This window comes from Triticum urartu, chromosome 7A, assembly GCF_056163025.1.
Source record: "Triticum urartu cultivar PI428250 chromosome 7A, HENAU_Tu73, whole genome shotgun sequence".
In the NCBI taxonomy this organism is placed as follows: domain Eukaryota; kingdom Viridiplantae; phylum Streptophyta; class Magnoliopsida; order Poales; family Poaceae; genus Triticum; species Triticum urartu.
The window spans coordinates 724037706-724109432 of record NC_141879.1 but is presented as its reverse complement, the minus strand read 5'-3'; the positions used below and the strand labels follow the sequence as shown (position 1 = coordinate 724109432).

Below are 71727 nucleotides of genomic sequence, written 5' to 3'. Positions count from 1 at the left end.
CCGACGAATTGATCTTTCATAACAAGATTCAGCAAAGCGGTATTGATTTCACATGACTCAACATCATTAAGAGGAGCAATCGGAGTACTAAGGAAATCATTATTATTGGTATTCGAGAAGTCACACAATTTGGTATTATCTTGCGCCATGGCAACAAGTAATCCTACACACAAGCAAACAGAAAAACGGCAAGCAAAAAGAGAGGAGGAGATTGGGAAAGAGAGGGCGAATAAAACGGCAAGGGTGAAGTGGGGGAGAGGAAAACGAGAGGCAAATGGCAAATAATGTAAATTCGAGGGAGATGGGTTTGTGATGGGTACTTAGTATGTCTTGACTTGAGCGAAGACCTCCCCGGAAACGGCGCCAGAAATCCTTCTTGCTACGTCTTGAGCTTGCGTTGGTTTTCCTCGAAGAGGAGAGGGTGATGCAGCAAGTGTAGCGTAAGTATTTCCCTCAGTTTTGAGAACCAAGGTATCAATCCAGTAGGAGGCTCCTCAAAAGTCCCACGCACCTACACAAACAAACTGAGAACTCGCAACCAACGCAATAAAGGGGTTGTCAATCCCTTCACGGCCACTTGCGAAAGTGAGATCTAATAAAGATAGTATGATAAGATAAATATATTTTTGGTATTTTATAATATAGATGCAAAAAGTAAAGATGCAAATAAAAGTAGATTGAAAGCAAATATGATAAAAGTATATTAAAAGTAGACCCGGGGGCCATAGGTTTCACTAGTGGCTTCTCTCAAGATAGCATAAGTATTACGGTGGGTGAACAAATTACTGTCGAGCAATTGATCGAAAAGCGCATAGTTATGAGATTATCTAGGCATGATCATGTATATAGACATCACGTCCATAACAAGTAGACCGACTCCTGCCTGCATCTACTACTATTACTCCACACATCGACCGACTCCTGCCTGCATCTAGAGTATTAAGTTCATAAGAACAGAGTAACGCATTAAGCAAGATGACATGATGTAGAGGGATAAACTCATGCAATATGATATAAACCCCATCTTGTTATCCTCGATGGCAACAATACAATACGTGCCTTGCAACCCTTTCTGTCACTGGGTAAGGACACCGCAAGATTGAACCCAAAGCTAAGCACTTCTCCCATGGCAAGAAAGACCAATCTAGTAGGACAAACTAAACTGATTAATTCGAAGAGACTTGCAAAGATAACTTAATCATACATAAAAGAATTCAGAGAAGATTCAAATATTATTCATAGATAAACTTGATCATAAACCCACAATTCATCGGATCTCGACAAACACACCGCAAAAAGAGTTTACATCGAATAGATCTCCACAAGAGAGGGGGAGAACATTGTATTGAGATCCAAAAAGAGAGAAGAAGCCATCTAGCTAATAACTATGGACCCATAGGTCTGTGGTAAACTACTCACAACTCATCGGAGGGGCAAGGATGTTGATGTATAGGCCCTCCGTGGTTGATTCCCCCTCCGGCAGAGTGCCGACGAAGGCTCCAAGATGGGATCTCGCGGATACAGAAGGTTACGGCGGTGGAAATTGTGTTTCGTGGTGCCCCCGGATGTTTTTGGGGTACGTAGGTATATATAGGAAGAAGAAGTATGTCGGTGGCCACCCGAGCGGCCCACGAGACAGGGGGCGCGCCCTACAGGGGGGGAGGGGGCGCGGCCTCCTATCTCGTGGCTTCCTCGAAAGCTTCTTGACTTGCACTCCAAGTCCTCTGGATCACGTTCGTTCCAAAAATCACGCTCCCGAAGGTTTCATTCCGTTTGGACTCCGTTTGATATTCCTTTTCTTTAAAATACTGAAATAGGCAAAAAAACAGCAATATGGGCTGGGCCTCCGGTTAGTAGTTTAGTCCCAAAAATGATATAGATGTGTAAAATAAAGCCCATAAACATCCAAAAGGGGTAATATAATAGCATGGAACAATCAAAAATTATAGATACATTGGAGACGTATCATCTGCCTCGTGAGGGTCTTGGCTTGTTGTTGATGAAGCCGAGCCGTACCGGGCGATTGACGGAGCCACGCCATGGGCCGCAGGAAGGAAAGTCTAGGTACCCCCGTTCCCAGGACGCCGGCAGTAGCCCCCGGGCCCAAGGCGCGCTCGAACATGGTTTCGAGGCGAAGCCAAAGGGCAAGTGCCTGCGGCCTTGGTTGACGCATGGCGATTGATGGGACGTGGGCGTCTCCGCTTCTCCACGCTGCCTCGGCAACTGTCCGACTTGACGAGTCTCTGCCGCATGCAGAGGAAAATCATCATTGCGTGCGATTGTGGAGGTCGGCGGTTGTCCTTCCTCTGGCTATAAATGAGGGGAGGAGTAGAGCCCCCTTGCTCATCTCCGTCTTCTCACCACCCGCTCCTTCCTCTTCCTTCTTGCCTCACCGTCTTGTTGTAGCACCCATGGCGCCGACGAGGAAGTTCTCCGCTGCCGACAAGGGGAAGGCCCCCAAGGAGGGGCCGGGCTCGCCTCTGCCCAAGAGAGGGTGAGGCCACCCCCGCAAGCATGTCGCGAATCTTGCGGTGGCTCATCGGGGGCGCGGGCGTGCCTCAAGTGTCCGCGGCGGCGCTTCTTCTCGCTGCGGGAGCCACCAGGGGCGAGGCAGCCCCTGTGAGGGAGGGAGGCGCGTCGTGGTCGTCCGGCCTCCCCGGTCGCGCTTCCATTCAATGGAGGTGCTCCCAGAGTTTGTTGTGTGGTCGGAGAGGCCGATCGGCACCTGTCTCTCGCTCCCCCGCTTCTTCGCAGGCGAGCTGCCGGTCGCTGGCCTTGACGGCCTCTGGCTATAGTCTGATGGTTGCTGCAGCAAGGCTTTCTGGGTCAGGGTCGAAGTTTCCTCCGCCGGGAACATGGCCTTGACCCGTGGCTAGCAGGCGTATGCCCGCGCGCGCGGCCTGAGCGGGAGGTGCACCCTTCACTTTAAGTACAAAGGCATCGCGACCCTCTATGTGAGGGTGTTTGGGGAAGACGGCCATCGCGCAAGGTGCTGTCCCCGAAGACGACGGTGGCGACGATCAGCTCGGCCTTGATGGCAGCCGTGATGACGCCGAGGGTGAGCTTGCCCTTGGCGACGGCCGCGGCTCGTCCAGCAGCAGCGGCCCTGATACGTCTCCATCGTATCTATAATTTTTGATTGTTTCATGCCAATATTATTCAACTTTCATATACTTTTGGCAACTTTTTATACTATTTTTTGGGACTAACATATTGATCTAGTGCCAAGTGCCAGTTCCTGTTTGTTGCATGTTTTATGTTTCGCAGAAACCCAATATCAAACGGAATCCAAACGGGATAAAAACGGACGGAGAATTATTTTGGAATATTTGGGATTTTCCAGAGGAAGAATCAACGTGAAACAGTGCCCGAGGTGGCCACGAGATAGGGGGGCACGCCCCCCCCCCCCCGGGCGTGCCTGGAACCCTTGTGGGCCACCCGTAAGGCGGTTCACGCTCTTCTTTTGCCGCAAGAAAGCTAATTTTATGAGAAAAATCTGGGTGAAAGATTCACCCCAATCGGAGTTACGGATCCCCGGATATAAAAGAAACGGTGAAGGGGCAGAATCTGAGAACGCAGAAACAGAGAGAAACAGAGAGATAGATCCAATGTCGGAGGGGCTCTCACCCCTACCACACCATGGGAGCCAAGGACCAGAGGGGAAACTCTTCTCCCATCTAGGGAGGAGGTCAAGGAAGAAGAAGAAGAAGGGGGGCTCTCTCTCCCTTGCTTCCGGTGGCGCCATAGCGCTGCCGGGGGCCATCATCATCACCGCGATCTACACCAACACCTCCGCCATCTTCACCAACATCTCCATCACCTCCCCCCCCCCCTCTATCTACAGCGGTCCACTCTCCCGCAACCTGCTATACCCTCTACTTAAGATGGTGCTTATGCTTCATATTATTATCCAATGATGTGTTGCCATCCTATGATGTCTGAGTAGATTTTCGTTGTCCTATTGGTGGTTGATGAATTGCTATGATTGATTTAATTTGCTTGTGGTTATGTTTCTGTCCTTTGGTGCCCATCATATGAGCGCGCGCGTGGATCACAGCATAGGGTTAGTTGTATGTTGATAGGACTATGTATTGGAGGGCTAGAGTGACAGAAGCTTCAACCTAGCATAGAAATTGATGCATACGGGATTGAAGGGGGACCAATATATCTTAATTCTATGGTTGGGTTTTACCTTAATGAACGTTAGTAGTTACGGATGCTTGCTAACAGTTCCAATCATAAGTGCATAGAATTCCAAGTCAGGGATGACATGCTAGCAGTGGCCTCTCCCACATAAAACATTCTACCGGTCTAGTAAAGTAGTCAATTGCTTAGGGACAATTCCACAACTCCTACCACCACTTTTCCACACTCGCTATATTTACTTTAGTTGTGTCTTTACCTAAACAGCCCATAGTTTTTATTCTCGTGCTCTTTACTTTCTTGCAAAGCTATCCAACAACACCTACAAAGTACTTCTAGTTTCATACTTGTTCTAGGTAAAGCGAACGTCAAGCGTGCGTAGAGTCGTATCAGTGGCCGATAGGACTTGAGAGAGTATTTGTTCTACCTTTAGCTCCTCGTTGGGTTCGACACTCTTACTTATCGAAAGAGGCTACAACTATCTCGTATACTTGCGGGTCATCAAGACCTTTCTCTAGCGCCGTTGCCGGGGAGTCATAGCGTGGGGTGAATATTCTCGTGTGTGCTTGTTTGCTTTATCACTAAGTAATTTTTATTTTGCTGTTCTTAGTTGTTTTCTATCTTTAGTTATGGGTAGGAAACACAAAATACCAAAAAAAATTAGTTGTACCTACTGAACCAATGGTTGAAGAACCACTCAAAATCTATCACACTACTGAAGCTTTTTACTTGGATCATCTTCGATCCCTCTGTGCTCGTGCTGAAACCCCCACTAGCTTAGTTGAGGGCAAATCTTTAGATGAGCATGCTTGTTATGTGCGACACCGTATATCTGAAAAAGGGAAACTTTTACTGGATCAAATTCATCGTTTGCAATGCTATGCTTGGAATTTATGTGAAATTTATGATTTTACTTGTTGTTCTGAAAACCCTAAGAAACACCTGCCCTACCAATGTGAGTTTATTGATAATGGAATCATATCTTCGTATGCTAAGGGTGTTTATAATTACTATGATGTTCAACAAATTGAAGAATTTGTTGCTGGTGCTTATGAAATTGCTTCTTTGATTGAAAAGTATGATGCTACTCTTTACAAATCTGAAAATTTTGCCATACTTGAATATTGTTATGATAATTATGCTTCTAATGCCTATGCTAAACTATATATTGAGAAATTCTCCGCTGTCCAAGAAGAGACTAATAATTTGCAGAAAGCTATGGAAGAAGAAATTGATGAAACTGTGAGCTCATTGGATGAAAAAGATGATGAAGAGAGCGAAGAACAAAAGGAGGAAGAGAGGATTAGCTACCCGTGCCCACCTTCTAATGAGAGTAACTCTGCAACTCATACATTGTTTAATTCCCTTTCGTGCTTATCGAAGGATGATTGCTATGATGATTGTTATGATCCCGTTGATTCTCTTGAAATATCCCTTTTTGATAATACTTGCTATGCTTGTGGCCAAGATGCCAATATGAATTATGCTTATGGAGATGAACTTGCTATAGTTCCTTATGTTAAACATGAAATTTTTGCTATTGCACCCACGCATGATAGTCCTATTATCTTTTTGAATTCTCCAAACTACACTATATCGGAGAAGTTTGTGCTTATTAAGGATTATATTGATGGGTTGCCTTTTACCGTTGCACATGATGATTTTGATAGATATAATATGCATGTGCTTGCTGCTCCTATTTGCAATTATTATGAGAGAGGAACTATATCTCCACCTCTCTATGTTTCCAATGTGATAAAATTGCAAGAAACTGTTTATAATATGCACTGGCCTTTACTTGGTGTGCATGAATTGTTCTTTTATGACATGACGATGCATAGGAAGAGAATTAGACTTCGTTGCTGCATGATACATGTTACTTTGTGCTCATTACTAAATTACAAATCATTGTTAATTAAAATTGGCTTTGATATACCTTTGGATCCGGGTGGATTCATTACTTGAGCACTTTATGCCTAGCTTAATGGCTTTAAAGAAAGCGCTGCCAGGGAGACAACCCGGAGGTTTTAGAGAGTCATTTATTTCTGTTGAGTGCTTTCATTTGGTTTAAAAAGAAAATAAAAATAAAGAGGGGAACCTAAAACTTTTTCAAAAAGGAAAGGGAAAGTGAGAAAGACAAGCATTGTCGAAGTGGGAGCTAGCCTTGAACTTTGTTCGTGCTCACGGAAACTTTGTGAATCTTGATTACAGAAATTTTTCAACAAAAATAATTATCCCCTTGTACAATTCCATTGTATTATAAAAATAATGTGCCAAGGTTTTCCTTTAGGATGTTTACAATGCTTGTTGGTTTGTACGGTGTAGGACAGAAACTTTGGCTGTAGTGCATGATTATACATTTTTTACTGGAACGTCAAACGGTTCTGGTTATTTTTGCACTGTCTTGCTGTAAATATCGTTTATTTTTCCTAATTTTGGTAGAATTTTTGGGGTACCAGAAGTATGGTGAATGTTCAGATTGCTACAGACTGTTCTGTTTTAGATAGATTCTATTTTTGATGCATAGTTTGCTTGTTTTGATGAAACTATCAATTTATATCAGTGGATTAAGCCATGGAAAAGTTATATTACAGTAGACACAATGCAAAAACAAAATATGAATTGGTTAGTACCTAGAGTAGTGATTTTCTTTATTATACTAACGGATCTTACCGAGTTTTCCGTTGAAGTTTTGTGTGGATGAAGTGTTTGATCGAGGAGGTCTCGATATGAGGAAAAAGAAGAGAGGCAAGAGCTCAAGCTTGGGGATGCCCAAGGCACCCCAAGTAATTATTCAAGGAGACTCAAGCGTCTAAGCTTGGGGATGCCCCGGAAGGCATCCCCTCTTTCTTCAACAAGTATCGGTATGTTTTCATATTCGCTTCGTTCATGCGATATGTGCAAGTCTTGGAGCATCTTTTGCATTTAGTTTTCACTTTTATTTTATGCACCATGCTGGTATGAGATAGTCCTTTGTTGATTTATACAATGCTCATTGCACTTCACTTAAATCTTTTGAGTATGGCTTTATAGAATGCTTCATGTGCTTCACTTATATCATTTGAAGTTTGGATTGCCTGTTTCTCTTCATATAGAAAACCGCCATTTGTAGAATGCTCTTTTGCTTCACTTATATTTGTTAGAGCGTGGGCATATCTTTTGTAGAAATAATTAAACTCTCTTACTTCACTTATATCTATTTAGAGAGATGACAGGAATTGGTCATTCACATGGTTAGTCATAAAATCCTACATAAACTTGTAGATCGTTGAATATGATATGTTTGATTCCTTGCAATAGTTTTGCGATATAGAGGTGATAATATGTGGGAGGTACTTGTAGATGGTTGTGTTTAGTAAGGATGTTGGTGTTAAGGTTTGTGATTCCCGAAGCATGCATGTATGGTCTACTAACTATGTAACCAAATTGGCGCGCATTGTATTTTGATTGTTTATCTTTGCGTGAAGGTCGGGGGCGCGCGATGGTTAACTCCTACCAACCTCCCCCCTAGGAGCATGCGCGTAGTACTTTGTTTCAAGGGCTAATAAATTTTTGCAATAAGTATGTGAGTTCTTTATGACTAATGTTGAGTTCATGGATTATACGCACTCTCACCCTTCCATCATTGCTAGCCTCTTCGGTACCGTGCATTGCCCTTTCTCACCTCGAGAGTTGGTGCAAACTTCGCCGGTGCATCCAAACCCCGTGATACGATACGCTCTATCACACATAAACCTCCTTATATCTTCCTCAAAACAGCCACCATACCTACCTATCATGGCATTTCCATAGCCATTCCGAGATATATGGCCATGCAACTTCCATCATCATCATATTCATGACTTGAGCATTCATTGTCATATTGCTTTTCATGATCGTAAGATAGCTAGCATGATGTTTTCATGGCTTGTCCGTTTTTTTATGTCATTGCTACGCTAGATCATTGCACATCCCGGTACACCGCCGGAAGCATTCATATAGAGTCATATCTTTGTTCTAGTATCGAGTTGTAATATTGAGTTGTGAGTAAATAAAGTGTGATGATCATCATTTTAGAGCATTGCCCCATGAAAAAAAGGAAAGAAAAAAAGAAAAAAAAGGGAAAGGCCAAAGAAGCCTAAATAAAAAAGGGGCCAAAGAAGCCCACCCAAAAAAAGAAAAAGAAAAAAAAAGAAAAAGAAAAGGGGCAATGTTACTATCCTTTTACCACACTTGTGCTTTAAAGTAGCACCATGTTCTTCATATAGATAGTCTCTTATGTTGTCACTTTCATATACTAGTGGGAATTTTTCATTATAGAACTTGGCTTGTATATTCCAACGATGGGCTTCCTCAAATGCCCTAGGTCTTCATGAGCAAGCAAGTTGGATGCACACCCACTTAGTTTTCAGTTTGAGCTTTCATACACTTATAGCTCTAGTGCATCCGTTGCATGGCAATCCCTATGACGGTGTCCTGGACTAGGGGTACTCACCACGTCATCTCCCGATCTGTTAGATTGGGCCGAGGACCCCCATGGCTGTATACTCATGGGCCAGTCCGGATAGTTGCCGCATACAAGGAAGATTACACAAGACTTGGCGATCAAGACAAGGACTCCTCCCCACCGGCGTATTCGGCTAGGATTCTTGTTATCCTAGGCCTCTGGTGCATTATATAAACCGAGGCTAGGCTAGTCGATAGAGGATATACACAATCAGAATCATAGGCTAGCTTCTAGGGTTTAGCCTCTACGATCTCGTGGTAGATCAACTCTTGTAATACTCATATCATCAAGATCAATCAAGCAGGAAGTAGGGTATTACCTCCATCGAGAGGGCCTGAACCTGGGTAAACATTGTGTCCCCTGTCTCTTGTTACCATCGATCCTAGACGCACAATTCAGGACCCCCTACCCGAGATCCGCCAGTTTTGACACCGACATTGGTGCTTTCATTGAGAGTTCCGCTGTGTGATCGGCAAAAGGATCAATGGCTCGACTGCATATCAACTGCGACGTCGTCTTCTTCGTCACCGGCTCGACTGGTCATGTTCGGATGAGGGCCTTCATCAACATCAACTCCGTTCTCTATCAAGATCATGATGCGGCGAGAGCTGGTCGCTGTTCGAGAGGTCTCAAATCCTTAAAGATTTTTTCTGCTTCGGGCGAGGAATCGGCCTTGTCCGATTTAGGCGTGTATAGCTCCCCATGTTCGGCCTTCCGAATACTAGGGGCTTCGCCAAAATTTAAAATTGTAGACTTCTATGGCTAAGTGAGAGTGATAAAGCCGTATAGTCCGATTGCCTTGTTTGCCGTGCTAAACACCTCCTTAAAGGACCAAAAATTTGGATAAAGAGTGTTTAGATTTATCCCGAACACGCTAGTACTAGTTACATGGGGGCAGAAGCTGACGACTGGCCAACTTTCAGATTTTATAAACGGCCGCACAGAAGGTAATATTTTAAATCAATAAGCATTATATAGCACACGTGAACTCGTTTTCATATCACAGGATCACATGAGTACATTCATTCAAATATTACATCCTTAGCACATTCCTCCGCCACAAGGCGGGCACCCTTCAAGAAGTTGTCATAATACAGTTCGGGGCAACGACGCTCCTTGCCCTTCGGCAGCCCCTCCATCATCAGCTTCTCAGCATCCATCTTCGCCCAGTGCACTTTTGCACAAGCCAAGGCCCTGCGCACCTTCAATAAAGACGGACCGCTTAATGACTTCAAGCCGCGGACAGGCATTAACCAGCCGCTTTACAAGGCTGAAGTAGCTGCTGGGCAGGGACTCGCCAGGCCACAGCCGGACTATGAGGTCCTTCATGGCCAGTTCGGCCGCCTTGTGCAGTTCGACCAGTTGCTTCAGCTGGTCACTCAAAGGCATCGGATGTTCGGTCCCAGCATATTGGGACCAGAACAACTTCTCCGTCGAACGCCCTTCCTCAGTGCGGTAGAACTCTGCGGCGTCAGAGACGCTGCGCGGCAGATCTGCGAATGCTCCTGGAGAGCTCCAAATTCGGGTAAGTAAATAGAAAGTCTCCTTCACATGCTTGCTCTGCATATTGAATGCCTTACCCGCCGCAATCTTCTTGGCCGCTTGAACCTCTTGGAGGGCCTTTTGGGCTTCAGCTTTGGCATCCTGTGCACTCTGGCGGGCCTTCGCAAGCTCGGACTCTTGCGTCTTAGAGTCACGCTCCAAGGACTCGTATTTTTTGACAAAGTCCTGGAGCACTTGCTGGACCTCGCCAACCCGAGCTTCTTGCTTCTCGTGCTCAATGCGCTCCTTGGCTGCTTTGTCTTCGGCCTCGGACAACGCCTTCTTCAGGGCCGCCACTTCGGTCGTGGCCCCTATTAAAAGTTCATGATGATTCTATGATTTACATCCATTTTTTCTTTATCCATATATAGACGGGGTATCACTTACCTTTGTTCTCTTCGAGCTGCCTCTTCACGAGGCCGAGCTCTTCCTCGTTCCGCTCCAGGTCCCGCTTCAGTCCGAAGACCTCTGTAGTCCGAGCGGCAGCGGCCAGCAGTGACGCCTGTTTATTTACAAAGACATGTTTTTGTTAGACTCCTGCGGATGTTATTTGATCCTCTGTTCGGCATTTCTTTCCGAACACCAAACAGAGCATCAGGGGCTACTGTCTATGCTGTGATATTTCCTCACAATTTGATTACTTACCTCAAAGCCTGTGAGGAGGCTGGCGTAGGCTTCAGTCAATCCACTTTTGGCAAACCAAACCTTCTCTACCACCGCACTCATAATAGTGCGGTGCTCTTCATCAATGGAAGCGTCGCGAAGCGCTTCCAGCAAGTCATTCGATGCCTCTGGATGGACAGAGGTCATCGGCATAGACGGCGCACCCCCCTTAGTGAGGGGCTGCCTGGCAGAACCCGGAACCACTGGAGGTTCCGGCGCAGTATCCGGCTGGGGGCCAAACTTGCGGCAGCCCCCGTCATCAGAATCCATGGGGGTCTTCCCCCCATGTACCCGGTGTCTGGGGTTTCGCCATGGGGCGTCTCTAGAACGGTCTCCCCCCGGTCCGGTATCCTTTGATGCAACACCTCGGTGTCGTCTGCGGGTCGAGGAGTGGTGGCCGTCGCACGTGAATCGCTGTTCATCGCCGACGGGCTCAAAGGCCCATCCGAGGAGGATACCTCGATGTGGGCTTTGGGCGGACTGCACGATCGTATTTAACATGATCAGAAGCAATAAAGAAAAGCATGCCGGAAGTATTATAGTGTCTGGATACTTACGACTTCGCCAGGGGCTTGTGCCTGGGCAACAACTCCTCGTCGTTGTGGGCGGCTGTGGTGGAGTGGTCCGGTAGAAGGGTCTTTCCCTTCTTTGACCCTTCGGCCTCCCCAGATGGGGCGGCCTTCCTTTTCTTGTCCCCCCCCCCCGGTTGGGGGGGGAGAACTTTCCTCTTCCTCCTCCGCATTTTTGTTGGAGGAGCGCGCCTCGGCGTCTTCGGACGATGAGTCCGATACAACCTTGTGTCGGAGACCTTTTCTGGTCCCCGCGGCCTTTTTCATGGCCTTCTTCTCCGGCACCTTATAGGGCGCCGGAAGCAGCATCTCCGTTAAGAGAGCCATAGCTAGATCCTCGGGCAGTGGAGCCGGACAATCAATCCGCTCCGCTGTCGCTACCCAGTCTTGTTAAATTGGCATGGAGGCTTAGATCCTTCCTACGATTATACTGGGGAAAGGAACATCTTGTGAGATATAAAAAGCTTACTGGATTGGCAGGGCGCTTTGCGCTGAGTCCGTGATCCTCGGTAAGGGGGGAGGTACCTCGGAGGCCTTGAACAGCACCTTCCAGACGTCCTTGTGCGTCGTGCCGAAGAGCTCTCGCAGCGTATGGTGTTCGGCCGGGTCCAATTCCCACATATTGAATGCCCGTCTTTGACACGGGAGTATCCGGCAGAAGAGCATGACCTGGACCACATTGACAAGCTTGATTTACTTGCTTATCATGTTTTGGACGCAGGTCTGGAGTCCGGTCAGCTCCACCGATGAACCCCAGGCTAAGCCCTTCTATTTCCAAGAGGTAAGCCGCCTGGGGATGCTGGATCGAAATCTGGGGGGCGCCAACCAGTTGGTGTCGCGCGGCTCAGTGATGTAGAACCACCCCGATTGCCACCCCTTCACGGTCTCCACAAAGGAGCCCTCGAGCCAGACGACGTTGGGCATCTTGCCCACCATGGCGCCTCCGCACTCTGCTTGCTGGACGACCACTATCTTCAGCTTCACGTTGAAGATCTTCAGCCACAGGCCGAAGTGGGGCCCGATGCGGAGGAAAGCCTCACACACGACGATAAACGCCGAGATGTTGAGGATAAAATTGGGGGCTAGATCATGGAAATCTAGCCCATAATAGAACATAATCCTGCGGACAAACGGGTGGAGGGGAAATCCCAGTCCGCGGACGAAGTGGGCGAGAAACACAACCCTCTGGTGGGGTTCTGGAGTAGGGATAATCTGCCCTTCGTCCGGGAGCCGGTGCGCGATGTCTGCGGCCAAGTATCTGGCCTCCCTGAGCTTCGTGATATCCTCCTCCGTAATGGAGGAGGCCATCCACTTGCCTCCCACTCCGGACATGTTTGGAACGGCTTTGCGGAGAAGGTGAGAAGTTGGGCGCTGGAGCTCGAGAGTGCGAGAATGGATGAGCGAAGGAGGAAGAAGGCGTGGGTGAAAGAGGGGAACCCCTATCTCTTTATAAAGGCGGTAAAAACTATGCGCCTCCCCACTTGCTCGTTAAAATCGCTTATTCCCCAAGCGCCACGATTGATGGCGTGGTTGGGTTACCCACACCCGTATTGATGAGAATCCCGTGATAAGGGGACACGATCTCTGTTTCAACAAGACGTGCCAAGGAAACCGCCTCGCGATATGTGCAGTTGCTGGTTGAGAAAAACGGTTTGAAATGATGACCGGGTCGTGGAGTGATGTCACGCTAAGAAAGTTGTCAGCAGATTCGATTTGTGGAATATTGTACTCTCTACGGTGGTATGTGGAATTTGTTTTGCAGAGCCGGACACGATTCTTATGTTCAAAATCTTCTATGGAGTATTCGAAGGAGGAACCCGCCTTGCAATGCCGAAGACAATCTGCACGCCGGACTCATCGTCATTGAAGCCTGGTTCAGGGGCTACTGAGGGAGTCCTGGATTAAGGGGTCCTCGGACAGCCGGACTATATACTTTGGCCGGACTGTTGGATTATGAAGATACAAGATTGAAGACTTCGTCCCGTGTCCTGGTGGGACTCTCCTTTGCGTGGAAGGCAAGCTTGACGATTTGGATATGTAGATCTCCTTCTCTGTACGTAACCGACTCTGTGTAAGCCTAGCCCCCTCCGGTCTCTATATAAACCGGAGGGTTTAGTCCGTAGGACAACAACAATCATAATCATAGGCTAGCTTCTAGGGTTTAGCCTCTACGATCTCATGGTAGATCAACTCTTGTAATACTCATATCATCAAGATCAATCAAGCAGGAAGTAGGGTATTACCTCCATCGAGAGGGCCCGAACCTAGGTAAACATCATGTCCCCCGCCTCCTGTTACCATTAGCCTTAGACGCACAGTTCGGGACCCCCTACCCGAGATCCGCCGATTTTGACACCGACAGTGGTGGTGCGGTTGCTTGGGGTCGATGGTGGCTATTTGGTGGTGTTCTTTGGGGTTCGGTTGCGGTACCTTTGGTGCCGTGGGGTAGCCATCTGTTTAGCCCTTGTGAAGGAGTCTTGCCTTTGTTGCTCTGAATACTCAAAACTCTCCCATGGTTGCCCATGTGTTGCGGTGAGCTTCGTGCTCTTGGTGATGTCTCGGTTCATCTTTTCTCATTGATGTCGCAAGTTGCCCTCCCAACTTGCTAATCGTCCCGAGTTTTCCGTGGCGGAGCTCATAGTCAAGTTTTGTGTTCATTGCACTCGTTGATTGTCGATGCTCCTGAATTGTGCGGTGGGGCTCGGTACGCACGCTAGTGCGGTGCGTTAGGTTCTTTGCAAAGTTCTAGTATTGTGACCCCTCGACGACACCCCACATCTACTTGTCTTTCATGGCATTGGCGTTGTGTCTGCTAGCTAGGTGTGCCTTTGTTTTGGGCGTCCTTTTTTATCTCTTCTTCCTTTAGCCTTGCTATTTTACGGTTTTTGGCCCGGTTTTCCTCATAAACGGGCCAGCTTGTTTAGGTTTTCAATCCGGTTTTCCTCATAAACTAGACCAGCCAAGCCTAAGAGGTAACTCTTGGCTTTAGCCGCTTTTGAGCAATATATTCAGATGGAAAATCCCCCCCCCCCCCCCCCCCCCCCCCCGTGATTCCTCAAAAAAAATATGTTCAAACCCCAATGAGACAGGAATGCAGAATGTTTGACTTCAAGGATGGCATGATAAGCAATTTGCACTTCCAATTCTTGTCCTTGCGCAGCTTGAGTGTGATACTTGTATTTTCACATGAGACGTGTTTGAGAGCACAATCCTTGGGTATTCCCTAATTGGAAAAAGTGCACAATGAGATGGTGATACTTTTAAGCTAGTTATATCTGATAGCCGAAGCAATAAGGAGTCCTCAAGCTATCTCGGAAGAATAAGAATTGCATGTGTTAATATTCGCATGTCAGGGATGGAAGAAGATAACAATTTATAACTTGACAGCTTTCGGGTTCTTTACTAAAGAAATCAAAAGACATCAAGTTATGCATGGCTCTCTTCTTTCATCTGAGCAACCGCCATTGTGGCAGTTGTGCCGATTGTTTGACTTCAAGGATGGCCTGAAATGCAATTTGCACTTCCAATTCTTGTTCTTACTTATCTAACAAGTACAATCACCAGCCTCCGCCTCCCGTCGCATCCACCTGTATCACTTCTAGAAACACAACGAACAATTGTGAACATTATTTAGCTTCTTGGCTGTTTGTGTTTTAGTTTATTGTAAATTTACACCGCTTAAAATTGCTATCCTCTGAGGATAACACAGTTTGCATTGCGCGAATAAAAATGCCCTGGTACAAATCGCCAAAAGGTAAGCTGTAAGACGCAAATTAGAGTAAACAGTTCTATGAAAGATAATGCAGCTTTGCCTAGGCTCACAGGGGTGTTGAAATATTTGTGCTAGTAGTCTTTTAATTTTGCAGTTCAGAAATGACGACATAAGATAGGTAGGATTCAGACACACATACTAAGAACAATAGCAGTTCCAACCCAGACAGACATACGTACTAAGAACAATAGCAGTTCCTTCCAACCCAGACACACATACGTAATAAGCACAGTAGCAGTTCAACCCAGACACACATACGTGCTAAGAACAATAGCAGTTCCTTCCAACCCAGACACACATACGTAATAAGCACAGCAGCCGTTCCAACCCAGGCACACATACGTACTAAGAACAATAGCAGTTCCTTCCAACCCAGACACACATACGTACTAAGCACAATAGCAGTTCCTTCCAACCCAGACACACATACGTACTAAGCACAATAGCAGTTCCTTCCAACCCAGACACACATACATACCGCAGTTGGTTCTGCCAACTTTATTTTTCATCCGATCCACGAAATTATTCTAACCAATCGGCCAGCCTCCAGGGACAAACATAGCTCATGTAGTTCACAGCTCTTGTTGCTCCTTTGAGCCTGCAAGTTCCTGTGCTTCTTTCAGTAGAGAAGCGAGTGTCTTGTGAGGCTTCACTCCGCCACCATTGGCACTATATAAAATCATAGAACTCTCGAGACATGACATGCTCTTGCAAGCATCAGCCAAAGATTGTATGAAGATCATCAAGAAGTGTTCTTTGAGGTAGCTGTCATTGTGGTTCAGCATTGATATGGCCATCTTGCTGGCATTCTTCACTATGCTCAGGCAACCTGCCATGGGTTCACTGTTTTCCCGCACCATTCCGTTGAGCTTGTTGGCAAAGCTTGTTGCAGAATCTCCAGGGGAAATTTTATCAACCAGTTCAAACAAATTAGGATGTTGGCTGATCAATTTGTCAAATATTGCCGCAGTGAGAGATAGTAAAGCTGCGAGCAATTTCTTCTCATCATTTTGCTGACAAGTTGAAGTGTTGTTGGTACGGCCGTCATCTTGAAGAGCACGAACTTGGGCTTCAATGTCAGTGGGACCTAGCAAAGGAAAATTTGGGCTTCCGTTTTCTGCTTGTGTCTCATTTCCTTTCAACACAAGAGGTAGTATTTCTCGAAGAACCTTTAGATTTAAGAGTATACATATGTTGAATGAGTTTTTTCGGTGACGAAGAATCAAAATAAAACGAAATGTAGTACGTATTTAATAATGTACCTTTGGTATCACGTCCTCCATGGGTTCCTTGAGTGTCTTGAGATAGGCCGCATTCTCTTTGTAATGAAAGTAGAGATGATTCAGTGTTTCTGCTGCACTAATTCGATTTGTGTTGCTGGCTGCAACGTCTCAAAGGATTTTAGTGAGATCACGGACAACATGATCGTTGGCCTTCAAGATGATGGCAGCGTCGCTTTTACTTTGACTTAGCATCACCAGTGCTTCACCCGCCAATTCTCTAATGGAGCATTCTTTGGCGTCATCAGTGAGGATGGAAGGGAGCATCCTGATAAAATTTTCTCTGCTTTCCTTGTTGACACGCAGTGACTCCTCCTCATCCATGGCCAGGTGCGTGAGAATCTCAATGCTTAATATGCGAACATGTTCACTGCATCCACAGCATCTTAGGATCCTCTCCATGCCATGGATCACTTCCTTGTCACTTGAGATTTGGTTACGCAGCTGGGCACCAGTCTCTCCCGGAGAAGCCACGAGGCTGGCCATGACTTGCAGCGACTTGTCTACGATGGTGGTCGACCATGCCTCATGGTCCATGAGATGTAGCAGGTCGGTGCGTACAGGCACCACAACCTTGGACCGTAGGCCCTGGGAGTTGCTTATGGCTCTGCAGTTTTCTTGGTCGGCGGCGAGCTTGTGAAGGATATCGAAGCCTTTCTCCATAAGCAGCTTCCTGTAGTTTTCAGCTTCCTGTAGTCCACTTTGGAGCTTGGCGACGGCACATTCCCCTTCAAGTTGCTGCTGAGAGATGTCGATCAGCGAGCCTACGCTCTGGATCACTTGTGGGAATTGCATCAGAGGAGTCCTGCCGGCAATGTTCGCCAATATGTGTGGGCTTGTGGAATCCATCGCCTGCAGCAATTTCTTGACTACATGGCTGGTGGACGCCAAACCTATGAGGTCTGTTGTGAGCGCCTTCTGCTTCTCTTCCGTGAGTCTACGCGGTCGCTTGTCCTTTACGGTGAGGGCGTAGTTCAAGAGGACGTCCAGAATCCTTGCCCCAGAAACGAAGCTTTCCAATGATTCGATGGACTTGATCATTCCAACGGCGTACATGGCCAGATTTGTTTCCTTGAAGAAAGCCGGGTCCTTCTCGCACCTGCTCACCGTCTCACTCAGGTACTTCTTCACAGCCTTCACCAATTGTTCGTCATTGCTCATGTTGTACTCTTTCGCGACATCGCGCACTAGCCTTTTTCGCGCAAAAGACGCGTAAAACCTGCAACATAAAATCGGGTTTTTCTTAAATGTTGTTTCTATAACATCGGTGCAACTATTGACTGCACAAAAAATCCCTTTATAAAAAGAAAAAGGAAAATGACAACACCTGTAACAGAAGAACAAACCCTGCAACAGAGCTAGTGTGTACAAGACATTCAGAGCCGGCTGCAGGTGTGAATCTTCATCCTTCATGCAGTTGCAGCAACCTTCTTCCTTCATGACGTCGCCGTAGTCATGTTCTATTAGACGCCACACAGAAATCCCGGCGCTCAACAGCGGCCCACACACGTAGAGAGCTGCTAGAGGGCCCACTACTATAGGAGCCACGAGCAGGTGACACAACCACACAACAACTGCTAGCAGTCCGCGTGGCCAATATGCTAGGGTGATAGAATTTTTGGTGTCCAGCGTGGCAAATATAGTACGGTAGAGGCCATGGAACGAGTACCAAATATCCATTAGCTTCTCCTTCAGACCGACATCAGCAGAGACCCTGGACATATAAGTTACAGTTAGAGATGTACATGATACAGAGTGACATATCAAAATGTTGTACTCTGCCCAACAAAATAAGATAACTAAATTACAGAATACTCCATGAATATGATTAAGTATTCTTTTGGCTTTCCGTAAACCTTGGGATTCTAAAAGACCTAATTTTTTATAATTGTCTTCACCTCCGAGATTGAAAATATGTTGCAGTACACACATAATTAAGCATATTTCACATAATAGACGATCTTGTAGGAAAACAGAAGAATGCTCGAAAATCTTAGGAGAAAAAACAATACATCTGACGATTAATCCAACAACAGACCTTTTTAAGCTCATTCTATTGATCACTATGACGCATGTAATCAAATGACAAAACACTGGAATTCTTTCTCGACAAGGCATTTAGGAGATCAGTTTTCTATGGTACGTCATCGATTTGTAATCTTTGCTTCTTCTTTTTATCAGTTCCTATGTCCCCGTAACTTTTAAAGTATAATAGAATTGAACCCCTCAATGTATTTACCTTCAAAGAGATTCTACCCATAACATATTTGCGCACCTTTGAAAAAAATTCGGTCTTGTTCAGCTAGTTTTGCATCGATACCAAAGTTCCTCATGTTCTGACATCATATCCCTAATAATCAAGGGAGAGCAATGTGTTTTGCAATTTCTCTGTTCTAGTTACTTTTAAAGGTATAACAAAATTCAACACGAATCCGTCAAGGTGTTTACCTTCAAGTTTTGTGTGTTTGCAAAATTTCTCACCCTCCCCCGCATGTCCCTATCCGTGATCATAAGAGTTTGGCACAAATATACATGCATCAAAGTGCTTGTGCAATACGTGTGTTCTAGTAACTTAAAGTATAACCAAATTTAACATGAACCCCTCAAGGTGTTTACCTGAAAAGATCGCCCCCATCACATGTTTGTGCACCTTCAAAAAAGTATTTCCTTATCACTAGCTATTTTTTTGCATGTACGCCAGCTTTCTCATCGTCCCATATCGTGACAATCGATCACGGGCAGGTACACGTACATGTGCACCCAAATGTTCTTGCGACTAGTTCTGCCTCTATATAGTTTTCGTATATAATTGTGACATACATCTATACTTCTTTCTTTTCGATAGTATAAAGCAGGAGATACCAATCTAGGCCTCTTCGAAGTTACTATTGAAATTACATGATCGAGTAAGAACACTTTGGTGGTTATATACCGGCAGATCAAATGTTTCTAAATGTAATTCATTAAACTTTGTCGAGCATTATGTTATCAAAGTAATTAAAGGTAACTATTATGTTGATTATTGTAGGCTTCACACATGTCTCTTACTTTTATTGTGTCTTGTACATATGAGGGGGGGGGGGGGGGGGGCAAATTGAACAGTGGTCAAGGAAACTTACCGAGGTGTTAGGACGAGGGTGATGATGGTGAGGGACCAAAAGTCCTTCTTCCCCAGATCCGAGACAAAGCCGCCTAGGAGAACGACGGTGGACCAGGTAATGACGAGGTAGCCCAGCCCCCTAATGGCCATCAACAGGTAGGCCATGAAAAATGCATAGCAGTTGATATACCCTACTTCCTTCAAGTGGATGTCAACTTCTTTCCGAGCCATCCGAACAGCCTGCTGAAAACAAGAGGTCATAGTTAAGTAATTAGAACATGCATGCATGCAGCCTACGAAGCAAAGCTAGGTCTTACAGTATGTGAAATGTTATGGCAAACCAGGTGCTAATGCCATTGCAGCATGCATGCATGGCAGGACCGAACAAAAAACTAGTCAGATCTACTTGGGGTTCCCCCCCTAAACCAACGCTACCCTTCCTGGCCTCACGTATCTATCTGACGAGTAGAAAGATCAACCTTGGCAGCAGCAACGCAAAGCATAAAACCAATAGATCTTGCGGTATTTGATATATTGAATTATTGATGGAACACACCAACAAAATGCTCCTTTCTTAGTACAGCTAAATGCAAAGTACGGTTAATCATGCTCAAGATCATGTTAACCTTGCTCTTTTTTGTAAGGGACCTACAACAGGGTAGAATAGCAAACGAAAAAGGAAAGGACAGAGGGAAGAGAAACCACATGCAAGGGGCCATGGACTCACCTTCTGGACCAAGGTTCACGACCAAGATGAGGCGATGGCGTCACCACAGATCAAGCACCAGTCACAGTCGCAGAAGGTGGCTGCAGCAAGGCGAAGAAGAATGTCATTTCTCAGGGGAAAGCAAAGCAGAAACGAGGAGGAAGACACAACTCCAAACCCTGGCATGCATGGAGGCCGTACGTCTTCAAGCTTTGAGTGGAGTGAAGCAGAGCATCCAACTTGAACTGGCAAATGCACACAGGATAGGTAGACTTAAGTAGAGATGTACCGCGTGCGGCACCAGGACTAGCACTTATTTCTTCAATGCCAACTTGGTAGGCTTTTGTGGTGGACATTACATGTGTCTTTTAATGTACCTCCATCTACTATCATATTAAATTTGTTTGGTAACTACTAGTTAGGTGGGGTGAAGCCAAATACCACGGGACGAATCTGTGTGGGACTCCCACGGTGGGAGTTTGTGCATTACTTTGGGCTATTTGCAACTCCCACAACGACTGTGTTCTTAACAGAACAAAGATTCAAAAGTTTTTGCAAGTTATCTACGGAGCTTCTGGATGGTTCCGTATACGGTAATTACTACACCATGCGAAAGTTTGTGCATTACTTTGGGCTATTTGCAACTCCCACAACGATTGTGTTCTTAACAGAACAAAGATTCAAAAGTTTTTGCAAGTTATCTACGGAGCTTCTGGATGGTTCCGTATACGGTAATTACTACACCATGCGAAAGCGACGGATCTTATTGCCTATGGATGCAACCGATGAAAGATGATAGCACGGGCTACATATAACCGGTTTGGATGACGGTCTGGTTGTGCATTTGTCCTGTAATTTTTACTTTTGTACTGTAGCTCAATACTTATAAATTGTTAACAAATGACTGCGTGCATCAATTAATGCAGAGATTGGGTAATCCTTCTTTTTTGAGAAACCAAGGACGAGCAAGGAGCACTGCCCCACGGCAGTAGGGTCCTCATTTCCCTTGCAGTGCTCCGGCTGCAATGGCGTTTGCCCCAACGCCCAAGCATAGGTCAGAGTCAGCCGTGCAATGCGTGCCTTCAATTCACATCACCACCTGGCCAGCTTTGTTGTGCATTATTGAGCTTCGGCGTGCGAAATGCATGGTGGTATGTACGTCGTATACGTGCTTGGCGTCATTATCAGTACCCCATTATTAAATATAAGTTTTTTTAGAGATCCCAATAAGGGACTAGTAGTACATACGAAGTAAAATGAGTAAACCTACATTCTAAAATATGCCTATATACATGTGTATGAAGTTTGTATTGAAATATTTAAACAGACTTGAATGAAACGATCAGATCAGAACGTACGTGTTCCCTCAGAAGTGAGATGGCCCACACGTCCATTTTGGCAAAGAATCAACGTCCAAGCTTGTAGCTGGTGCAGGTGGACCAGACCAGAAAGCAAGGTATACGTTAAAATTAAATGTCCATGCATGCATCTTTTCATGATGATGTGGCAAGTACGAGTGCAACTACACGAGGCAATCCTTCCAGATGATAAGTGGCAATTTGCTAGCGGCTTGCTGTAAATTTTAATCTTACGCAGCCAACATGATGACGGAGGCCGTGGCCACACCATGTGCGAGGGGTTGCACCTAGCAAACACAAAGGGATATAATCTTCTGCAAGCGGGTAGAACGATCTACGCAGATTTTATTGACATGGCTAGGGATATCAGGAAGGTCCAGTATGGACACGGTCGAAGAGAAGTGAATGGCGCTTCTCATGAGTTACCTAGCTTTTGTTTCACTCTCTCAAAAACTAAAGCTTTTATTTCACTAATAAAAATTTATTGCAGTTGGGCCGATGAAACCCATAATGCTATAATGGCCTTGCCTGAAACAACATGAACCTCGGGTTGTGATCTCGGCCACCTCGATGATGCCAAGATAGCCACCGGTTCCTTCTCCATCTGCATGAGCCTCAACAGGTGGGGAGAGATATTGTTCATTGGTTTGAACGCGGCGATGAGCATGCGCATGTCCATCAACCTGGGCCGCATCCATGCCTTCTGCCTTCAATTGGTCTCTGCCATGAGTATCTCCCCCGTCTGATGCCTTGAGGGCATCTGGCTGATAATCCTGCTCGCAATGGCTGATGCAGTGCATGATGATCTGGTTTGTGGAGTCGCATGCGGGCGCCAGTGGGGGGCGGGCGATGAGCACGCTATGCAATGACCCATTGTAGATGCAAAGATGGGCCATGTCCATGTTGGCAAACAATCAACGTCCCAGCTTTCATGTACCAAAGGACTAGGACTAGGACTAGGAGCATTGGCTCAGCCATTAGGGTCTTTAACTCACATTGCCCTTCCAGTGCTCTGACTGGAATCGGGTGTACCCAATCCCAACGCTCAATCATAAGCATAGGTCGAGCTTTGCTAGTTAGATCACAATTCACTCAGAGACTCAGAAGCAGTCGTGGCATGCATGCCTTCAATTCACACCACCATTCAACGAGCTTTCTGGTTATGTCTGGTGAATTATTAGCCTTAACGTGTCAAATTGACGGTGATCTGCACGTCGTACATTCTTGGCCTAACTTGACACAAAGGTCATTCCTCAGTACTCACTGCTACTTCAAACACACTACGTACACAACTTCAGAGTTTGGGAAAAAATGGATTTGATGATACAGCATTGTTTCTATCACGCGCCTAAACGTATATTGTCTATACTTTTTAAGAGCTAGGTCAATGATGATTGATGAATCTGTATGTTGTGTAGGGAAGCTCGACGTACTCAACATCCGTATGTTTTTAATGAAACTACAGTACCTATTGGTCACAGTGTTAAACATCATTGTACTTGTTGTATGCCTTGCCACGGTATGTTATGAACCGTGCCGGCTAGATATGTGGCGTGCGTGTTGTAGTTAGGATAGGTTAGGTTGTTGTGATTAGATCTTAATGGTTAGCTTAACTTGGAGATCAATCCACAACTAACCTATCCCTAACCTCTTTGTAATCTTTGCCACACCGCCCATCTGGCCTATATTAACACACATCGCGCCCCTGCTCTGGCATGCGCTTCCAGCCTCACGTTTCACATGGTATACAGAGCCTAAGTCTTCCACACATCTAGATCATGTCGTCTTCCTCCTCCTCCCACGCCATGGCCATGCCCTCGCTCGCCTCCCTCGGCCACACCATCACGGAGAAGCTCACCCGTGACAACTTCCTGGTGTGGAAGGTGCAAGTCCTTCCGCACGTCAGGGCTGCGGCGATGATGGGCTACCTTGACGGCTCGATCAAGGAACCCGCTGCTGTCATCGTCGCCGAGAAGGAGACCACCGAGCTGCCAAACCCCGAACATGCAATCTGGGTTACTCAAGATCAACAGGTCCTAACTTTTTTGCTCGCATCTCTATCCCGTGAAGTGCTGATGCAGGTGTCCAATCACACCACGGCCGCGGGCGTCTGGCAAGCCCTGGTCGAGAGCTTCTCCGCGCAGTCCCGAGCACGCCAAATCCAGCTCCGCTCGGCGATCGGCAATGCCCGCAAGAGCGATCTCTCCGCCTCTGCTTACTTCATGAAGATGAAGGGATTAGCAGATGAACTCGCTGCCGCAGGAAAGCCCCTCGAGGAGGATGACATCGTCTCGCATATCCTCGAGGGCCTCATGCATGAACCCGACTACAACAGGTTCGTCACCTCCATCTCCACGCGCGCTGCCACCGATCGGCAGCGAGCTTTTCTCCCTGCTGCTCTCTGCGGAGGCCCGGATCACTGCCCAGCATGCCGCCTTCTCCGCTCACCACTCCGCCAACCTTGCTGCGAAGGGTGGTCGTGGCGGCTACGGCGGCGGACGCGGTGGTCAGAGTGGTGGACGCGGTGGCTACGGCGACCGCGGCAGTGGCTACGGCGATCGCGCCAACTACTCCGACAACAACCATGGTGGTGGCGGTGGTGCGCCGCGCCAGCAAAACGGTGACCGCGGTGATCGCGGTGACCGTGAACGCTGTCAAATCTGCAAGGAGGAAGGCCACGGTGCGTGGCGCTGCAGGAAGAGGTACGATAAAGGCTTCAACAACAATGTACGGAACCCTGCAGGCAGCGGTGGTGGCGGACGCGGTGGTGGTGGGCGCGGTGACGGTGGCGGTAGTGGTGGCAACTCACGCTCCGCCAACTTTGCCCACTCCTATGGTGTGGATACCAATTGGTATCTCGACACCGGAGCCACAAATCACGTCACCGGCGAGTTGGAGAAGCTAGCTGTCCGCGATCGCTACACCGACACCGACCAAATTCACACGGCAAGTGGGCAAGGTATGGACATAGAGCATATTGGTCATTCAGTATTATCTACTCCCTCTGGTTCCTTGCATCTCAACAACATTCTTCATGCTCCTAGTGCCGACCAAAGCCTTCTTTCTGCCTATAATCTTATGCGAGATAATGATGTGTTCATTGAGCTTCATCCTGAATTCTTTCTTGTTAAGGATCAGGCTACCCGGAGAACAATTCTGCAAAACAAGAGTAGATGGGGCTTGTTCCCCGTGACCGGACGACAGAGTGCACCCCCACGCCAAGTTCTTGCTGCCATCAAGCCTTCCACCTCTCGGTGGCACAAGCGCCTAGGGCACCCTGCCCTTCCGGTAGTTCAAACGATTTTACATGATTTCAATCTCCCTGTTTCAAATAAACAAGACCACCTTCTGGTGTGTGATGCATGTCAAATGGCCAAAAGCCATCAGTTACCTTACTCTCGTTCAACTAGTGAATCCACAGCTCCTTTAGAGCTGATTTTTTCAGATGTTTGGGGTCCTGGACCCGTCTCTGTAGGAAGACAGAAATACTATGTCAGTTTTATTGATGATTTTAGCAAGTTTAGTTGGATATATTTGCTCAAAAATAAATCTGATGTCTTCGAGAAATTTCGTCTTTTCCAAGCTCATGTTGAACGTCTCTTTGATCGTAAAATCATTGCCATGCAAACCGATTGGGGTGGGAAGTACCAACGGTTAAGCTCATTTTTTGAACGCATTGGCATCACACATCACGTTTCTTGTCCACATGCTCATCAGCAAAACGGCTGCGCAGAAAGAAAACATAGGCACATTGTAGAAGTTGGTCTCTCTCTACTCGCTCATGCTTTTATGCCTCTTAAATTTTGGGACGAGGCATTCCTCACTGCGGTCTATCTTATTAACCGTATTCCCAGCATAGTTATCAAGAACCAAACACCATTAGAGCAACTCTTTGGCACCAAGCCCAACTATTCTTTTCTTTGCATCTTTGGGTGTGCTGTCTGGCCAAACTTGCGCCCTTTTAACAAGCACAAGCTTGAATTTAGGTCCAAGCAATGCGCTTTTCTAGGGTACAGTACTCTTCACAAAGGTTACAAATGTCTTGATATCTCTTCTGGCCGTGTGTATGTGTCACGTGATGTCATTTTTGATGAGAAAGTCTCCACTCAAATGCCGGTGCTCAACTTCGCAAAGAGTTGCTCCTCCTACCCTCTCACCTCTTGCCATCTCCTTCTTTCGCTCAAGGGGGAGCTGATTTTACTGTTGCTAATATGTCCTTGTCTAACTCCCATGATCCAGCTGAAAGTGTGCAGGAAACAGGACAGCCAAACATTAAAAACTTTGGCGAAAATTCTCATGATTTTATGCAGCACCCTGAGGAGTCTGGTTCGGCCACAGAAGATCTGGCGGCCTCGGGATCCGCGGCAGCAGCTGCGCCAGGCGAATCCTCGCCGGGATCTGCATCCGCAGCAGCGGCAGGCGGATCCTCATCGGGATCTGCGCCAACAGCCAGGCGGCCAGGCGGGCGCCCAGTCCCGCTCTCCTCTGGTGGGCTAGGCGCACCAGGCGGATCCTCGCCGGGCTCCGCGCCAACTGACAGGCTGCCAGGCGGGCGCCCTGTCCCGCTCTCCTCTGGTGGGCCCGCCAGGCGCACTACCGCACTGTCCCCGGCTGGGCGCGGCCCACCTGACCCTGATGAGACGCGGCGCATGGATCCTGGCGCGGATCGATCTTCCTCGAGGGACGTGGCCGCTCCAGAACTGCCACTTGGCAGTTCGCCATCGGCTGCCGCACCGGATCAGTCTGGGTCGCTGCAAGAGGGCGGTTCGGGATTTTCTGCATCAGACTCTGCGGTCTCCTCCATGCAAAATCGCCTCCAATTTCAGCAAGCTCAACCCGCCCCGCCGCCTCCTGCTCGATCACATACCCGGTCACAGAGTGGCATTGCCAAGCCCAAGGTATACAAAGATGGTTGTGTTCGGTGGGGCTCTTTTTGTGCCACAGGTGAACCCAAGAATCTGCATGATGCTCTTGCTGACTCCAAGTGGAGACAGGCTATGGATGAAGAATTTTCGGCACTCATAGAGAACAAGACGTGGCACTTGGTTCCACCAGTCAGAGGGAGAAATGTGATCGACTGCAAGTGGGTGTACAAGGTAAAACGCAAGTCTGATGGCACTATTGACAGGTGCAAGGCACGTCTTATGGCAAAGGGCTTTAAGCAAAGGTACGGAATTGATTATGAGGATACCTTTAGTCCCGTGGTAAAAGCTGCTACTATTCGTTTGATTCTCTCAGTTGCAATATCTAGAAACTGGTGCATGCGACAACTAGATGTAAAGAACGCGTTTTTGCACGGTGTTCTGGAAGAAGAGGTGTTTATGAGGCAGCCTCCTGGGTATGAAAATTCAGCTTTACCACGCCATGTCTGCAAGCTTGACAAAGCAATCTATGGTTTGAAACAAGCACCCAGAGCCTGGTACTATCGTCTGTACTCCAAGTTACAGTCCCTTGGCTTTGCTGCTTCCAAGGGAGATACCTCACTGTTTTTTATCATCGGCATGGAGTGACCATTTTTATGCTTATTTATGTTGATGATATTATTGTCACAAGCTCCTCCGTTAGGGCAGTTGATGCTCTTCTTCAGGATCTGCGTATGGACTTTGCTCTCAAGGATTTGGGTAATCTTCATTTTTTTTCTTGGCATCGAGGTGAAGCATGTGGCTCGTGGAATCGTTCTGTCCCAAGAAAAATATGTACAAGATATCCTTGAGCGCGTTGGCATGAAAAGTTGCAAACCTTCTTCAACTCCCTTGTCTACTTCAGAGAATCTGTCTCTCTATGATGGAGAGGCACTTGGAGCTGAGGACTCCACCAGGTACAGAAGTGTGGTGGGAGCTTTGCAATATTTGACTTTAACCAGGCCAGATATATGTTTTTCAGTCAACAAAGTTTGCCAGTTTCTCCATGCACCCACTAGTACTCATTGGACAGCAGTCAAAAGAATTCTTCGGTACCTTCAGGCAACCAAGAGTCGTGGTCTCAAACTTGCCAAGTCTGACTCCACACTTGTTAGTGCCTTTTCAGATGCAGATTGGGCAGGTTGTCCTGATGATCGGCGGTCCACTGGAGGTTTTACAGTGTTCTTTGGTGGCAATCTGATTTCTTGGAGTGCACGTAAGCAAGCCACAGTGTCCAGATCAAGCACAAAAGCTGAGTACAAGGCCTTAGCAAATGCCACTGCTGAGATTATTTGGGTTCAAACTATGCTGACAGAGTTGGGGATTCGCCATTTGTCTGCCGCTTCACTATGGTGTGACAATCTTGGAGCTACTTATCTCTCTGCCAATCCTGTCTTTCATGCTAGAACAAAGCACATTGAGATTGATTATCACTTTGTTAGTGAAAGAGTTGCTAACAAGCTTTTGAATATTCAGTTTGTTCCTACTGGTGATCAAGTAGCAGATGGCTTCACTAAGCCACTATCATTGCGGCAGCTGGAGGTCTTTCGACGCAATCTCAACTTAGATAGTTGTGATTGAGGGGGAGTGTTAAACATCATTGTACTTGTTGTATGCCTTGCCACAGTATGTTATGAACCGTGCCGGCTAGATATGTGGCGTGCGTGTTGTAGTTAGGATAGGTTAGGTTGTTGTGATTAGATCTTGATGGTTAGCTTAACTTGGAGATCAATCCACAACTAACCTATCCCTAACCTCATTGTAATCTTTGCCACGCCGCCCATCTGGCCTATATTAACACGCATCGCGCCCCTGCTCTGGCACGCGCTTCCAGCCTCACGTTTCACACACAGCTGCTTGAATTGCGCCTTCCAAATTGATGAAGAAACGATGGCTGTGCTAGCTCTTAAATCAGAGCAAGGAGGGGTGCTATGCCTTAAGGTTACACCACACCATCGAGCAGGGAGAGGTGATTCATTGTAGATGCGACCTCATCCCGCCTGCCGTCAACTTCACACACCAAGCAAGATATGATACGATGGATCAGGATGTGTTTCTCCCGAAACGAGACGGGTCCTCCTGTCCTTGTTGGCAGCCACGGCACAAGAAAGCATGACATGTTCAAATTAAATGTTGACACAGCTTCTCATGAGTTGAGCGAAGAAGTACATATGCAACAGCGGCACTCCATCCAGATGAAGAAGGGGCAATTGTTAGCACCTTGCTCTAAATTAATTGCATTGACATGGCTACTGGGATCTGAAATGTCGAGTTTGGCGTGGATCATGAGTTACCTAACCTTTTGTTTAGCTAATAAAATTCTTGCAGTTGGGCCGACGAACCCCATAATCTCAGAATGTCCTTCCCTAAAAGAACATGAACCTAATCCCATAACCCTAGCGCCTGAGCAATGGCTATCCAGGTGAGCATTTTTACTTTACAATTTACTGCCGACTGAGAATAGTAGAGGTCAGATCCGACCATTGATGTTTCAGGCTGGTATAGCCTATTAATATCCGGCCCCTTTTGCTTTGCGTAATGGGATTGTCCTTTGACACCCATGGGCCATCTAGTCTCGGGGTTGCTATGTTCTTTTTTTTTTGAATATCAGTACAGACACAGCGCTCATATACACGCGCATACACTCATCCCTATGAACACACACACGCAGACCCTACGCCTATGAGCGCCTCCGAAAGACTGAGCCGGCATATCATTTTGAGATTTACGAAGTCACCGTAGGCGTCTCGTCGTCGACGGGAACGTCTGCTCCCACTGAATGCGCATCGCCGGAAATCCTGAAATAAATCCAGGAATAAATGCGAGCACCAGGATTTGAACCCTGGTGGGCTGGGGATACCACAGTCCCTCTAACCATCCAACCACAGGTTGGTTCGCGGGGTTGCTATGTTCTGGACATAGTGCCAGCGCACTCGTCCAAGTAGTGATGTTCCTTTCTTCTCATTTCATGTAACTACCCACGAGCTCAAGTACATGCATGCACACTAGATTCACCACACACATGACCAACTTTCTAACAGGAGTAAACCATTAGCCGGTTCATGTTTCATACATAAAGAGTACTTGTAGTAAACTAAAAGTTAGGCAGTGAAAGAAAAACTCGCAAGCTTCTTCCCAAATACTCATACTATATGTGTAGAGCTAACCTATAAGAAATTGCACCAACTAGCTAGCAATTAATCTAGAAAGTCTTCAAACTACAAGGCATCATGGAACATAGGCCCGATCTAGGAACTCCTTCAAAGGTTGTTCTAGCGCCTTCATCACGGCTTTCCACCCAGCATGTGTCGGATGCACCTCGTCCCAGTAGAAGAGCTGGTCTGGATTTTCGCATAATTCGTAGAGGGGCTCCCCCGTATCGTCCTGCTGTCCACAGAAGCCTGTATCATAGAAACCCTCGCAACATGGGGCCAGGTTGTTGTTGAACTTGTTGGACTGATCCGATCCTTCACCTGCATGCACATGAAAATTGTATGTATGTATAAATAGTCCCAACACGTGTTGAATCAAAGCTCTCATACACTAGAAACCAGATTTAGTTTACAACGTTCACGCATGGATATATGCCACTACTTACCTGGGGCATGATTGATGATGTCGGTGAAGGCGGTGTAGAGGTCCAGCATGTAGGCGTTATTCTTTTTGCCCATCAACTGCTTTAGATTTTTGTTATGCACGGACGCGGCGTAGTTGGCGAGAAGGTCACATGTGGTGTAGTTGTTTGTACTAGTCCTCATAGGCGTGCAACCAATGGGATGCATGTTGTTGACTAGCACCTTTTTCACACCAAGCTTTTGCAGCTGCACGACGTTCTTGACAATCTCTGCCGTCACGTTCCCAATGTAAGTGTCGATCTGCATGCATGCGAGAAAAGTTAAATTGGTAAGGTGGCGATCGATAATATTAATTGATGGGTGGTTTATTAGTGTTTATTTTGTACGTGTGATGAGTCTAGCTACTAGCTACTTACGTCGTCAAAGCTACTCAAGAAGGAGTTCTTGACGTCGGCGCCGCTCATGTAATCATTGCCAGAGATGGCGACAAGCGCGACGGAGTGGCGAAGCTGGTCTTTCGAGATGATTCCGCTGTTGATGAGCCTCGTGAAAGACTTAACCTGTGCGGCAAGAGTTGGCACCTTCTTCTGGAACACGCCGGCGCCACCGGAAGCGAAGGTCATGCCGGTTGGATCAACAGATTGATCTAGCGTGCGCATGTACGCCGGAGGGGCTGCATTGAGGCCCAAGATCCTTGCTGCAAGTTCCACGCGATAGATATGCTCTATTAGTTTTAGATTTAGACGTGCTTAGAAGTAGGATTATACATGTGATAATCTAAAACAAATTCTACCTAGCTTGCTAAGTACTTCCTCTGTAAAGAAATATAAGAGCATTTATTAGATCACTAATGCTAGAATAATAAATAAATTACCGATAAAGTCGGACTGAATCCGGTAGTTGGAGAAGCGGCCGGTTGGAACGGCGGCGGCGGAGCCACGAGAGTTGATATAAGAGCCGTAGGGGTAGCTCCACTGACGCGAGAGATCAGACTCGGGCTGACCACCGGGCAGCTTCGGGAGGTTGCCGTTGTCGGCAAAGTCGTCGCCGAAGACGAACATGCTGGTCCACTGCTGGTTCTTTGATGACTCCTTGGCCTTGACGGAGGGTGTGCCTCGAGCCTCCACGCGAGCGGCTGTCCATGTAGAGTAGATCGATCATGTGTGTCAGCAATTGCGTGCATGCATACAGTGATGCAGAAGACGAAGAAGGTTTCCCAAACGAATATGAAAAAGAAACAAGGAGGTACTAGTAGATAGTATACCATCGAAGAGAAGCACGACGAGGAGAAGGCACACAACGGCCGGACGAAGCTTCATGGTTGCCTTGCTTGCACCGGCCGGCGTGGCGGCGTAGGAGGCGAGTTGGCGTGCCCGTGCGTACGTGTGGAAGGAGCGATAGCTATGGGAGGCGGGTACTTCGATCCATGGGTGTGGCCGTGTATATATAAGTGGAGAGCCTATAGCTAGGTACGTAGTGCAACTCGTGTCCTACCCGACCACGTCCGTGTGTACTCCAGTATATAGGACGTACTAGAGTTAACCACGTTTCTGTGTAGTACTAGCAGTAGTAGTAGTGTAGTACACGCACCGATCCAACGAGAGTCAGTTTGGGTTTACGCGTAGTAGTACTCCGATCGATCCAACGCAGAGTCAGTTTGGCTTTACGTTTGTTGCCTGGAAAACACTTAATTTCAGTCGTCGTGCGCAGCGTTGCCAGATTTTTTTTTACCAGCCTTTTTACGTGTCTGGCCACCCTACTATCATTTTTCACTTCCACCACGTCACTTGATAGATGCTACTGAGTTGACGCTAAGCACCAGCTAACTATATACTAGTATTTCCCTCAAAAAAAAACTATATACTAGTACTAGCGAAACGGAACCCGCCGTACTACTACGGCGTAGCTACTAGCGAAACGGAACCCGCCAATCAACCTTTGGTTGAATGGCTAGAAGGACAGTGGTATTCCCAGCCCATCAGGGTTCAAGTCTTAGACTTGATATTGGTGTTCGTATTGTTCCTGAATTTATTTAGGGTTTCGACGATGTTCGCTCAGTGGAAGAAGATGTTCCCGTCGACAAAAGCGAAAAGCTGGTATTGCCAAATAAATAAATAATTTGTTGACATGTGGTTGCAATCTGGAAGTCCCTACAAGGCTAAGGCGGCATTGTTGCAGACCTGGACACGATGCACCATGCTGCAAGGGCTAGTCATCGCTGTTGCAAGGCTCACTGTTGTTGCTTCAAGTTGGAACGGCATGACAAGCAACATGGGATGCGTGAAGCTGCAAGGGTCGGCCGCCATTGCAATGTGATATGTCATTGATGCAACACGGGATGCGTGGCGCGACAAGGGTCAACCGCCGTTGTTGCAAGTGGGATGCTAGATGTTGCAAGGGTCGACTGCCATTGCAATGTGATATGTTTTTTTTAATAGCAATGTGATATGTCATTGATACAACATGGGACACGTGGCACTATAAGGGTTAACCTCCATTGCAATGTGATATGTCATTGATGAACCATGAGAGGCGTGGCGCTACAAGGGTCAACCACATGCCATTGATGAACCACTATAAGGGTTAACCGCTGTTGCGATGCGGTATGTCATTGCTACAACAAGGCGCTGCAAGAGTTGACCACCATTGCAATGCAGTCTATTGTTGCTTCCACATGTGACACGTAACACTATAAGTGTCAACCGCCGTTGCAATGCGATATGCCATTGCTACAATACAGGACGCATGACGCTACAATGGTCAACCGCCGTTTGGTGCAAGCAGGATGCTAGATATTGGAAGGGTCAACCCTGTTGCAGCAGGCAAGAAGCACGATGCTGCAATGGCCAGCACCACTCCTGCAGAGGCAAGACGCGAGACACTACAAGGATTGACCGTTGTTGCTGCAAGCAGGATGCACGATGCTGCTGCAACAGTTTTGACCATCAAACATTTTCAGAATTTTGTAGAACCTTTATCATGGTTTTGAACGTTTTCTTTTTGCTGGAGCTTACTAGGAAGATACACACAAGAACATCCAGAAATATATTGTTCTCTTGTTTCACAGAATCCTGGTGCCGCCAGAGCAGCTACTATGGGACTTCAACCAGAGCCTGCTATTATTACAAAGTTCGACAGAAAGCTCCGGTGATTGCAAGCCAACAGCCATGCTACAGCACGTTACACCAGGGTGTACCCAGCAAACCACGTTTTGCTCAATCTTTACCTTCTTCTCCAGGACTGTCCACCTTGGCCACAGCAGATGCGTAGCTGACACTGCTGTCCCTCGTGCTCTTGCACTGGCTCGACTGCTCATAGCGAACAAACCCGACCTTAATCTTCGTCGAGCAGTGTTTCAACATCTAACACAATAGAATGTGCACAAAGTGGATTAAGTAAATCTTAAAAGGGAAGGATATATATTAGTTAGATCATCAATTAGTTGCGCACTTACATGAAGAAGGACGCTGATGGGATGGCGTCCACATATGGTGTTCTCGTACTCCTCGAGATACTGTTTGAACGCGTCGGGGTCACCAGTCTCTATGATCTCCATGCCCAAGCGGTCCAACGCCTCGATTGATTTGTGAATGGCACCATGCTTCTTGTCATAGTATGTATAACTAAACCTGTTGTGGCAATGAGACGAGATGGACACAATCATTTACATACCTGATGCCCAAGCGACAGCAGCAAACATAACTGAAAGAGTATAAAATTTAGTGAATGTGGGGTATATAATACCCTGGTGCACTAGGTGACATATCAAGTGCACTCACCCTTCAAATCATCATACACCTTTCGGCCTTTCCTAATCCAGGCTCTCGGAACATATTTCTATGCTCTAGAACGAGGTACATAATTTCTGTACAAAGTATGCAAAATCCACCATCATCTAAAGGTCCGAACAAATGGATTCTGTCTTCGCCTTCCTGCACCATCCAACCCATGTCAGCCTGCTCCATATGCAGGCGAGCCAGCCTTATAAGAATTTTCCGTGATGCCTAACTACTCAAGCCTTCTACTCCACTCAACCTTGGCAGATTAAGGCCATGTGATAATTGAGAAAGCAATGGAGATCGACATAGACAATGAAAGGAGGTCAATATTGTCGACAGCAGAAGTCAGGCAACACAAGCAGAAGGGAACGGTCGGCACGATCAGGCCACAGCAGACCCTAGAGAATTTATGCGGAGAAAGGGAGAAAATGAAGAGATAGAACAGGAGACTAACCAAAGCCTTTAGAACCTTCAATTTCAGTAAATGATGTGGCCATTTGGACAGAAGTGGCGTGCATAGCTATCCCCTGAAGATAGATCTACTATTTGGATTTTGGGACGTAGGGGCTTATCACAAGAGGAGATAGCAAGTGATAGTTATGTTTTCATAAAATGGTTTTGAATGGTGGGTGGATCAACCAGCCGGCCCTGAGATCTTCAAAGCTCATGATTGGTTCAATACATGACCATTTTACCATAACCAAAGCATGATTGGTCCTGGTACATTGCCAGAGCATTTATGTGAAACAAGAGAAAGTGATCGATAGACAAGATTATACACCTGTAAGCGCAACTGCGCAAGCATTGCAACAACATGAATACTAGTATACAATAAGATTTTACTCGGTCAGTGAGGGGCTTAAATGATAGGCCTGAATGTATGTGGATAATGTGACCAAATCCTTCACTATCAAGAAAATTCTGTCTCCTGACATGGATTCAAATTCATCTTGAACATACTCAATGTTGTATCTGAATTTGCACTTATAACATATAAATTGATCCCTCTCTAGACCATTTGCAGTTAAACTAAACATGATATGTTAAACAGTCAGGATGTCAGACACATGTTGAATCTAGTAAGAGTTGATATGCAGAACAGGGTTAATGGCTATTCTTGTATTAGGGCATCCTTTACTATGTAGAATAGTACCTTTCAGCAAATACATCAGATCAGAAGACTCAAATCATAAATTGTGGCACACTTGAGGCTGTGCAGTTTTTTCTCTCTCTGAAGAACTATTGAGTCGTCGACTTTGCGTTAAAATAAGTTCATTGTTCACGTGTCTTGACCTAGATTCAGTAACAAATTTCAAGCCAAACCTTCCACGCAAACTATTCTGCATTTCTATATGGGAAGAGCTTTTTGGTTCGCTAAATACGCCAAATACTATTTTTTAGTTACTTTTGCTGAAGAACATATGACCAAAGATCAATGGTGCTTTCCTCCAAAACTCTGGTAGATGAGACTGGGGGCAACTGGCCAGGACAGCAGTGGAGATCATGTATCTGCTACAGCTGGACCTATTGATCATGTCTCATACACCATACAGTTAGCTGGGCAGCAGGAAGTGGGGAGTGCAATATTTGCCACAGATTACCTAAACCAGAAGCAAGAGCTCAGGTCGCACAAATATGAACATTCCAAACTGGGAACACTCTGTTTCGACGGGCAAAGTTTCTATTATCTACTTCCTTTATTGAGTAATGTTTCATCCATGGGATTGTAATAAACCGGCCCATGCTTCAGCGACAACAGACAATTAATGTCGGAGCTATCCTGGATGACAATATCTTATGGGCAGAGGACTGTCGAATGATGTGCTCGTTTGGTAGCCGGCAATATAGCCGTGCTTTAAAGAAATACATGTGCTTCATTAAAAAAAGGTAACACGGGAAGGTTATGGAAATTTGCTTAAGCTGCAGATTATGTGGTTAGCATGTGCCTTGTATTAGGTTCACTTATTCTATACCGACGAGGTATGTACAGTAATGACACACTTGACATCTCGTTGCAAAATAAACAAAAATCACAATAATCAGACATTAAATCACTTACCGAGATCCCCAGTGGCAAAAGTCTGAGGAGACAGAAAAAAAGTTCTTTGGATCATCCACATATTTTGCGAGCAACTGCCCATACATGGCTTCATTTTGGGAGTTGACAGCACCAACAAGGATAGGTACAACTTTTACATTATGTCTGCCAGGTCATGAAAAAGAATTATGAGTGTAGGATCCATATTTTATTCAAAAAGAAATACAAGATGGATACAAGCTTTAACAACAAAGTAATTACCCCTGAAATACTTTAGAAAGGTAAGGCAAATGCATTTCCATGCTATGTTCAGCCTCATCGACATTAAGGTCCATAAATTCAAATTTTCCGGTAGCTTTGAGTTCCTCGATAACTGGAAAAACAGTAATGTAAGAATGTATGTCTAAAGTTCACAAAGAGCTAAGCAAGGCAGAATGATCTCATTGAAAAGGAGATCTCATAGTGTGTTATTAAGATCTACCAACAGGTAGAGATGTCAGATAGCTCATGGTCGACATGCAACTCTAGAGTCTAGACTGAGAATCCAAAGAGATAAAATTGAAAAATAGAAATAAAACAGATTTTGGGTGCATTCATGGAAAACAAGAAAATTATTTATGAGTACCCTCTAATTTCTTTGTTTTTCAGAATATTTATGATTTTTCTTTTTCGTAAATTCTTGACGTTTTTCCCATCCATAACATTCTCATTTTTCATAACTTATTAATAATATTTTTCATGATTTATCATTTTTTCTGTTATTTTTCCTGATTTTTCTTTGCTTGTAATTTTTCTTTCAAAAAGGGACCAAAATTACCTTGTTTAAAAAGTTGAGGGATCGTGTAATCCTGTTGTCTAGTACTATTTAAGTCGAGGACTAAACTTGTTTTGGGGGATAGTGGATGGATAAAAAATGTACATCTCAGTAAAATAAATGAGATTGAACTTACAAACAGGTCACACAAGAAGCGAACCAGACTTCTTTCTTTTTGCGTGAAGAGATGTAGGCAAGATCCCTATTGCGTCATTATAATTTTTTAAATAGGATGGTATGTACAATGAAGGTGAACAGTGGAGGGAGCGGAAGGGGGATAAGATTGCAAAGTGTTCAGCCACTGCTGCATGCCTTCTTTCAAGGTAGGTTTAGCCGTATATAAAGTGTATGAAAAGTATTTTCTGAACATCCTCAAGCAATGAAATACAAACATTGTGTGACTATTAAGATAACAAATCTAACAAAAAGCAGGGAACAAGTGTATGATATGTGGGGCCGACTTGTTTTCTTTTATTTGACGAAATTTTCAGGGGGGGGGGGGGGGGGTGGGGGGGGAGGGGGGGATGGGGGGAGAGAGTTGATGGCCCAGATAAAACCAGTGAGAAGGGCAGGCAGCAATTCAACCTGTCAGCTCTTCCCACTGATTTTACTAATGAGGTAGATTCAGGCTGGCATACACGTCGCGACACATCAGCTCGATACCACCCCTGATTGGATCGAGGTTGAAGTCTGGACGGTTACAACAAATTGAAGTTCAAATCCAGATTAGAAAGTGAGCTTTTGACCAAGTTTAGGGTTGAAAAGTGGACTTTTCCAGATTAGAAATTCACATGGAAAGGTTGATATGAATATTAAAGAAATAACTTAGGCATCTTAATTTTGCAAGCATGATACCTTCCAGGTCTACTGGTAAATCCCCAATCGGGGTGCTATAAACAGTAGCTCTTGACAGAGCACATTTTGGAGTATAGTAGTGATGAGATGGGCCGAGCAGAAACACCCGAGAACTGATTCACATGAAGAAAATTAGGAATTAGATACTGAACAGGATTAAGGAAAAAATGTGAGGAAAGAAGCCAGTTATAACAATGGAACTAGAAGATTGTCCTTTGTAGCATGTAGGGTGGGAATAACGAATATAAGGGTACACGTTTGGCAGAACAAAAGTAGCTTACCAATGATGTGGTTAGCATCAGTTTAGATTTATAGTTGGACCCATGCTTTTAAATTATGCACAATGTACACCGTAAAAATCTGATGAATTAATTAGTTCAACTTATTAGTTTGTGTTACTTTATCAGGTAAGGTATGATATCTTTTGTAAATATGTTATGTCGACTTACTTTTCTAGTGACCTTTTATAATTCTAAAGAGTTCATTATAATGTTTCTAGCTTAGAATTGTTAGAAAGCAAAAAAAAACACTTTTATGGATTTTTTTTAGTTTACTATTGAGAAGTATACTATGCATTATATTTGGTTATAATGGACAAAAGTGCATCATAGTATACAGTTTACATATAGTTCTTATGCCTGCATATAATGGTTCTTTCTACTACTTATCTAGCCATGTCAAACCAACAAACAAGCTAACAAGTAAATATCATACAGTAGTATATAGCAATATTAGTACTGTAAACATTCAGAGAGAAAAGTATTTGTTTGTTTTTAGCAAAGGAAACAACAGCCCGAAATTGCTTAACTCACATGTTAGTTGGATCAATGTTGCCAAAAGCATAAGCTGCACATCGCCCTGAGTACGAATAGCCAGCATGGCTGCAAGGAAAGTAAAGATTATTGGTATTACAGAACAGTCGTGAACAGAATTCCACCTCCATACCATAAACATCAACTTACGGTGCAATTACGGCCCTAACATCAGGTGACTTCGTGAGAGCAGCTGCCGAAAGCCAACCATCAAGTTCCTCTTCCAGCTTGCTGGCTAATTGTGAACATGGAGCAGTACATGATTTAGCCATTTAGGATATAACAACTAGAAAGAAGAGGAATTAATGGTCATATACATCTTGCCAAGAGTAGGTGCATATTACGGATATCTTGTTGAAAATGGTTGGAAGTAAATCTAAAGTTTGAAAGCTGATGATTCAACTCAAAACAAAGTAAACGTTTCTGAATTACCGGCAAAACGTCACGCCTTACTACAACAAAAAGCAAACTGTTCCAGCTGAATCAAATATGTCAAGTATGTCCACATTTGGACAGAATCAACATGACGAAGCCAGCGGTGTCCTAAAAGATGTCATGGCAGTACAGTTTGAATATGCAGCACACACAAAATTCACTCAGCAGATTGTTCTTCAGATCCAACCACCTACAGAGCACACTGCAGCTGGCTCCTATGTTTGCAGTTGGATTCTGCAAACTACACAGTCCACCTGAACCCCGTGAATCTGATCAGAAACAACTGCATTTACGGCAGAATCTGCCACTCTGCTGCGCCATCTTGGTACCAAGGATGGAGAAACCATGAACGCTACAGGTAATGAAGTCAACAGCGCACACTTTCCCCACCTTAACAGGGCGCACGGATCCAATCCAATCCATAAACGCTACTCTAGTATGAAATTCTGCCGACACCGATAAGCCCCACCAAACCCCCCCTAATCTGGCCGAGAAATCAGATCAAGCGCACAGAAAAGATTCCACCTTTCTCTCTCTCTCTCTCGTTCTCCCCCGGAAGAGAGGGGCGGGCGGAATCCAGCAGACTGAAAAAAGGGTAGGGGGATCAGGGTGGGAGCTGGAGGATGGAGGGGGTACCGTTGTTGGTGTACCAGGAGCCGGCATGCGAAGCCCTTCTCACGCGCTCCATCGTCGTGCGGGACGGAAGGAAGGAAGGGGATTCGATTGCGGTGGCTCTGCTCCTCGTCTGGGATGGTACTAGAGGAATTCCGGTACTAGACCTCTTTTTTTTTGAGCCAAATACTAGACCTCTTTCGTGTCCGGTGCAGGTATACCTGGCCAAACGAGCCGGGCCGGCACGGCACGGCCCGGCTCATCGTAATCGTGCCTGGCCTGGCACGGCCCGCCAGGGCACGATTACTATACGGGACATGCCGTGCCGGCCCGCATGCTGCGCCCTCAGGCCTAGGCACAGCCTAGTTAGTAAACGGGTCGGCATGTTGGCCCGTTTAGCATGGTGGGTTGCATATTTTCAGCCTGTTATTTGATGCACTGAGCGTTTTTTAGCCTATTTTTACATATTGGGTCATATATAGGTATATAAAAAAAACGTAATCGGGCCGTGTCGTGCCGGCCCGCGTGCCCAGCCTCCAGGCCCAGGCACGGCCCAGGGTGTGACGTGTGCTGGGCCCGGCCCGTTTAGCCCGTGTCGTGCTTGGCCCAAGGCGAACCGTGCCGGCGTGCTCACGGGCCGGCCCGAAAAAAACGGCTCATTTGGCCAGCTATAGGTGCAGGGGTTTGCTGTCCAAATTGGGCCCGTGTACTCCAATTTTTAGGTGAATTTGGGCTTTTTAGAGCATCTCTAGCAAACCCCGCATCCCACAGACCCGTAAAACACGTTTGCAGTTCGCGGAAAAAGGCTGTACGGGTCGGCACGGACTGCCACAAAGGCAGACCCCCAAACGGACCTGTATAAAAGGATATTCGCGGATCGGCTTTTTGCGGGATCTGTTTGGGCACCGCCGCATCAACCTGCAAATCGAAGACGCCCAATTCTTGAATTTGACATCGGTTCCGACAAATAAGTTCAAATTCAAACAACATAACGCAGTTTACGCGCAAATAAAAGCTTCAGTTTAGTAGGACAAACGCAAAAGTGTTGGCCACGTCCGGCATCATCTTGGTCGATATTCACTCCGTGCCATCGAATCCATCTTGAAGTTCATCGTCACCACCGAATCCACCTCCGGCGCTTGTTCCAACTCCTGCACCGAAATCATCGACATTGGCACCATATGGAGCAGAGAAAACATCTCCGACACTGACACTGTAACACGCACTAGCCTATGGAACCATTCTCCTCTTCAAGATTTCTCTCCTTGCCATATCATGCCATTCTTTGGTGAGGTCGTCCATGTCATTGTGGCTCATTGTCATGATCTTGTTCTCTTCGACGAGCAACTTGGACATGGCTTTGTTTTCAGCGGCACGTGCTCTTCTCTCCTCAATGGCCGCTTTGCACAGCCCCTCTTTCTTGAGCAATTGCCACTTTTCTTGCTTCTCCCTTGTCTTCTTCTCGACCAACTCTTTCTTGATCTTCAACGACTTCAACAACATCAACTCATTTGATTGCATCATGGCATCAATCTTCTCCCTCAAACTCGATGCTTCGTGCTCTCTCTTCATCTTCTCCTTAGTCTTCTTGTCGCCATCGGGCTTGTTCAAATTTCTTGGGCCATCATCATCCTCTTCTTCATCCATGTTTGTAAGTGAACCTCTCTTCGGTGGGGATTCTTTTTCGATCAACTTCCACTTCTCGCACTCTTTGAGCAAGTCCCAACAATGCTCTAGTTTGAAGAATTTGCCTTCCGAAGCTTCCATTTCTTTGTATCTATGTTGGGCAATTCTGTCCTACATAATTTGAACAAAGTGAAATGATGCAATATGATGTGCACAACTTGAACAAAGGCAAAACAAACTCACATAGTCGGATTTCACGGTTCCACTTGGAGGTGCATTGCGTACTTGCTCCAAGCAAGCTTCCCAATGGCTGCACATAGGCTTGATCACATCCCAACGCCCTTGAAGCGACCGAAATGTGCGTGGAGTCCTATTGGGATACTTTGCCATCATGCAGAAGTATTGATCTTCGATCCTTTGCCAATACCTCTTGGCGGTTTGAGAAGTACCCGTGCATGCATCAAGAGACACCGCACTCCATGCCCTGATCAGGATTTGATCTTCCAAGATCGTGTAGTTCTTCGGTCTCTGGCTTTTCCCAGTTTTTGTTTGCGATTGCTCATACGCTACCTCATCGATCTCCTCCACTTCTTCCTCACCACCATGATCATCCACGCTGCCCTCCGTTTCATTGTTAGTCGAATGCGGCGAACGGGGCTTAATCGATGTCAACGGCGTTGGTGTCCAACAAGTTCACGAACTCGACAGTTGCATGTTCGAACCATCGCTATAGTGAACGACAACAAGTCACGAGCTATCGCAAATGGCGAAAAGCAAAGAAAATTGCCATGACCGAAGACGCATACCTTCCGGCATTTCGTCAAACACCTCGCTTGCGGTGGGAGCAGCACCGTTGAGCGGCATCGCCGGGGAACCTCTTTCCGGGGCGGAGTGAGTGGATGAAGGAGATGGCTTCTTTGTAGCCGGAATCCTCTTCCTCTTTATGCCGGTGGCCTTGGCGACCTTCTCCGCCATTGGCCGGGATCGCGAAGCGGCGTTGGCGCCCGGAGCGCGGGCCTTCGCGGCGGGGGCAGCCGGATTCCCGCCCTCCACGACCACGTTTCCCTGCCGCTTGCGGGCAGGCGTGACGGTACCTTGGGCGACAGCGGGGCCAACATGGCCGGCGACGAGATCCGCCAGAGGGGATTGAGCGGGCGCGACCTCGACGGTGACAGGGGACAGTAGGGAGTCATCCATGGCGGCGAAGGAGGCCGGGAAAGATGCACCGGAGCGTGAGGTGGCAGGCCAATGGTGGCGGAGGGTGGGGGAGCGGGAAAGGCCGTGCGGAAATGTCCCTCCCGCCAAATCTCGCTGCGGATAGGGGCTGAGCTCGGGTCGTCCTCCTAGCCCGTGAATCTAGAGGTCAGGGGAGATCTTTTGTCGCGCCCCGCAAAAACTTTTACGGGTCGGCCGCGAATGCGGTGTCTGATCGGGCAGGTTTTCCCGCCCCGCCCCGCATTTTGGCGGTTATTTTGCGGGTCGGGGCGGGATGCGAGGTCTGCTAGAGATGCTCTTACGGGTCAGAATTGCTGTAGACGATCATAGGAGTTTTCCTTTTTTTCGTAGATCTGATTATTCAAAATGTTTTATCTTTTAAACCGTACGCTCAAATATCGAACCGTTTTCATCGTTGGATTTGTCGCGTCGAGATCTTCAAAACTAGGCCTCATGTTGATAGGTTTTGATAAACTTTTCTTTCATAAATAAACCAGACAAAAAAACCAAACCGAGAGCACTTTTTTCCCTTTCCGAAAGAGGCACGACTGCGCCTCTTGCGGAACCAAAACTGGCCTCCACGAGAAGTAAATGTATGCTTCTCATGGAAGGAAAAAAGAAAAAAGATGTGTTTTTTTTTGTTTTTGAGAAGCACAACTGTTCCTCTCGTGAAAGCAAATCCGTGCCTCTCACAGAAGGAAAAAAACTTGTTTTTCCATTTTTGAGAGACATGATTGTGCCTTTCATGGAAGCAAAAGAATGTATTCTTTCATTTTCGAGAGGCACGAGGAAGCAAATCCATGCCTCTCGCGGAAGGAAAAAATAAAACACGTTTTTTCGTCTATTTTTTTATTTTGAATTATTTTTGTCCAAAATCTAAGAGAAACAGATGAGAAACGAGAAAGCCAAAAAACCAAAAAAATCAGCTAAAAGCTGAAAACGCGTGCGGAAAAAACAAAGGAAGCATCTAGAGCACGACACGTGGTGGCGGCTGAGAGCACGCCACTCTCAGCCCATGCCAAGTGACCCTTGCGAGGGCTTCCCAAGGAGTACTACTTCATTAGTTGCTCTCCTAGACTTCAGGGATTACTTGGGGTGGTCTCAGAGCGCTCTAAGTGATGCGTACAACCGTTGCCACAGTTTGCGTGTTGGGCCCTCCCGCTGGATTTTTTAAAAAACAAATTTATGTACATGTTTTTGTTTTTTATGTGTTTTTTTAGGGGGGGGGGGGTTTTGCATTTCTGTAAGATTTGCAGAAAAAAGTGTGACAAATTTTGTTTGCGCGTCTTTTTATGCTTCCACGAGAAGCAGAAATCTGTTGCCGCAAAAAATAAAGTTATGCTTCTCAAAAAATAAAAATATGAGTTTTCACAATAAGCACAGGTTTACTTTCAGGGAAGGATAGTTGTGTGTCTCAGGAAGGAGAGTTTTTGTGCATCTATGCTTCTCGTGAAGCCACAAATTACTTCCGCGAGAGGCATAGCTATGCATCTCGGGAAAGGAAAAAAACATGCTTCCATGAAAATCACATATTTGCTTCTAGTGAAGACATAGATTTGCTTACGCGAGAGAGACACAACTATGCTTCTCATAAGAGGGGGGGGGGGGGATCTGTACTTTCATGAGAAGCGCAATTTGCTTCTCATAGAGGCATAAATTTGCTTTCATGGGAGGCACAAATGTCCTTCTCAAAAATTGGAAAAATATGTGCTTCCACCAGAAACACATATTTGTTCTCGTGAAGGCCCAAATTATCCACCACGAGAGGCACGGTTGTGTTTCTCGGAAAGGAAAAAAATATATGAGATTTCACGAGGAGCACGTATCTGCTTCTTATGGAGGCACGGATTTGATTCCGCTCTGCTTCTTAGGAAACAAAAATGTGCTTCTCAAAAAGAGATAAAATAAATAAAAACTCACAATCATGCTTCCGAGTCTTCCTTTTCATTTTTCTGTCATTTTTTCCATTTTTTTTAAAAAATATCAATTTTTTGTTATTTTGTTTTTTCCCTTGTTTTTCCGGTTTCTATTTTTTCGTGGAGAAAAACTTCATCAAAAATCTATTAACATAGGATCTAGTTTTAATAATTTTGACGCGGGAAATTCAACGGTGAAAATGATTCGAGATTTAGATGCATGGTTTAAGAGATAATGCGTTTTAAATAAAATAAATCTATGAAAAAAAAGAAACTCTCATGTTGCAACAAGTGACACATAGGCAGTGTATCACTTGTTAGCCACTGAGAAGGTGAGAGTGACACTTACAAGAGATAACCCTTAACTTTCCCCAAAAAAAGAGGTAACCATCAACTAGTGATTTCGGACTCCTTCGCTGAGCAGGGCTATGTCTCGCCCCTAACAATTCCTAATAAGAATCGCCTATGGGTGAATGACGCAGGACGACCTGTTAGCAGTGTCGTTCTATGCCTTCGCGTATGGTCCTTGCATTAGATCGTTCCAGTATGGTTTCCCCTTTTTAGTTTTTTTCTATGGTTTTATTTGCTTTTTGTGGATTTTTGTGGTTTCCTTCAGTTTTCTCATTTGTTCTTTATATTTTCTGTTTTATTTGTTTTTGAAGGGTTTAACTTTTTTTCTTATTTATACATTGGTTTTCTCAGCTTCTTCCTTGGGTCTTTTTGGTTTTTTTGGTTTTTTTATTTTTTGGGTTTTTTGATTTTTTTATACATGAAAGCATTTTTGTGCAAATACATGTTAACATTTAAAAAAACATTTAATATATTTTTCTGATAAGTTTTAATTATTTATCAAATGCATATTGAAACCTTTTTCAAATGACAGAAAACAATTTTTGAACTATGCAAACATTTTTAGACATTGTACAATTGTTTTCTGAAAATGTCAGAAACACATTTGTAAATCTTGTGAAGATTTTTTTTGGAAGTGTGATGTACATTTTTTTAATGTACTCAACATTTTTTGGATTACATGAGCAATTTTTCCCATTCTGTAAACATGTTTTTTCTATAAAATATCATGTATTTTTTTTAAAAAAAATTGCCAAAAACATTTTTCATACACATGATTAACATTTTTACTCTTTTCAGTTATGTCATACTTTTTTTATACATCAAACATTTTTCATACACATGATTAACATTTTTCATACACATGATTGACATTTTTCATACACATGATTAGCATGACACGGCAAGTGGTTACTCGGCCCATTTCGAGCTCCCTTGTCCCCATCGCATGCTAACTTGGGTTGGCCCAAGTGCATTGCAAAAGTTCTATATTTCAGAAAGTATTAATAAATTCTAAAAAGGTGTTCACAATTTCAAAACATGTTCTTGAATTAAAAAAGGTTCAAGATTTCAGAAGGATTGTGATAACTGTCAACCATGTGGCAGGTTGCAAAAAGTACCGCACCTCCCGAGAGGTTGAATCCCCTCCTTCGATCCGATTTTCTCCTCCCCGCACACGAGGTTGCGTTCTCTCCCCGGTTTTCTGGGTCGCTGCACCCGCACTATCAGCAGTTTTAAAAAAAGGCAAAAACACATACATTACAACAGGATCGAACCCACAACCTACCATGCTAAATGTAACAACAACAACCAGCAAATCTAGCTCCCTTTGCTGATTCCACAAGAGTTACATAAAAGTTATATCTTCTTGAGACGAGATTGCAAAAATAAAATAAAAAAGACAGCGGTCTATAACTGAAAATCCAAACCGGTGGCCTCACTTGTCCGGGTTTTAAGACTATATACGCCCTAGTTCCATCATTTTTTCTGCAAGTTTCACGCCGGGTTCACATGGTTCACGAACCCGATCATCCCCTTCCCTCCTTTTTAGATGCAAATTACCACAATATTTTCACCTAAGTTATCAACTATGTCGGTCGTATATTACCATGTTATTTACATAGAAGTCAATGAGGGATATTTTTCAACAACTTTTTCACCCTTGGTTAAATTTAATGCGGTGTCTTATGTAAGTTATCAGGTATGTGGTTCATATATTACTGTGCTATTTTCACATAAGTAACCGGGGTATTTTTTTTAATATTTCCCCCTTTGATCAAATTTACCATGGTGTTTCTAAGTAACTTATCGGGTATGCGGCTCATGTATTATCGTGCTATTTTCACATAATTTACTGGGGGTATATTTTTCAATAACTTTTCCCCCTCCTTGCTCGAAGTTCTCATGGTGCTTATACGTACTTATCGGGTATGCGGTTCACACATTACCGTGTTATTTTCACAAAAGTTATTAGGAGTACTATGTTTTTCAAGAACTTTTTCCCCTTCTTGGTCAAATTTACCATGGTATTTGTACCTAAGTTATCAGGTATATGGTTCATATATTATTATGTTATTTTCACAAAAGCTACCGAGGGTATATTTTCAATAACATGTTTCCACTGTTCAAAGTTACCGCAGTGTTTGTATGTATGTTATCGGGTATCGGTTCATAAATTAGTGTGCTATTTTTAGTAAGTTATCCAGAGTATGTTTTTCAACAACCACATGCTATTTTTATATAATCTATGGGTCGATTCCATGAGTTTTGGATCTTCTATGATTTTGTTATTTAATTCACTAGTTCCATGAATGAACAACCACATGGATTGGTCAATCTTAGCACAAGCATGATGTAGCTGACCTGGTTAGCGTGGTCAGAATTTCCCATTGACCAGGCTAGGTCATGGGTCGATGCACCATGCACTAGTAGAAAAAGGGTCAAACGTGAAGCACATTAGTGCCGGTTTGAATTAGAGTCGGCACTAATGTGTACATTAGTGCCGGTTCGTGACGGCGATCAATAGTACCGGTTCGTGGCGAACCTTTAGTACCGGTTCGTACCACGAACCGGTACTAAAGAGGCTGTGTCAGCCTGCGGTCAGGCTATGGCCCCACCATCACCATTTAGTGCCGGTTCGTACCATGAACCGGTACTAATGAGGTTATGACAAGCTGTTTTTAGTCCCACCTTGCGAAGAGAGAGGGACTAGGAGCGGTTTATAAGCCCTGAGTGCAGAGACGATGAAGAAGAGGCTCAATGCTCACGTTGCTTAGCTTCAAGCCTTCAGGAATATGGTAGACTGCACGAAGTTATGCGCAGTGCAGTTTACACTATTCCGAAAGGCTTGAAGCAAATTAACGAGCATTGCACCTCTTTTTTATTTTTAATAGCTTATTACAACTCCGGACTTCTTCTGTTATGAAAAACTAATTGCACGTCGGCATTTCTTTTTTTTAACTTTGGTTATAACTCCAGACTTTGACCATCAAGTTTTGCAGAAAAGAAAAAATAGCAGAAAAGAAAAAAAACTATAGCTGAAAAGAAAAAAAACTATATAAAAAAACTACTCAGAAATAAATAGAACAAAATAAATATAGCAGAAAAGAAAAAACTACTCAGAAATAAATAGAAGAAAAAATAAAGCAGACTAGATGAAAAACTACTTACAAATAAATAGAAGAAAATAAATATAACAGAAAAGAAAAAACTATACAAAAAACTACGCAGAAATAAATAGAAGAAAATAAAGCAGAAAAGAAAAAAACTATAAAAAAATTGGGGCGCTGCCCTGTGGGCCTAGTAGGCCATGGGAGTGCAATTACAGGCCTTAAAGGCCCAGCAGACTCACAGGGCAGTGCGCAGAATTTAGGCCCACAAGCCTGCTATATAGAGGAGTTCAAAGAGGTAGCCGCGGCTGGGTTTATAAACCGGTGCGACTGCCCTTCGCCCGACGAGGTGGGACTAAACTTTGGGGTGGCAGCGCGAGGCCTTTAGTATCGGTTGGTGGCTCCAACCGGTACTAAAGACAAGCCACCAACCGGTACTAAAGGCCTGCTCTTCTCGCCTCTTGGCCTGGCCAAAGTTGGCCTTTAGTACCGGTTGGTGGCTCCAACCAGTACTAAAGGCCTCTCCTATATATACAACACTTACGAAAATTCAGTTAGATCTCCCCACTTCTTTCGTCTCCAACCTCTCGCGCGCCGCTCGAACCCGTCGTCGCCGCCCGTCGCCCGTCGTCGTTGTCGCCGCCCGTCGCCCGTCGTCGTCGCCGTCTCGCGCCGCCGCCCCGAACGCCGCGCGCCGCCGTCCGTCGTCGTCCCGCCGCGGTCCCGTACGTCTCTCGCTCTCGCGTACCCGCCGCGCCGCCGTCCGTCGTCGTCGCACCCGGCCCGTACGCCGGCGCCCCCTCTCGTACGTACGGGGCGGCGGCGTACGCGGCCGCACACATACACACACATATATACGTACACACACATACACACACACATACACACACATTAGTCGAACTAGTTTATTTTTAGTAAGAAAATTGTCGAACTAGAGATTTGAACTAGTTGAATAATTAATATAACTAGTTTATTTTTAGTAAGAAAATTGTCGAACTAGTTTATTTAGGTATATGAGATTTAAACTAGTTCAATAATTAATATAACTAGTTTATTTTTAGTAAGAAAATTTAGGTATCTGAGATTTGATGATCTAATTAAAATATTATTTGTTAATGAGTTTTTCTGTTTATTTAATTTTTTATATATTTTGAGTTTATATAAATGTTAGATTAATGTAGAATGTTAGATGAATTAGATAGAAAAGTTAAATATATAGTAATGTCAATTGTTAGAGATGAATATAGTTAGATATATTAATGTCAAATGTTAGATGAATATATATTTGGCTAGATATTAATTAATGTTAGATAGTAATAGGTGTTTAATGTTTCACCTATATGAACATAGGAAATGTCATCTGACGACGAAAAAGATTTCATTATGTGCGAACACCGTGAAGACCAGTGCGGCCTGTGCGACAGAAATTTCTTTGTTGATGGTAGGCGCTTCAGCATCAAGCTGGATGAGACATTCGAAGTTGATACAGTAAGTCACTTTGGCAATAATTATTATTTGAATGCAAAACTTATGCTTCATTTGCTTCAACTTATATTTTAAATTTTCACTATTCTACTAGCGCATCCCCTGCCATGCAAGAATCTTTGTCTTGGATAAGATAGGTTTTAGTGCTATAGATGATATGGAGGTAAAAAGAGTTTACTTGAAGACGGAGTATGGGTATACTTTCAACGTCAAATTATATAATGGAGACACATACACCCATTTTGAATGCAAAACTTGGCAAGCACTATGCAAGGCTTATGCATTTGAGCCTGATATGGTTATCACCTTTGATATTCGTCCGGAAGATGATATTGAAGGTAATATAGACATCTGGGTCGATGTGCAAACGCCTTCAGTTCTACCATTATGTGAGTTTTTCTCAACCATACATGCATATGTTTATGTCTTTGATACAGTTTATTCAAAAATAGTTGTCAACTAATTTGTATTGTCAGCTTATTTCGGTTCAAGCAAACATGTCCGGCGCTTGGTAGACAGGACCTACTACTGCCCCGGGGCTCAACTAAACTGCGAGGAGATAAGTCATTATGTTTCATGGCTTGAGGATCTTAATATTGTCAAGACAATTTTTTTTCTGAACTTAGAAATGTTAGTACTCAAAACATGCGACCAATGGTGATCGTATTGAACTACGGTTACATCGATAATCGAAAGATGGTAAGATTTTAACTATTTGTTCTTAATTAGTGCATCTTTTGCATACGTTATTTTTGAAGCTAAACTTTCATTGTTTAGTATATTAATTACTATATACGATGTTCTTCAATAGGGACTTCCGGTGACAGTTGTGCCTCAGTGGATCGAGACTAAAGGTGACATGTCAATGGTTAGCTTACGGCCAAGATATCCTACATTGCACATGAGTGCATTCAGGATTTCTGAAAAGCGAAGAATGCTTAATAGTGAAAGATTGAAGCAAAATTGTTAACGATCGCAGAGAAGTACTAGGGGGCAGCAAGGAGAAGCGCAACCCAAGATTAGGAGACAGATTCATCTGCATGCTCCAGTATGATGAATCAGGAGAGCTATACATGTTCTATGCTATTCTACCTGAGAGGGAGCAGCAGGAGTAGCTACTAGTTCATGCTCTTAATTAGTACTTGTCTCATGTCCGTGTCCTGAACTTCGATGTTGGTGATGATTATGTTGAACTCGATGATATCTTTGTTTCTGTCACAAAGTGAATGTTTCCTCTTTAAGCTAGCCAGTGTTGGTGATGATTAGATAGCTAGCGGTAATGACTATGATAATTAAATAGTGGTAATTAGACGACTATGATGATTTTTACCTAGCTAGAGTTTATTTATTTATTAATATGCGATGATGATGATGATGATGATGATGACGACTACAACTCATTATAACGTAAAACAATCCTAAATTAAATTGATAACACAAATTTAATTGAAAAATAAAAAATAAAACAAAAACCCACAAACATTTAGTACCGGTTGGTGTTACCAACCGGTACTAAAGGGCTCCCGGCCCCCGGAGCTGGCTCGTGCCACGTGGTTTCCCTTTAGCACCGGTTCGTGCTGAACCGGTACTAAGGGGGGGGGGCTTTAGTGCCCACACTTTAGTGCCGGTTACTAAACCGGCACTAAAGGGCCTTACGAACCGGTGCTATTGCCTGGTTCTGCACTAGTGATGTCAGCATCACGAAGGACTGCATCATCACGAAGGAGATGCCAGACGTGACCACAACCCGAATTCTGATAAAATCAATCAAAGTCGATCAGCGGCAAGACATGTCATTCATAATGTAGCAAGCAATTCAAAAGCATGATGGTTGGTTGGTTTCTTACGGACTACATGAAAGTGATGATCTGGAACTTGCTGGAGATGGTCTAGCCGGCGAGGCTGCGCTGCACGGCGACCTGGATGAAGCTGAAGACCACACCTATGGTCAGGAATCAAAGTCGACCATGGCGCCGTCTAGCGAGACAAGCGTGCTGGCGAGCTTGGTGGCACCGATGGCCGCCCTGAGGTTGAGCGACTTGGAGCGGGTGACTACAACAAGCATGAAGGAATGCTGGGGGATGGCCATCCGGCGGCTGGAGAAGCCCGTGTTAATGAGGCTCTCTGCCATCTGATAAGATAAAGAGAAATGTGGTTTATCAGGTCGAAACAATACAAGTTATCGGCCAAAACAAATTCAAGTTATTGTGCTGACACATCATAAATTATCATGCTAAAATGAAGTTACCATGCCAAAAAAAATAGAATGAGTTCAACATGTTGACAAAGTGTGAGTTAAATGTGGTGACACTTCAAAGTTATCAAGCTGACATATTGTTATCATTCTAAGTTTGCATAATTATCGGGTTGAAAGTAAAAAAACTGTTCAAAGTAGATCGGATTAAAAACAATATGAATTATCAATCAAAAAAAATTCAAGTTACCATATTGAGAAAAATAGAATGAGTTAAATAGGCTAACAAAGTGATTCTTACCATGTTGACACATTAGAATTTATTCACGCCGACATACTATAAATTATCTGGTTCAAGCTGCATAAGTCATCAAGTTGAAGTAAAACATGAGTGTTCAAACCAGTTAGAGTTAAACATTTTGATACATCACAAGTTATCAGGCTGAAGTTTCATAAGTTATCTGGTTAAAATAAAAAAGAATAAGTATTCAAAGCGGTTCGAGTTAAACTGTTGGCACGATATAATTTATCAAGCTAAATCAATATGAATTATCAGGTGGAAGCAATTGAATTACTATGCTGAAAAATAAAATGAGTTAGACAGGTTAGCAAAGTGATCGTTATCATGCTGACCCACTAGAAGTGACCAAGCTGACATAGTGTAAGTTATATGGTTCAGACTTTATACTTCCTCGAAACAAAATACTCCTCATTTCAACTAGTCTCAAGGCCAAGAACAGAAGGAAACGTAAGTACCTAAATGGTCAGCCCCAAGATCGATGACACCATGTTTGTGCAGCTTTCGGAAGGTCTTGAGGCCCTTTCACGATATGTAGCTGAAACGGTGCACGTCGATGTCATCTCAGGCCATTGGTGATGTACAATCGATTACCATATATAACACAATTTAAGAACCAAATGGGTTGATCGAGCAACGCACTTCAGTTCTGATGGACCCCATAGAGGATGAGCGCAATTACAGCACCATGATCAGGAACATGTCACATACACATACAATTGAAAATAATTTATTCGGTCTCATAGGTATAATTACAAACAAGTTGAGGGCACTCATACCACGACAAAAATATATGACAATTTGGAATTTTTGAAGACTTCTGTCCATCAAACTAGGACTTCAGAGAAGGAATTTTTCAATTTTCATAGTAACTGATTCCATGCTATATTGTTTGAACAAAATTGAGAGAGAAAAGAGGATGATTGCACCATTGGAAACTTTCCTCATAATGGTCAAAGGAGGAACTCACCATAAGCTCACCTGTCGATGTAGTAGGCGGAGACGGTGGATCTTCCATTTGATGAGCAGCGGCGGTGGTCAGAGGTGGCAGATGGGGTGGGGGAGTCACAGGACGCGCGCGGTTGGCCCGACGATGACCTGTGGAGTCGGGGAGATGGTGTGAGGTTGGGGATAGAGAGCAGCGGCGGTGGGCATGGACGTGGCGGTCGTGCGACAGGAGGCTGACGGCGGTTGTGCACCGGATCAGCCGTCATGGCACGGCAGAAGCCCGGGAGGAGATGGGGGCGGGAAGGCGCCGGCTGGGAGCAGGGGAGGAGATGGGATGCGTGGCGACGATGGAGCTGGGTAGGAGAGGAAATGGGCGCGAGCGAGGAGATAAGGCTCCTGTCAGTTTTCCTTCTTCTCCTGTGCAGATCGCCAACAGCCGCGTGATCACGATCGAAGCGTTCTCAGTTCGTGTGGTCGTTTTTGCAATCTGCCACACAGTTGCCACATACATATTTCGATTTCAGAAAATGAACAAATTTGAGTTTTGGTGAATTTTTTTTATTTTCACGAAGATTTTTTTGCAGTTTCGATGAACATTTTTTTATTTGGAAGATCAAAATTTGAATTCATTTTTTTAAATTCCAGAACATTTTTTAATTGGATGAACATTCTCAAAACCGGAGGATGGAAAACTGAAAATGGATCGACCCAGTTCACCACCAATTTCGTTGGGGGCGTGGGGTACGCGTTAAGAGCGCTCCTCTTGGGCGCCCTCACCACCGCTTAGTCTAGGGGGCGCTCGAAGGCGAGCCATAGTGGGCCGGCCCAGCATCGGTCGCGTCACAGAAAAAAATATGTACATTGCTATTATTCTGCGAAACGCAGGTTTGCCAACGCCTGGAAGGTTGTTTGCATTGACCACTCCACCACAACAACGATGATGAATTATATTGGAAAACAGAGCTATTTGAAAGCAGTTTCTGTCCCAGTTAGGATTTTTTGAAAAAAGAAGACGTAAATATGAAACAGAATTCACGAATATTAAAAATGTTCACCAATTTTTAAAAATGAATTCACGAATTTCCCAAAAATCAAAAAATTGAAAACAACTTCACCGGATTTCAGAAAAAGTTCACGGATATGAAAAACATTCACCGGATTTTGAAAAAAAGTTCACGTATTTGAAAAAAGTTCATCAATTTTGACAAAAAAGTTCATGAATTAAAGCAAAGTTCACCATATTTTGAAAAAGGTTCACCTGTTTGGAAAAAGTTCATCGATTTTGATAAAAAAAAGTTCACGAATTTTAAAAAAATCTTCGATTTTAAAAACTTGAACGGTTTTTCAAAAGTGGTTCGTCAATTTTGAAAAAATAATCATGAATTCTAGAAAGTTTACCGGTTTTGAAAAAAGGTTCATCGATTTTGTGAAAAAGTTCATCGAATTTGAAAAAAAATCATCACATTTGAAAAAAGGTCCATTGAATTTCAAAAAAGTTTATCAAATTTGAAAAAACTTCATTAAGTTCGAAAAAAATATCTAATTCGAAAAAAGTCCTTCGAATTTGAAAAAACTTCGTCTAATTCGAAAAAAGTTCATCGAATTTGAAAAAAGTTCGTCGGATATGGAAATAGTTCATTGGATATGAAAAAAATTATTCATCCATTTTGCAGAAAAAAAATTGAAGAAAAAGAAACATTCTCATATTTGATTAAGAAAATATTTAAAAAGGGAAAGAAAATGGAAAAAAGAAAGACGGAACTAGAAAGGATACAAATGATGCCCATTTGTGGAAACCACTGTATCGGATGCTAAAGGCGCCGAATAGGATCTGGGACGCGTTAACGTGCTATCCTACAACCTACTGGAAGGACGTCCGTGCATTGCGACGGGGCCACATTAAGTTTAAGAGTTCAATATTAATATTTTCATACATATCAAGTGACATTGATGACCTTTTTTACCATCAAATTCTCACATACACACTCTCTCCCTCACTCTTCCTCACTCTCTCTCCGCCTCTCCCTCTCTCTCTAACACACACACATATCCATCTTATTGGATACGAGACCATAATCCATCTATTTCACACACACACACGCTAGTGCATGATTACGTGTATTATATTTGTCACCACAACTAAGGGAATTAATTTCATGTAAATTGGCCAACCACGGCTCCATATTGCAATGGGGCCACATTAACTTTGAGAGTTCAATATTAATATTCTCATACATATCAAGTGACATTGGTGACCTTTTTTACCATCAAATCCTCGCACACTCTCTCTCTCCCTCCCTCTTCCTCACTCGCTCTCCCCCCTCTATCTCTCTCTAAGACACACACACACACATATCCATCTTATTGGATACGGGGCCATAATCCATCTATTTCACACACACACGCTAGTGCATAACAATATGGATTATGTGTATTATATTTGCCACCACAACTGAGGAAATTAATTTCATGTAAATCGGCCAGCCACAGCTCCAAGAATATGCAGAGGAGGTGGCCCGGGTCGGCGTCGGCGCCGTCCGGTGCGGCCCACGGGCCGGCTTCCAAGTGCGTCTGCGCGCCGGCCACCCACGCCGGGTCCTTCAAGTGCCGCTTCCACCGCATCAACTCTCAGGGCCATAGCCACGGCCAGGGCCAGGGAAGCCGCCCTTCTTCGCCCCTTCACCGACCGCGGCCAACGCGGTGCCGCGACACCCGGCCTTATCGTCCTCGTCCTCCGGCACCGTCGCGACCCAGTGACGCAGCCCAAGCATCGGCCTCAAGAATCAAGAACGCTCGACAACGGAGAGCGAAGGGAAGATCATATACATGTCATAAGAAAGGGAGTTTATTTACTGCTCCCTCAATGTATTGTTTCCTTTGTTTGAAGATTGATTACCATCCGTGAGTTAAGGTAAGGTTAATGTGATTGAGCAATTTTTTTTGAAAATCAATTATTTGTTTTCTAATAAATGTGATTAAGTGATTTATGGTAAGGTTAATTAATTTAGATTTGATCTTTAGAGATTGTTCGTGATTGATTTTACATTACTAAATAACTTGCGCCAGTATGGAAAGTTATGATCTATTCAGATTTCTTTCCTAATGTGAGAGGGTGACGCGAAAATAAACCGATGAAGTGGGGGAGGGGACGAAAAAAACCCAACGAAAGTGGGAGGATGTACCAAAAAAAACCATAAAAGGTGGGACGAAAAAAACCCTGGAAACGAGACTACCAACTTCTCCACTAGGAATAGAGATGCTGCAAATAGGGAGGAAAACCGACACCAGCGTTGTGGCTAACGGGCCACAGCCCAATCATGAACTAGCTCGCTCCATTCCGTTCGCTTCTGTAGCTGGTTTTTTCTTTTCGATTTCTTCTGCTGTTGGTCTACTAGGAAAAAACCAGGCCGGTTTTTATCATATTTTAGAAAACCATTGACCATTGACTGCTGAACAATGACCATTGACTTTCGAGAAAAAAGTGCATGTACTTGAAATTCTTATGAAAAAGATCATGAATTTCGGAAAAACATAAATTTTAAAAAAGATTCACGAATATAAATATTCATGCATTCAATGAAGTTCGTGAATCTAAAAAACATTTGTGGATTCAAAGAACAATGACAAGAATTAAAAAGTGAAATTTTAAAAACAAATCACGAATTTGAGAAAAAAAATCACAGGTTTGACATGGAGTTAAAAATTATTGGAAAGGGTTGAAACTTTTTGAAAAAGTTTGTAAATTTGTTGAAATTTTGACAAAAAAACCATGAGCTTGAGAAAAATTTGTGAATTTGAAAAAAGTTTAAGGCTTCAAAAAGTTCATAATTTGAAAATGTTCACAAAATGAAAAAAAAGTTAAGAATTTGAAAAAAAATGTTTTGTAAAAATCAAAAGTTGCTAAATTTGGAGAACCGATCATGAATTTAAGAATTTTTTTATAAATTTGAAGAAAATATTTTATGAGCTAGGACTTGCTCTAGTGCTTCACTTATATCTTTTTGACACAGTGTGCTTTGTTATTTTTGAAGAAATGCTCTCTTACTTCACTTAGATTTATTTGAGAGTTAGTAAATTTTTTAAGAAATTCTCTGTTGCTTCACTTAAATTATTTTGAGAGAAAGAAAATTTGTTATGCTCATGATCTTCACTTATATTTGTTTGAGCTTATGAAAAGCAACACGTGAAAATTAGTCCGAAAGTGATAGATATCCAAGAAGGATAAAGAAAAAAAATGTCATGAAGATCATTGGACAAAATAAACTTGATTCTTAGTAATAGTTTTGAGATATGATGATGTGATATGTGAGTTATGTTGATGAGTAATTATGCTTTAGTAAGAATATTGGTGTTAAGGTTTGTGATTCCCTATGCATGCATGAAAGTCAATAATCATGCAATGAAAATTATATCCTACTTGTGGTGCATTATTTGGTGTTAATTATGCTTAATGCTTGCGTATGAGATTATTCGTTTCTTGGTTGGCCGCTTCTCAATCTTTTTGCTAGCCTTAATTTTGCACTAAGTATGATCTCTACTTGTGCATCCAAAATCCTTTAAACCAGTTTTGCCACATGAGTCCACTATATCTACCTATATGCGGTATTCTTTTGCCGTTCTAAGCAAATTTGCATGTGCCATCTCTAATTTTCAAAATAAACTTCTCTTTTATGCGTTTGTTTTACTCGCGGAACGGTAACAGGTGGCTAATATTTTCCATGCTAGATGTGTTATTCTCAAGATGAGTGTTTATTCACTTGTCATTGCACGAGAGTAAGGCAAAGGTATTAGGGATGCCCTGTCCCGAAATGCAAAAAATATTTACTTTATGTTGTCAAATAATAAATTCCCTGGAAAGTATTGGTATGGAGGGCACCGTGGATACGGTTAGCCATGGAAAGTGAAAGTTATGGTGGAAAAAGGAATAAACTTTATTTTCTGTTTGAGAACCGCCTATGATATATCTATGCATGGTAAGTATTGGGAACTCTAAGTCGTTTTCGTTGGTGGGATGGATACACCTCCCAAAATGTTTTTATCTCAAATTTTTCGCTTTGAACTCTGACACCTCTACAAATCCCTTCTTCCCTCTGCGAAGGGCCTTTCTTTTACTTTATGCAATTTTATTTTGAGTCTCCATCTTCTCTCATAAAAGCACCAACTAGGAGGCAATATGATCGTGCTCAAGTATTGGGTGTAGTTAATATTCGAGTGTGTTTCATGAATGGATCAATGTTTGAGCATGATGGGCTAGGGATAACTTGTTTTAAGCATTGATATTTTGAAAGACATGGTTGCTTGTTGATATGCTTGAGTATCTAAATTATTATGTCAAAACTAGACTATTGCTTTGAATCACATAAAAGTCCAAATGTCCATGCTATAAAGAAAAGAATATGATATGACTTGATGAACAACACTCCACATCAAAATTCTGTTTTTATCACTTACCTACTCGAGGACGAGTAGGAGTTAAGTTTGGGGATGCTGATACGTCTCCAACGTATCTATAATTTTTGATTGTTCCATGATGTTTTATTATAAATCTTGGACGTTCTATAATCATTTTTGGTACTAACCTATTGACATTGTGCCAAGTGCCAGTTGCTGTTTTCCCATGTTTTTATATCACAGAAAATCAATATCAAACGGGGTCCAAATGCCACGAAACTTTACAGAGATTTTTTATGGGCCAGAAGGAAGGCAATGGGCCCTGGTTGCACCTGGGGGGTGCCCCGAGGGGGGAACAACCCACGAGGGCGCGCCAGGAGGCCCAGGTGCGCCCTGCTGGATTGTGCCCACCTCGAGTGCCCCTAGAGCGCCTCTTTGCTCTATAAATACCCTACAAATACCATAACCCTAGGGGAGTCGACGAAATATTCATCCAGCCACCGCAGAGTCCAGAACCACCAGATCCAATCTAGACACCATCACGGAGGGGTTCACCACTTCCATTGGTGCCTCTCCGATGATGCGTGAGTAGTTCTTTGTAGACCTTCGGGGTCCGTAGTTAGTAGCTAGATGGCTTCATCTCTCTCTTGATTCTCAATACAATGGTCTCTTGGAGATCCAAATGATGCAACTCTTTTGCGGTGTGTTTGTTGGGATTTGATGAACTTCGAATTTATGATCAGATCTATGTCACTAGTGCAGAACCGGGCAATAGCACCGGTTCGTAAAGCCCTTTAGTGCCGGTTCGGTAACCGACACTGAAGTACCGGTTCAGCATGAACCGGTGCTAAAGGGCAACCACGTGGCACGAGCCAGCTCCGTGGGCGCGTAGGACATTAGTACCAGTTGGTAACACCAACCGGTACTAAATGTTTGGGTGTGTTTTGGTTTTATTTTTTATTTTTACTTTAATTTTGTGTTTTCAATTTAATTTAGTAATTTTTTTACATTATAATGAGTTGTTAAATCATTAGGTGAATGTACCGCAGATTAGTTTGACTAGATGCATGTGGATCCTAGCTAAGTCATCAAGTATATGTCATATCCATATTATATATACTTGATCACCTAATTAAGTGATCGAGGTAATATGGATATGGCATATACTTGATCACTTAGCTAGAATCCATCCAGTTGAAACTAATCTGCGGTTTCTTTCATAAATGATATAATAACTCATCATCATCATCATATTAATATAAAAACTCTTGCATCATATATATCATCACCAACAACAGTTTTCATAGCTAGCTAAAAATCATCATATAATAGTCGTCTCATTACCACTACTTAATCATCATATAGTCATTACCGCTATCTAATCACCACCAACACTAGCTTAAAGAAGAAACATTCACTTGTACCAGAAGCGAAGATGTCATCGAGTTCAACATGGTAATGATATTATAAGCGTTCATAACACCACAAAAGCAAATCACTCTTTGAGATTAAGTTCAGGACGAAGAACACGGACATGAGAGGACAAGTACTAAGAGCATGAACTAGCTAATTAATCACTCCTGCTGCTCTCTCTCAGGTAAAATAGCATAGAACATGTATAGCTTTCCTGATTCATCATATTGGAGCATGCAGATGAACCTGTCTCCTAATCGTGGGTTTCGCTTCTGATTGCTGCCCCCTAGTACTTCTCTGTGATCGTTCACAATTTTGCCCCAGTCTTTTACTATTAAGCATTCCTCGCTATTAGAAATCCTGAATGCACTAAAGTGCATTGTAGGATATCTTGGCCGTAAGCTAACAATATTCATGGTACCTTTAGTCTCGATCCAATCAGGCACAACATTCATCGGGAGTCCTTGTTGAAGAACATCGTATAGTAACATACTTAGCAATGAAGTTTAGCTTAAAAAAATAATGTATGCAGAAGATGCACCAAGGAGAAATAATAGAAATCTTACCATCTTTCCTAAATATATGTGACCGTAGTTCAGTACGAACACTATTGGTCGCACGTTTTAAGTACTAACATTCCTAAGTGGAGGAATTTTTTTTTGTCTTGACAGCATCAAGATCCTCAAGCCATGAAACATAATGACTCGTCTCCTCATAGCTTAGTTCAGCCCCGGGACAGTGGACGGTCCTGTATACCAAGCGCCGGACATGTTTGCTTGATTGGAAATAAGCTATCAATATAAATTGAGATCTATTAATTCAACTGTTCAAATAATCTCATATCGAAGACATAAATATGGTTGAGAAACTCACATAATGGTAGAGCTGGAGGCGTCTGCACATCGACCCAGATGTCTCCATTACCTTCAATATCATCTTCCGGACAAATATCAAAGGTGATAACCATATCAGGCTCAAATGCATAAGCCTTGCATAGTGCTTGCCAAGTTTTGCATTCAAAATAGGTGTATGTGTCTGCATTGTATAATTTGACGTTGAAGGTATAACCATGCTTGGTCTTCAAGTAAACTCTTTTTACCTCCATAGTTTCGTTAGGACTGAAACCTATCTTATCCAAGACAAAAATTCTTGCATGGCAGGGGATACGCTAGTAGAATAGTGAAAAATTAAAACTAAAAGTTGAAGCAAATGAAGCATAAGTCATGCTTAATTACGAAAAAAGACTTGTCGTTGTGACTTACTGTCCACTTCGAAGTTCTCATCCAGCTTGATGCTGAAGCGTCTATTATCAACTAGAAAATTTCTGCCGCACAGGCCGCGCTGGTCTTCGCAGTATTCGCACATAATGAAATCGTGTTCGTCATCAGACGACATTCCTATGTTCATAGGTGAAACATTAAACACTTATTAGTTCTATTAATTCAACTAGTTTAACTAATTAATTCAACTAATTCAACTAAGCACTTACGAAAAATATACCTAAATAAAGTAGCTCAACTAATTCAACTAATTAATTCAACTAATTCAACTAAACTAGTTCTATTAATTTTCTTACTAAAAATAAGGTAGCTAGTTCTATATAATAAAATGTTAATTAGATAATCAAATCTCATATAACTAAATTAAATATCTATCTAACATATAATTTATATTTAATTCATCTAACATTTGACATTAATATCTAACATATGTTCATATATAGGTGAAACATTAAACACTTACTAGTTCTATTAATTCAACTAAATAAACTAGTTCTATTAATTCAACTAAGCATTTACTAAAAATAAACTAGTTCTATTAATTTCTTACTAAAAAATAAAGTAGGTAGTTCTATATAGTAATATTTTGATTAGATCATCAAATCTCATATACCTAAATTTTCTTACTAAAAATAACTAGTTCTATTAATTCAACTAATTCAACTAAGAATTACTAAGAATAAACTAGTTCTATTAATTTTCTTACTAAAATATATAAAGTAGCTATATATAGTAATATTTTAATTAGATCATCAAATGTCATATACCTAAATTTTCTTACTAAAAATAAACTAGTACTAATTCAACTAGCTAGTTCAACTAAGCATTTACTAAAAATAAACTAGTTATATTAATTCAAATAGTTCAAATAATCTCATATACCTAATTAATTAATATCTAGCTAATTCATCTAACAATTGACATTAATATTTAACTTCTCTATCTAATTCATCTAATTGACATTAATATTTAGGTTCTCTATCTAATTCATCTAACATTAACATTCTAACATTCTTATCTAGGTAATTCATCTAATTAACAATTTGACATGCATTAATCTAAAACACAGAAAACAGAAAATAAGTAAAAAATTGTGGCGTATGTGTGCGTGTGTGTGTGTGTGTATGTGTATGTACGAGCGGGGGCGGCGGTGTACGGGCGGCGGCGCGAGACGGCGACGACGGGGACGGCGCGACGGGGGCGGCGGCGTACGGGCGGCGGCGCGAGACGACAACGACGGGGATGGCGCGACGGGGGCGGGGACGGCTGGGGCGCGCGCGACGACGGCGACGGGGACGGCCGGGTTGCGTGCGACGACGGCAACGGGGACGGCCGGGGCGCGCGCGACGACGGGGACGGGGACGGGGCGCGATACGGGGCGGGGGCGGGGGCGGCGACGAAGATGAACATGATCTAACTAAAATTTTCGTAAGTGTTGTATATATAGGAGAGGCCTCTAGTACCGGTTGGAGCCACCAACCGGTACTAAAGGCCAACTTTGGCCAGGCCAAGAGGCGGGAAGAGCACCCTTTAGTACCGGTTGGAGCCACCAACCGGTACTAAAGACCACTCTTTAGTACCGGTTGGCGGTACTAAAGGTGGTGCGCTGCCACCCGCGGTGCACAAAGTTTAGTCCCACCTCGCCGGGCGAAGGGCAGCCGCACTGATTTATAAACCCAGCTGCGGCTACCCTTTCGAACTCCTCTATAAAGCAAGCTTCTGGGCCTAACTACGGCGCGCTGCCCTGTGAGTCTGCTGGGCCTTGTGGGCCTGAAATTGCACGCCCGTGGTCTAGCAGGCCCACAGGACAACGCCCCAAATTTTTTTATATAGTTTTTTTCTTTTCTGCTTTATTTTTTCTTCTATTTATTTCTGAGTAGTTTTTTCTTTTCTGCTATATTTATTTTCTTCTATTTATTTCTGAGTAGTTTTTTATATAGTTTTTTTTCTTTTCTACTATTTTTTCTTTTCTGCTTTTTTTCTTTTCTTCTTTATTTATTTTCTTCTATTCATTTATTTTTATATACCATGCCAAGTTGATGGTTGAAAGTTGATGGCATGGCTTTGAATGGTGCATACTGAATGCACAAAAAGTAAATGACTGAAAAACAACAAATGATGTCAGAACATGTTGGAAATTGATGATGTCACTTTGAATGCTGCATACTGAACACAAAAGAAGTCCGGAGTTCAAATAAGTTTAAAAAACATTGAAGTGCCCGTGTAACAGATGAGTTCTCGTCCGAAACCCTAATACTCCGAAAGAGATTGTCCAGTTTGTACACGAAGTGCGTCCAGTTTTTGCCGTGGACCTCTCTACTCTTTCGCACATGCTATGCGGGTGAAATGATGATACACTAGTAGAAGAAGGGCCTATTGTCCCGGTTCGTAAGGGCCTTTTGTCCCGGTTCCTGAACCGGGACTAAAGGGTCGGTACTAATGCCCTGTCCCTTTAGTCCCGGTTCAATCCAGAACCGAGACAGATGGGCCTCCACGTGGCCTGTGCACGGTGCCCAGGCAGGAGGGCCTTTGGTCCCGGTTGGTGGCACCAACCGGGACCAATAGGCATCCACGCGTCAGCATTTCTGTGGCTGGGGTTTTTGTTTTTTTGAAGGGGGGGGGGTTGGGGGTTTTGGGGGGGTTAATTTAGGTGTTTCATATATTGTGTCAGCTAGCTATAATTAATAGAGAGAAGTGTCCTTTCTTATGTCCGTGCTTGGTCGACGCTACGTACTATACATACGTATAGAGAGGACTAGACACGCTAGCTAGCTAGTAAAGCAAACGAAGAAAACAGAAGATCGTCATGAACATATATGCATACATAGAGAAGTGATATCGACCACCTCTCCTTCTCCGAGAGATTGGTCGAACAACAAGTTCTCGTATATCTATCCGACACTACCGGCTACATATATACAATAATTATCTCTTACAAATATAATCTCCTAACATACGGACTCATGGTCCACATAGTATTCTTCGTCTTTAGGCGATCACGTGGTCAAGAAAGAATGCCGCCAATTCCTCTTGAATTGCTCGCATGCGAGCTGGTGCTAGGAGTTCATCCCGCTTCCGAAACATCTAATTTGAAGAAGGGGGTCAATACATATATATATATATATATGAATGAATGAAACTCAACACAAATGATGGTAATAAAATAAAATTGTGAATGTTGTTATTTACGCACTTCATATTGTTCGTTAGAGTAGCCCCGCTCACAGGTCGTGTGGCGGATGGACTCGCAAACGTAGTATCCACAGAAATCATTCCCTTGTTCCCGCCACAACCACTTTACAAGAAATAGAGGTCAATTAAACTGATAAGCAAGAATGCCAAATGGTATTGATGAAACTAGCGCTTGAATCAATAGGAGATGCGCGGAACATGCTACTATAGTACTTACTTTCGGGTGTCTAAATTGCAGCTTCTTCGGGAGTCCCGGAGCTTTTTTGGTGAATTTTTTCCAAACCCTTCCAGACAAAGAAAACAATTACTTGATATATGAGGAAATGAACAAAGTTGCTGATATGGTGGATAATGATCGATTTAACTTCTCGAGCATTTGAGTCATGTCCGCATAGTCCTGGGGATCTTTTCGTCTTGAGTCTAAGACGGTTACTAGTCCCTGCTCAAGCTTAATCTCTAGGAGAATATAGTGGAAACTGCACACGCATGCATAACTCATGAATTACATTACTATAACCTTGACTAATATATAAGGGAAACCGAATACGCACAAGACAGTAACACTCACTTTAAGTTGTAAGGAAAGAGTATTATATCTTTGTTTTCATTTATTACCAACGATCGTAGCAAGTTGGCCTCGGTAGCTGCGGCATGAAATTTAACCTGAGTTGCATCTATGAGATATGTGTTAATGAACCCAATATCACCGACTTGTCTTTTCTTCAATTCGGCGATCTTCAATCTGCATAATATAGTGAGGATGATTATAAATACATGCAATGAAAGAGCTGAGCTATATAGAGAGACTTAATGACAGAAGTAGTACTACTTATAGACAGTAGCAGGCGACCGTTGTTTTATCGAGGGCCAATTGATTGAAAAACTGATAGAACTCCTCAAATGGAACAGGCAACAGTTCAATTCCAACGAGGTCATGCTCCTTTTTAACTTTCACATACAAAGTACTCCTCCCCCCAGAGTCTCTGCAGATTTTCAAGTACCAATCATGCAATCTTCGCATCATCGTTGATAGAGATCTTTCATCTTTGACGAGAGGCTTCCCGTACTCGTATCTTTGTATCTGCACTTCCATGGGTTCATAATGTACATCGTCCGGCAGGTAATTTGCAAGATTGCTATAACCGGGCACCATCCTCGGATCATTAGCGACGTTGTGGCTAGGCACCTTGAGCGGGGGGCACGATTGCTTGGCTTGTTCGCCGAGATGGGCAATTTGTTTCCCAGCTCGTCGTTCTTTCAGCCTTTGATCACTGACAGTACTTCCCGACCGCTCCTCTTCGGCAAATTCCTTTCCAATAATGCGCTCATAGTTTCCTTTCGGCGGAGACTTGGGTGGTTTTGTCAGGGCAGCCATAGTGCGCTTCGCTTTCACCGGATCTACCTTCTCCTCCGGAAGTGGATGTCTCTTTGCTTTCAACCCTTGAAAACAGTCATCCACTTCGGTTCGTGCGATCTCGGCGTTCTCCTTCGGGGTCCTCTCGTATGGTAAGTTCTCTGGAGTCTTCCGAGAAGGACCGAATCTATATGTCCTCATGCCTCTGGCTGTACTGCTAGACGCCGGCCGAGCAGACGGAGTGGTTGTCTTCTTTACTTGCTTACGAGGCGGAGGAGAAGGACTACGACACGCCGGAGCAGCAGGAGCGGCGGCAGGTCTCTTCCGCCCTTGCTGACGAGGCGGAGAAGGAGGAGACTGGCTGCTCGGGCGCGTCGGCGCAGGCGGAGAAGGAGGCGGAGTGCCGCCACGCGCTGGAGAAGGAGCCGGTCGAGTGCCCTGATCGTCACTCGCCGGAGGAGGAGGCGATGGAGGAGGCGGAGTGCCCTGACTCGCCGGAGGAGGAGGCGGTGGAGGAGGTGGAGTGCCTTGACTTGCCGGAGGAGGAGGAGGAGGCAGAGGCGTCCAGTTCGGAAGGTTGATGAGCTCCTTCCGCCATAGGCATGGAGTCTTCAGAGCAGACCCCAGCCTAGTCTCCCCTTCACCGGTAGGGTGGTCAAGCTAGAGGTCCTCAAGTCCCTCCGTTATTTCATCCACCATCACCCTAGCATATCCTTCTGGAATCGGCCGACAGTGAAAAGTTGCACCGGGTTCAGTAGGATAAACAGAGCCAACAGCCGCCTTGACCTTCAAATTCATCCATTGCGTCATAAGGTGGCAAGTTTGAGACTCCGTGATAGCATCCATAGGATAGCTGGCAGGAGCCGTCAAGGCATGCTCCGGTTGAAGCATCTCGGTGGAAGCCACGCTGCTTCTCCGCTGAGATGGCGGGGTAGCTTCGGGGGAAGCTTCGGCAGTACGTTTGCTGCGATTTGCTTCTCGTTCCTCTATCGCTTGTACCCTTGCTTGAAGCGCCTGCATTTGGGTCTGCTGCACTTTTTTCCTCCTCTCATGGGATTTGTAACCGCCTGCGTCCGGAAACCCAACCTTCCACGGAATGGAGCCTGGCGTGCCTCGTGTCCGTCCAGGGTGCTCAGGATTCCCGAGGGCCATTGTGAGCTCGTCGTTCTCTCTGTCTGGAAAGAACGTCCCTTGTTGCGCTGCTTCGATATAGTGCTGAAGCTTCCTGAGTGGTATGTCCATTTGATCGTTCGTCCAAATGCACTTCCCTGTTACAGGGTCCAAGGTTCCGCCAACCCCGAAGAACCAAGTCCGGCAACGGTCTGGCCAGTTAATTGTCTCTGGTTCGATCCCTTTATCAACCAGATCATTCTCAGTCTTGGCCCACTTAGGCCGGGCTACGAGGTAGCCACCTGACCCCGTGCGATGGTGATGCTTCTTCTTCGCAGCATTTTGCTTGTTTGTCGCCGACATCTTCTTACTCTTTTTCGATGTCTTGTGGGCCACAAATGCGGGCCAGTGATCTATGATCTTCTCATATCTGCCCTTGAATTCTGGCGTCTCATTATTTTCGACAAACTTATTCAGCTCTTTCTTCCACCTCCTGAATAGTTCTGCCATCCTCTTAAGAGCAAAAGACTTGATTATTGCTATTTAACTGGCTTCTCTGGATTATCCTCTGGCGGTAGGGTGAAATTTGACTTCAGCTCAGTCCAAAGATCATTTTTCTGCATATCATTGACATAAGACACCTCAGGGTCTTCTGTAGCCGGCTTAAACCATTGCTGGATGCTGATCGGGATCTTGTCCCTAACCAAAACCCCGCACTGAGCAACAAATGCGCTCTTTGTCCGGAGGGGTTCAATCGGTTGGCCGTCGGGCGCGATAGCTATGATCTCAAACTTTTCATCCGAGCTCAACTTTTTCTTCGGGCCTCGTCTCTTTACCGAAGTTGTGCTCGATCCGGAGGGCTAGAAAAAAGAACAAAGACTTAATTAATATGTGTACATACCAAAACAATGAATGCATCAATTAGCTAGTCAGCCGAAGCTTAACTAATATATATACATCACGGTCTCCTTCTTGCACCGGCACTGGGTCACCGGAGCCGTCGTCACGGTCTCCTTCTTGCATAGGTCACCGGAGCCATCATAATCAGCTGCTTCCAGACCATCGGTCTCGTTGAGAAACAACGAGCAGATGGCATCACTTCCTCGTGCAATTATGTCCCCCAACAACTCTTCTTGTACTTCGTCTCGGGCGGTGTCCATAGTTTCTACAAATATTGACAACATGGCAATTATTATTCAAACATGACAGATGGATATATTAGTGGCAAAAACGTAGAACTAATATTAATTAGTGGCCTCGATGCTGCTTCTCTAGGGTTTGGGGTGGCCTCGACGCTGCTTCTCTAGGGTTTGGGGTGGCCTCGACAACGCTTCAAGGATAAAAAAAGAAGAGGAAGAAGAAAAAAAAGAGGAGAAGAAAGAAGTGAGGAGTAAGAACTCCTCTATTCCTTCTTCTCCTCTTTTTTCTTCTTCTTCCTCTTTTTTTTATCGGGAACGAGGGTCGTCGAGGGTCACCGAGCGATAGAGGAAGCCCTAAATAGCAAGTATCGTCGGTGTCGGACACTACATCCACGTCCCACAAGTGACGTGGGCGTCGAAGCCCGCGCCACTTGTGGGACGTGGATGTAGTGTCCGACACCTACGGTACATGTATCTCACACCGACGATACTTTCTATTTAGGGTTTCTCCTCTACCGCTCGGCGACCCTCGACGACCCTCATTCCCGATAAAAAAAGAGGAAGAAGAAGAAAAAAAGAGGAGAAGAAAGAATAGAGGAGAATAACTCCTCTATTCTTTCTTCTCCTCTTTTTTTTCTTCTTCTCTTCTTCTCTTTTTTTTCTTCTTCTTCCTCTTTATTTTATCGGAAACGAGGGTCGTCAAGGGTCAGGGTCGCCGAACGGTAGAGGAAACCCTAAATAGCAACAATCGTGGGTGTGAGATACATGTGGCCGTCGGTGTCGGACACTACATCCACGTCCCACAAGTGACGTGGGCGTCGAAGCCCGCGCCACTTGTGGGACGTGGATGTAGTGTCCGACACTGACGGTACATGTATCTTACACTGATGATACTTTCTATTTAGGGTTTCTCGTCTACCGCTCGGCGACCCTCGACGACCCTCGTTCCCGATAAAAAAAGAGGAAGAAGAAGAAAAAAAAGAGGAGAAGAAAGAATAGAGGAGAAGAATCTATTCTTTCTTCTCCTCTTTTTTTTCTTCTTCCTCTTCTTTTTTTATCCTCTTCTTCCTCTCATGTTTGAGAGGATCGCCGAGGGGTCGGGAGGTTGCCTAGTGTCAAAGGATTCAACAAAACCATGTCTTCAACATTAGGCGAAAGTGACAGGTGCATGATGGTACGAAGCTCTCCAAAGTTATTTTGGAATGGAGTCCCATATAAGAAAATTCACTTTTTTGTACAAAGTTCAGCAAGAACCTTCCAAATATCGTTATTTGGAAGGCCTTTGCTAAAATTCATACAAAAAGGCAAATTATCCTATCCGGGACACCATTCCAAAATAACTTTGGAGGACTTCGTCATGCCCTGGTTACTTCCGGCTAATGATGAAGCCATGGATTTCTTCAATACTTTGACACTAGGAAACCTCTCTCGACCCCTCGGCGATCCTCGACCCCTCGAACCCTCGATGACCCTTTAACCCTCGACCCCTAGACGACCCTGGAACCCTCGACCCTCGATCCCTCGACCCTATAGAACCCTCGAAGAAAGGAATAGCTAGAGGAGAGGATCGAAGAAAAAAAAGAAGAAAAAAAAGAGGAGAAGAAGAAAGGAATAGTGGAGAAGAAGAGAAAATAGAATATTCTATTTTCTCGTCTTCTCCACTATTCCTTTCTTCTTCTCCTCTTCTTTTCCTTCTTTTTTCTTCTTCTTATTTATTTCTCCTCTTCTTTTCCTCTCCTCTTCTTCTTTCTTTCCTCTTCTTATTTTCTTCTTTCCTATCCTTCTTTTTCTAAAATTGTAACTTTTGCATATATAAAACTTTTCTAAAATTGTAACTTTCTATATATGAACAAAAAACTTTCTATGAACAAAAAAACATTTTTAACATATATATTTAGCAAATTCTAGCCACATACATCACATACACATATACATTATAGCCACATACACATATACATCACATATGAACAAAAAAATAAACTAATAAAAATAAAAAAAACATATTGCAACATATGAACAAAAACATATAGCCACATACACACACATATATTATATATATATGAAAAAAATTAAACATACAAAGGGCGGGAAGCGGCGGCCTTTGGTCCCGGTTGGTGGCACCAATCGGGACTAAAGGGGGCATTGGTCACGGTTCACCAACCGTGACCAATGCCCCCTTTAGTCCCGGTTGGTGCCACCAACCGGGACCAAAGGCCTTATGCTGCCCCGCGCCCAAATGTTTAGTCCCACCTCGCTAGTTGAGAGGGAGCCGCACCTGTTTATAAGGTGCGGTGCACCTTCCCTCTCGAGCTCCTCTCTAAAGCAGGCTTTCGGGCCTAACCGTGCAATCTGTGCCTGTGGGTCTACTGGGCCTCCCGCGGGCCTGAATCCTGGCCCATGGTAGGGTTTCTAGTCGTATTCAGGCCGTGGGTGCCCAGTAGGTGGCACTTTTTTTGTTTTTTTGTTTCTACTTACAACAAAATACTTATTGTTGCTATATTTAATTTTTTTTCCAGTTTTTTTGTTTTGTTTTCTGCATTATTTATTTTCTTTTGTTTTTTGCTTTATTTTTTAATTCTTTTTGCTTTTAGTTTTAGAAAAATTATAAACTTTATGTTAGTGCCATTAGTTTTCAAATTTGAAAACACTTTTTTTGTTTTTTTGTTTTCTTTGTTGCTTTATTTATTTTATTTTGTTTCTACTTACAACAAAATACTTATTGTTGCTATTTTTATTTTTTTCCAGTTTTTTGTTTTGTTTTCTGTATTATTTATTTTCTTTTGTTTTTTGCTTTATTTTTTAATTCTTTTTGCTTTTAGGTCAGCAAAATTATAAACTTTCTATTGCGTTATTTATTTTATTTTGTTTCTACTTACAACAAAATACTTATTGTTGCTATTTTTTCCAGTTTTTTTGTTTTGTTTTCTGCATTATTTATTTTCTTTTGTTTTTTGCTTATTTTTTTGCTTTTAGTTTTAGAAAAATTATAAACTTTCTGTTAGTGCCATTATAAACTTTTTGCTTTTAATCTGAATTCTTTGAAAATTGTTTGAATCACAAGTTTGCGATTAACTTACTAAAAAAATGGGAATAGATGCGCTTATAGAGAAAATTCAACCTAAATTCCTAGTAAATTTCTATGAATTTCAGAGAAATTCACTATGAATTTAGGTTAAACTTTTCTCTATTAGGGCATCTATTTTCACTTTGAGAGGAGCTCAACAAGGCAGAGTGGGAAGGGCTTATAAACCGGTGTGAGCCCCCTTCGGTTGGCGAGGTGGGACTAAACTCTGCTCGCAACGAGGACCAACCCTTTAGTCCCGGTTTGTGGTACAAACCGGGACTAATGGTCATGGGCCAGGGGCGAGGAGCAAAATTATAAACTTTCTGTTAGTGCCATTAGTTTTAGAAAGTTGAAAGTTGAAAGTTGGCATGGGCCAGGGACTAATGGTCATGATATTACGAGGGCCGAACCATAAGACATGAAAGCATTTCAAATGAACTCTGAAAAAGTTGAAAGTTGGCATGGTATCATAATTTCACCCACATAGCATGTGCATGTACAAAACGGACAATGGTAGCATGTTCGTATGTTACAAAGTTGGCATGGTATCATCATAATAGTTACGGGAGAAAGTCTTCACTTTTTCTTCGCTTGTGTCATTTGCTTATTGCGCCGTAACCATGGATAATCTTCATTGTTTATCAGGATGCTTGGGTCAGCCTTGACATTGAAGGGAGGAATTTCATGAAACTTTTCATAATCTTCACACATGTCTGTCTTGCCGTCCACTCCCAGGATGTCCCTTTTTCCTGAAAGAACTATGTGGCGCTTTGGTTGGGGTTTTTGTTTTTTTGAAAGGGGGGGGGGGGTTTGGGGGTTAATTTAGGTGTTTCATATATTGTGTTAGCTAGCTATAATTAATAGAGAGAAGTGTCCTCTCTTATGTCCGTGCTTGGTCGACGCTACGTACTATACATACGTATAGAGAGGACTAGACACGCTAGCTAGCTAGTAAGCAAACGAAGGAAACAGAAGATCGTCATGAACATATATGCACACAGAGAGAAGTGATATCGACCACCTCTCCTTCTCCGAGAGATTGGTCGAACAACAAGTTCTCGTATATCTATCCGACACTACCGGCTACATATATACAATAATTATCTCTTACAAATATAATCATACGGACTCAGGGTCCACATAGTATTCTCCATCTTCAGGGATCACGTGGTCAAGAAAGAATGCCGCCAATTCCTCTTGAATT

General features: G+C 44.0%; 3 protein-coding genes across 4 annotated transcripts; all 3 read right to left on the bottom strand.

Moving 5' to 3' along the window:
• Positions 1–15338: 15338 nt before the first annotated feature.
• Positions 15339–20501, bottom strand: LOC125519450 (uncharacterized). Of its 2 annotated transcripts, XM_087537516.1 has the most exons (6): positions 20440–20501; positions 20283–20362; positions 19575–19795; positions 17783–18169; positions 16438–17674; positions 15339–16344 (listed from the first exon to the last, which is right to left on the bottom strand). In XM_087537516.1, exons 3-5 carry the CDS (start codon positions 19784–19786, stop codon positions 16567–16569), a joined length of 1707 nt encoding a protein of 568 aa, XP_087393642.1. In that variant the 5' UTR covers positions 19787–19795; positions 20283–20362; positions 20440–20501; the 3' UTR covers positions 15339–16344; positions 16438–16566. The 2 variants fall into 2 exon arrangements, with proteins under 2 accessions (XP_087393642.1, XP_087393641.1); XM_087537515.1 differs by having other exon boundaries at positions 20283–20491.
• Positions 20502–29748: 9247 nt separating this feature from the next.
• LOC125525862 (GDSL esterase/lipase At3g09930-like) lies at positions 29749–31467 on the bottom strand. The gene is made up of 5 exons (XM_048690867.2): positions 31360–31467; positions 30970–31230; positions 30512–30792; positions 30119–30395; positions 29749–29993 (listed from the first exon to the last, which is right to left on the bottom strand). Exons 1-5 carry the CDS (start codon positions 31412–31414, stop codon positions 29749–29751), a joined length of 1119 nt encoding a protein of 372 aa, XP_048546824.2. The 5' UTR covers positions 31415–31467.
• A 1650-nt stretch (positions 31468–33117) lies between these two features.
• LOC125521688 (AmmeMemoRadiSam system protein B) lies at positions 33118–39632 on the bottom strand. The gene is made up of 8 exons (XM_048686742.2): positions 39465–39632; positions 38544–38628; positions 38394–38462; positions 37582–37694; positions 36174–36285; positions 35934–36077; positions 33550–33724; positions 33118–33457 (listed from the first exon to the last, which is right to left on the bottom strand). Exons 1-8 carry the CDS (start codon positions 39514–39516, stop codon positions 33311–33313), a joined length of 897 nt encoding a protein of 298 aa, XP_048542699.1. The 5' UTR covers positions 39517–39632; the 3' UTR covers positions 33118–33310.
• Positions 39633–71727: the final 32095 nt, after the last annotated feature.

Bases quoted from the DNA above. Each gene is read 5' to 3' on its own strand.
- LOC125519450 (XM_087537516.1), bottom strand. From the start codon at position 19,786: ATGGCTCGGAAAGAAGTTGACATCCACTTGAAGGAAGTAGGGTATATC. The intron at 18,170-19,574 runs GTAAGTTTCCTT...TTATATGTCCAG, and splicing joins ACCCTCGTCCTAACACCTCG to GGTCTCTGCTGATGTCGGTC. The intron at 17,675-17,782 runs GTGTTGTCATTT...TTTATGTTGCAG, and splicing joins GGTTTGTTCTTCTGTTACAG to GTTTTACGCGTCTTTTGCGC.
- LOC125525862 (XM_048690867.2), bottom strand. From the start codon at position 31,414: ATGAAGCTTCGTCCGGCCGTTGTGTGCCTTCTCCTCGTCGTGCTTCTC. The intron at 30,793-30,969 runs GTAATTTATTTA...TGGAACTTGCAG, and splicing joins GATTCAGTCCGACTTTATCG to CAAGGATCTTGGGCCTCAAT. The intron at 30,396-30,511 runs GTAAGTAGCTAG...GCATGCATGCAG, and splicing joins TCTTGAGTAGCTTTGACGAC to ATCGACACTTACATTGGGAA.
- LOC125521688 (XM_048686742.2), bottom strand. From the start codon at position 39,516: ATGGAGCGCGTGAGAAGGGCTTCGCATGCCGGCTCCTGGTACACCAAC. The intron at 33,725-35,933 runs GTAAGTGATTTA...TTGCCACAACAG, and splicing joins TTTTGCCACTGGGGATCTCG to GTTTAGTTATACATACTATG. The intron at 33,458-33,549 runs GTAAGTGCGCAA...CTATTGTGTTAG, and splicing joins CCATCAGCGTCCTTCTTCAT to ATGTTGAAACACTGCTCGAC.